The following is a 72,089-nucleotide window of genomic DNA, read 5'->3' as shown; positions in this document are numbered from 1 at the left end:
AAACATGTTTACAAAGTAAATAACATGGTATTAGAAAAATTCTACAACATAGGTCTTATCAGATAAACAACTAAAGACAGGAAGTACACAAATACACAAGGGAACACAAACACATAGTGGGATAACACAAGGAAAGGACAGGGTTTCTTTTACTGCAGTATCTTGCGAACAAAACTTTTTTTGTTCTTGGAGATCTCCCTTCGTTCCTCATTATTTCCAAAAGTCCTATCTGTACCTCTTTTCTGTATTCCAACCATAATTCTTTCAAAATAAATATGGCTCATTGTACAATACTCATTTTGGCCCTATCTGTTTCTTGCGGCTTCTCAATGCATTTCTTCCAATTCATCATAGTTAGTTTCTTATATAGTCTACCCCCTCTTAAGCTAACTTAAATCTACTGAGCTCAGATATATATACCAAGGGACGAGGCAATGCAGCATCACATAAAACAATAAACATCAATGACAAATATTTCAAACTGGCAAAGCAAGCTACAGTAAATCTAAATTACCAAGCAATTCAACATTACAACTAATATGAGGCAATGCGCAGCAAACAATAAAATAATCATTAGTAAAACTGGCTTAACAGCGTAATACAAAATCAAATTCAGTAACATTATGCCTGGCAAACAGCAGAAGCAAAAGCAATAAATTATATCTAAACATGACAACGCTCAAGCAGAAAAATATTACAGTAAAGACAACAATGCAGATAAGGGAAATGTATAATCACATCTTAATGTCTATGTAATTAAAGTGGTGCACCACAACAACTTATTGTAAAAAAAATATTACCATGTACTTGAAAAGAAAATTATGTGTGCAGTAACTGTTACTAGTCCCTTCTTATTGTTCTTTCCATTCCAAGAGCTCCTTTTTCGAAGAATGTGGGTCATAAAGTAATTATTTAATAGATCTGTTGACAGAAAGTGTTCACATTAGCAAATGAATTTTTTTTTTTTTTATGAAACCAATGCTGCAACACAGCTGGAAACTAGATATCAAATGAAATAAGCAACTATGTACAAAGTAAAGCATAAAATAATCATTCAGTAGTCATGTGACATTTCATAAGTTAGAAATTCTCTCAACTCTCGTAGAAAGACGCTTGTCGTAATCAGGTGTGCAGATGTAAAAATATTTCTCGTCATTTCATTAGGCATTTCTGTCGCCATATGGCATTTCTCTCAACTAGCACGACAATAGCCGTGAAATGTTGCGATGCTTTCTACAAAGGAACGTCAAGCGAGGATAATGGCCCCCCCTTTTTTTTTTCTCCACCTAATGGCTGTTTCTCCAGGTGGCTGGCACAGATGGCCGCTCACAACGAATTACGTCTCGGTCACTTACCTCTCATCCCGGAATATTTACGACAGCAGTTTTCGCTACAGTGACTCATATAAAAATATTTCACAGGTCAAGAATTTGGATTACAAATCTGTAGAAACAAAATCCTATAAATATAACAGCGTCCAAAAAAAATTTTCGTCGGCATTGTGATACATTCACGCATTTACACACATTTCATAATTCTAAAATACGATTCTTGGTTTCCAACATCCTTTTCCACAAAGCAGAGTCCCTAAATCACTATTCATTACTCCTTACCTTATTACACATATATATATCGTCGACACATAATCAGATTCCTCATATAGCATCAGCTTCTTGACCATAAACATACCTCAGCAGCATAATACACATCGTCATCGTAATAATAACATCATAAAACCTCAGTCAAATCTCAAAAACGTCGTAGCTTCCTCCAATAATTTCAAAACCTAAAAAAATTCTCTGCTCATTTCAATAGTGTCATCAACCTCAAACGTACTTTAAAATCATGATCCCATACCAAATATATCATTCAAAGCTCTCATAGTATCACAATGGTTCCGAAAAAATTTGAACAGTTTACAAAGTACAGACAAAATACAGTTTCATAAGTGTGAAGTTATCCAACTGTGTAATTGTGTAAACATGTGTCACTGATGTAGTAAAAAAAAATGTTTGTTTCTCTGTCAAATAATCAGATAGCTGTGTAATTCTGTGTTAGAGAAATATGGTACCGATGTGTAAAGTTGTATAAGCAAATACCATATTAGCTAGGGTTCCTTGTGGTTGCCACACACATGGTACACAAAGTAAGCGTGTACCCCCCTGAGGATAAATGTAATTATACCCTCAGGTGTTACAAATTACAGCAATGGAATGAAATGTATGACGGAAAACTTTCTTTGCAATTTAAAAATCTTAAAAAATAAATGTTTGAAGTACAAAATTAATCACTCAAATACGTGTCCTGTAGCGCTAAACTGTGCGTCATGTTGTAAGATAATCTCTGTGGAAGTGTCGTAGTTATCGTCCTCCGAAAGCTAAGTTCTGCAGAAGTCAATGTACTTACCTGATGATACACAAAAGTGAAATGCTTTGCGTATAGATATCTTAGTTATTACGCTTATTGTTGTGATGAAGAAAGTATTGTGCTGTAACGTATTGTTGTGCTACGGAAAAGGCTGTCTCATTGTTGCTATACCACAAAAGTTACTACTAAAACATGTTTTAATTTCTTGAATAATGCCGAAAAACTGTGCAGATATAAAACAGATACACCGCAAAAGCAACATTGTAAATTGTCACTCATTAGTAACGTCGTGATAAAATCCTGTAGCTGTCACATAAACTAACCACTGTGTCATCTAGTATCTCTCAGAAAGCACTTTAAATCCAGAATGTATTTTCAAATAAACCAAAATGTTGCATTAAAATCTCAAGTTAAAAAAGCACATTATCTCTCAATAAACGGTTTTACGTGTGAAATGTGGTGTAAACCTTTGCTCTTCCTAGTATGCAGAGTTTCAACTTTAACGCAATTGTCAAGTAGTATACGTCGGTAAAGAATACTGGAATTTTTTTCTCAAGGTTAGCGCTATGTTATTTTTCTCGGAGCCAGCCGGCGCAGGTGTCTGCCTGCGGTGCGGGTCATTGTCTGTCTCTCCACTGGCGCGCGTCGCTAATGGGATTCGGAGACCGAACCTCCACAAATTCGCCTTGCCGAGAGGGCCCAGCTCTGTTAGAATCCCGCCAGTTCTGATGCAATTCAGGTCTGTCGTTATGTCGGTAGTTTACATAGTTTCTTGTTTGTCGGTCATGTGGTGGAGAATCTCTCCCGGAATCGCAACTGCGCGCTGGACTGTTGCGTCTGAAAGTATTCTGTCTCCCTTGATAATAATAGTTCTGGTTACCATATTGTCTGTTTCTATGATTGTCCCTGTCATATTCATTACTACAGAAATGCGATCTTTCCCTGTAATTATTATTACTCTGCCAGTGGTTGTCATATGGGTGGTGTCTATTTTGGTCACGATTTGTGTTGTGAGAATAGCCTTGTCGTGTCCATTTATTATTTCTGTCGTCACGGAATTGTGACGTATGTGACCTGTAGTGATTGTTTTCCTGTTTTCGCATCCGGCAATTGTCAGTGTCAATTTCTAATTCTTGTAAGAGTCCCTGAAATGCTTCAATTTCGTCTTTGCAACGTCCTGCCAAAATAATGTGTCGTAAATGTTCAGGTAATTTCATTAAGCAAATGCGGATGAGTTCTGAAGGGCTGTATGGGTTTGAAAGATACTGATTCTTATGCAACATGTCTTCAAAATATTTCATAAGACTGGAGAATTCAGATTGTTCGAAATGTTTCATCATTATGATGCCATGTTTTACTCGGTCTTGTGTGGCTTGAGACCAATATGCTGAGAGGAAGGCATGGTAAAATTCTCCTTCACTATGACAATCGTGAATGACCGAACGCATTCTTACAGCTGGTTCATTCTCTAAATAGCCACACATAAATTCTAATCTGTGTTCTAACGACCAGTTAGGGGGAAAACAATAAGAGAATTGATGGAGCCACGCTTGTGGATGAATGTCGTTGGCAGAATTTTTAAACGTTTTGAATTTACGTGTAGTAATGAACAGCTTATAGTCAAAGTCATCATGTCGGCGAGTCGCATATCGGTCATTATTACGTCGTTTCGGCGGTTCCATCTCAAAATTCGGTGTGCCTTGCCAATTTCTGTCATAATTTCCGAAGTGTCCTGTGTTATTATTTTGTGGCTGTTCCATATTGCTAAGTCCCTCTTCCCGTATTGGGGCGCGAGTGTCCTCCGAAATACGTAATTCTTGTACTACCTGTGTCAGCTGATCTTGTACTTCGCGGATTTCTCTTTGGTGTTGCGTATTAATTTGATTCTGATTTTGTTTGAATTTCCTAATTTGTTCGCACTCTCCTGTGTCATTAAAGACTACCGGTTTTGTGTCATTCAGATTATCATCTACCTTCGTAGATAAATTATTTAGCTGATCCGAAAGTTCAACTACTTTCTCTGATAATGTACTAATTTCCTCCATGTGTCTTTCTACTGTGTCTTTTAAGTTTTCCTGGGTTTTTGCAAGTTGCGTAACCGAATCGGTAGATGCAACTGAGTCAAATTTAGCTTGCAAGGTCTCATGATTTTCATGAACAGTAGTTTGCAGTTCTTTTATGGCTACTTCGTGATTCTGTAGTGCATTTTCATGCCGCGGAAAAATAGGTTGGAAATGCTCACAAATTTGTGTTTTTACGTCGTTACAGACTTTTTGACATTTCGATTCAATGTGATGTAACTCATTAGTTAAATCCTCACGTGTTTGTTCAAGAGTTTGCTCCAATGAGTCTAACTTTTGAAGCTGTTGCTGTGTTTGACTCTGATTTTGTTCCATTTGTTTCTGATTTTGTTCCATTTGTTTCTGATTTTGTTCGATTGTGTCTAATTTTTGAAGATTTTGTCCCATTTGTTTCTGATTTTGTTCGAGCGTTGTGTCTAACTTTTGAAGCTTTTGTTGTGTTTGTCCCATTTGTTGTATTAATTGTAATAACAATGCACTGGTGTCTGGAACATGTTCCTCAGTGCTTTTCGGCAGTGAATTTGCACCGGAAACATTCACATTTTGACAAGCAGAAAATGTGTCTTGACTCATTTGAGAAAACGGTGAGGACCCAAATCCTGAATTCACAGCATTTGCGAGATTGTTTCCTGTCGTTTCGGATTCCTGAGGCGAGCTGTCGCCGACCGATCGATCGATAATGCTTCCCTGTTCTCTAATTGTTTCGCTGTCTACACCATTGTTTGCAGCCCGCTCCATTTCCCTATGCACAGCTACCAAATTATTACTTTGAACATCTGTTAATTCATTACACAGTGGTGCTGGCAAGCTACGCTCGTCGTCACTATTATTTCTCAGTTTGCTTTGGAGCCTAGTGTTACGTTTTTCACACGCCATTATTGTCACAGTATTTCACACGACAACACACAAAAACACAATTTGAAGAGCAAAAATAAGAAAACACATTAACATAGCACTGAAAATAATATCTAGTTAATTGCAAGCGCAGCTGCGAAATACTTGCTGCAAATCTACATGCATGCCACAACTGTTTTACTGTACAACAATGAAAAACTACAACTACAAAGGAAATTCTCTCTATAATTACGCGCTAGCAATAAACAAAATCTACACTAATTACACAAACTACAAGGAAAAAATCAGAAGATTCCAGTGAGGTATCCTCGGCTAAGGGTCGCCATATGAAACGTCCCCTTTTATCAATTTTACTCGACTGTGCTTAACCTGACACACAATATTTATAGCGCAACGCAATCTGACTTTCCACACACAATATTTTGTTAACGCAACGCAATCCGACTTTCAAAATTCCCTATAAAAGAATGGCCCTGACTAACATTAAACTATACCTTTCACAAATCACTTACCTCACAAAAATCTTCGCTGCTCAAGCTACTGCAATACAGCGAGCGCCACTACTGCCAGCTAAATAAAAGATTCAAACTATGGAAGGCACTAACTACTGATAGGGATAGTTAGCAAATGAAAGATATTAATAGAGAACAAAGAATGTATTTACCTTGATATCATCATATATATAGCAGTTCATGACAAATTACAAAACTCCGCCATCTCTCTCCCCACATTCACCACTGCTGGCGGCTCACCTCCAACTGCCCAACGCTACGCGCTGTTCACAGCCAGCTGCCTAACACTACAATGGTTGAGTATTACAACAATGCAAAGCAGCCACAGACTGCACACGGCACAGCCGGTGATTTTCATACTGAGGTGGCGTTACCAATAAAAAAACCTAAACAGCCTACTTACACACTCTGGTTGGATGAGTCTTGTTTCGAAAGCCAAAAAAGCTGGTGCACCTGCCTAATATCGTGCAGGGTCCCGGTGAGCGCGCTGAAGTACAGTAACACGACGTGGCACGAAGTCGACTAAAGTCTGAAGTAGTGCTGGAGGGAAACTGACACCATGAATCCTGCAGGCCTTTCTATAAATCCGTAAGAGTACGAGGGGGTGGAGGTCTCTTCTGAACAGCACGTTGCAAGGCATCCCAGATATGCTCGATAATGTTCATGTCTGGGGAGTTTGTGGCCAGCGAAACTGATTAAACTCAGAAAAGTCTTCCTGGAGCCACTGTGTAGCAATTCTGGACGTGTGGGGTGTCGCATTGTGCTGCTGGAACTACCCAAGTCCTTCGGAATTCACAATGGATAGGAATGGATGCAGGTGATTAGACAATTTGAAACAAGAGTCGTTCGACCAGGCAACATGTTTCAAGTCATCGACAGACCAATGTCGTTGTTGACGCGCCCAGGCGAGGCGTAAAGCTTTGTGTAGTGCAGTGACCAAGGATACACGATTGGGCCTTCGGCTCCGAAAGCGCATATCGATGACGTTTCGTTGAATGGTTCGCACGGTCACACTTGTAGATGGCTCAGCATTGAGATCTGCAGCAATTTGCGGAAAGGTTGCACTTCAGTCACGTTGAACGATTCTCTTCAATCGTCGTTTGTCCCGTACTTGCAGGATTTTTTCCCGGCCGCAGCCATGACAGGGATTTCATGTTTTACTGGATTCCTGATATTCACGGTACACTCGTAAAATGGTCGTATGGGAAAATCCCCACTTCATCGCTACCTCGGAGATACTGTGTCCCATCGCTCGAGCGCCGACTATAAGACCACGTTCAAACTCACTTAAATCTGAATAACCTGCCAGACACTTGTCATATAGGCGCTACTGACCCCAGCGCCGTATGCTGCCGGTTTATATACCTCTGTATTTGAATACTGATGCCTATACCAGTTTCTTTGGCGCTTCAGTATATTTCCAACGTTTGGCCGAGTTTACGTCCCAAGAGTGAAACGTGGAGGTGTTTCGGTGATGACTGAGGTTGCAATATCGTGATACTGCATGGGTCCCATAGTTACACTGGAAGGTCGCATTAGAACTATGTCACCGTTTTGGTTAATCAGTACCATCACATGGAACAATGTTAGTTTCCCAGTAGTGATTTTGTGTTCCAAGACGACAAGGGCTGTTCACACATCTCGCATCGTCCAGGACTGGTTTTGTGAGCACGAGGATAAATTGTCGCATCTGCCCTGACAGCCACAGTCACCAGATCTAAATCTATTAGTACTGAGCGTTTGTGGTTTACTTTTGAGAGAAGAGTGTGTGATCACTATCCACCTCCTATAATACACTCCTGGAAATGGAAAAAAGAACACATTGACACCGGTGTGTCAGACCCACCATACTTGCTCCGGACACTGCGAGAGGGCTGTACAAGCAATGATCACACGCACGGCACAGCGGACACACCAGGAACCGCGGTGTTGGCCGTCGAATGGCGCTAGCTGCGCAGCATTTGTGCACCGCCGCCGTCAGTGTCAGCCAGTTTGCCGTGGCATACGGAGCTCCATCGCAGTCTTTAACACTGGTAGCATGCCGCGACAGCGTGGACGTGAACCGTATGTGCAGTTGACGGACTTTGAGCGAGGGCGTATAGTGGGCATGCGGGAGGCCGGGTGGACGTACCGCCGAATTGCTCAACACGTGGGGCGTGAGGTCTCCACAGTACATCGATGTTGTCGCCAGTGGTCGGCGGAAGGTGCACGTGCCCGTCGACCTGGGACCGGACCGCAGCGACGCACGGATGCACGCCAAGACCGTAGGATCCTACGCAGTGCCGTAGGGGACCGCACCGCCACTTCCCAGCAAATTAGGGACACTGTTGCTCCTGGGGTATCGGCGAGGACCATTCGCAACCGTCTCCATGAAGCTGGGCTACGGTCCCGCACACCGTTAGGCCGTCTTCCGCTCACGCCCCAACATCGTGCAGCCCGCCTCCAGTGGTGTCGCGACAGGCGTGAATGGAGGGACGAATGGAGACGTGTCGTCTTCAGCGATGAGAGTCGCTTCTGCCTTGGTGCCAATGATGGTCGTATGCGTGTTTGGCGCCGTGCAGGTGAGCGCCACAATCAGGACTGCATACGACCGAGGCACACAGGGCCAACACCCGGCATCATGGTGTGGGGAGCGATCTCCTACACTGGCCGTACACCACTGGTGATCGTCGAGGGGACACTGAATAGTGCACGGTACATCCAAACCGTCATCGAACCCATCGTTCTACCATTCCTAGACCGGCAAGGGAACTTGCTGTTCCAACAGGACAATGCACGTCCGCATGTATCCCGTGCCACCCAACGTGCTCTAGAAGGTGTAAGTCAACTACCCTGGCCAGCAAGATCTCCGGATCTGTCCCGCATTGAGCATGTTTGGGACTGGATGAAGCGTCGTCTCACGCGGTCTGCACGTCCAGCACGAACGCTGGTCCAACTGAGGCGCCAGGTGGAAATGGCATGGCAAGCCGTTCCACAGGACTACATCCAGCATGTCTACGATCGTCTCCATGGGAGAATAGCAGCCTGCATTGCTGCGAAAGGTGGATATACACTGTACTAGTGCCGACATTGTGCATGCTCTGTTGCCTGTGTCTATGTGCCTGTGGTTCTGTCAGTGTGATCATGTGATGTATCTGACCCCAGGAATGTGTCAATAAAGTTTCCCCTTCCTGGGACAATGAATTCACGGTGTTCTTATTTCAAATTCCAGGAGTGTAGTTACCTAAACTTGCCACTGCTTTTTAGGAAGAATAGAATAAGATTCTCTTGAAAACCACGGAGGAGGTCCTCCATGGTTTATCTATTCCGAGACGAGTAGAAGCTGTTTTAAATGACAAATTTCCTACACCATATTAGGCATGGTAATTTGTCTTTTTGGTGTTTCCATATTTTTGTCCTGCACCTGTATCAGAAGATCTACTATAATGAGTAGTTAACTGTTATTTAAAACGGCTACATTGTTAAGTATATATGTTATACGTTGCCAGTCACATTAACGTGACCACCATCTATGTTCGATGTCGACGTACAATAACCACTCATAGAAGGCAGGTGGCATCAAATGTTCAAATGTGTGTGAATTTCTGAGGGACCAAACTGCTGAGGTGATCGGTCCCTAGACTTACATACTACTTAAACTAACTTATGCTAAGAGCAACACACACACCCATGCCCGAGGGAGGACTCGAACCACCGACAGCAGTGACGGCGCACTCAGTGACATGGCGCCTCTAATCGCGCGGCAGATGGCATCACTAGCAGTTGAAGGTATATAAAGCATGTCGGGGGGAGGGGGGGGTGAGAGGGGGGGCACAAAGTAGTTTTGTCATTAACGTAATGCAGGAACACAGCGGTGATTTATCTGACGTCCAAAGGGGCATGATCCTTAGCTTTCGCGCCAAAGGTGGAAGCATATCTGTAGCGGCTAAGTCTGCAAACTTTTCCTGTGACGCCGTGGTTAAAGTCTACAGTTCATGGCAAAATGGCGGTATCCAATACCAGAGCAAAGGTAGTTCACCGGCTTTAGATGACATGGATGAACGGCGGCTGCCGAGATGTGTACGGGTGAATAGACGTGCAACTATTGAGCAACTGACCGCCCAGCTGAACGAAGGGGCTACTAGCAGTGTCTCAACGACTATACAGTGAACGTTGCAACGTACGGACCCAGGCAGGAGGCTCCTGCTTCATGCACCCATGCTAATTGCTGATCGTCGGCGACGAAGGCTGAAATTTGCGCGCCCATACTGCGACTGGACGTCCAGTGAGTGGCGACAGGTGGCTTTTTCAGATCGATCACGTTCTATGATTCATCGGACTGATGGCCCTTGGCGTGTGGGGCGTGAAACGCCTGCAACAATCGTCGCAAGAGTCCAGACCAGAGGACGGACCATTATGGCCAGGGGAATATTTTCGTGGAATTCCCTGGGTGATGTCGTCATTCTGGAAGGCACAATGGATCAATACAAGTATGCATCTATCTTTGGGAATCATGCAGTTTGATTATCCTCGGTATGATGGCATCTACCAGCAGGACAATGCAACATATCACACAGCTCAAACTGTGCGGTATGTGCGTGGTTCGAAATGCCACCGTACACCCCTAGCCATTAGACTCCCCGCATTTAAGCACGATTGAGAATATCTGGGCCCACCTCGATCGGACTGTGCGCTCCGTGGAACCTCAACCGAGAAACCTAGCACGGCTCCCAGGGCCAGTAAGGCTCCGCCTCCCTGTCGGAACGTTTCAGAACGTCACTGACATTTTTTCTGCAAGTCTGGCAGCCGCCTGCACTGCAAAAGGTCTTTATTCAAAAGGTGGTTGTTCAGGTTTTTGACAGTTGATCACATTAATGTGAGTGGATACTTTATAATGTAAATACAGAAAAGTACTACTATTCACGTTTTTTAAATATTGTATGTTCCATAAAAAGGCTTTTGAACCTTTTCAGCCTCATCATCAGATGGCGCACAGGAGGTTACAAGACTTTCATAGCGTAATGCTCTGTGACAAGAATATGGAACATCCTTTAATGCCTCGCCATGACTAATGTTTATATGGACAGCACATGCTGGATGCTGGCAAAGTGTATGTATACACCTGCTGTGAAAAGGGAGTGATGTTTTACCAACTGCCAATCACGATACAAGCTGATAGATGGATACTAATAACAGAGCTGGCCATACCGTCGCAGTAAGTACGGAATTTATTTTTGGAGCCAGATCGCCATATAAACAGTACTCATGGAGATACATTAAAGCGTGTTTTCTGTATTTATAACGACTAAACAGTCACGGGTTGTTGAACATACATGAAACGGTAACAATCGGTTTCCTCTCGAAAGTCCATAGAAGGAACGAACTTCATAATCTCTTTTCTATCTAAATTAACACCGAAAATAATTCCATATTTATAAATCATAGTGTATCTGCGTACTCCTTACGAGATTGCTTTGTGCACTTCATTGCTCCACACATTGTTTGCTTCTTCTTTCTGAGGTCTAATGCGATGAGTTTGAAATAAATCTTCTCTATTGTAATCTTTAGTTCTTCTTTTTCTTGTTTTCTTCAAATTCTTTTCTACGTGCTATACCCTATTCTCTGGCCAGTCTCGTAATGAAATCTTGTTCCCGAAATATTGGCAAGTTATTGTAACAATAGTGATCCAATCGATTTTCACAATGTTCTGTGTTCTTCTGTTCTCTCACCAGAGATTACTGCGTTCTGTCTCGATACACTGCTCCTGAGACCTTCCAAGTTATCCACTTTACATCGCTACTGAAACTGGTCTGCCTTACACCAAAATAATTAAATTTTCCACTAATTAACTTCGACATCGTGCCCGACTATCCAGTTATGCTAGCATCCCCCTCCCCATAGCCCCCTCGCCCCCTCCCCCAACCCAATCAACTCCTTTGCTCATCAGCTGCTACTTCCACGCTGAAAACCTTTTGACGTATATAAAAACCGTGCTCAGGTTCCCACATACAAACAGATGTTACAATTAAATACACTGAAAGAATACTATTGCCCATTCATAAAATACTGTTCTGTACATATCTATTTATATGAAATGTGAAAGAAATAAAGTAAAAATTAAAATATTCACTCCTGTGACACGTTAAACTAGTGAGAGGCTGTTGGCTAAATACAGACAATGTTGGAAATATCCTAGTTACAGGGTGTTCGGCCGCATTATTGCAAAACACTGAAACAACTGTAAAATCGACGTTTCCATCATATTTGTGATAGTTCTCTTCAAGGCAACTAAACTGTTTCATTCTCGGGATGATGATACTTATATTTACCGTATATATAGGGAAGCACATCTCTAAAATCCAGCAATTTAGCTCCCATGAAGAGGTACGTCTATACTACTATATATAGACGTCGTAGTTCAACGTTGTTACAAAAAATCTCGAAACGTTTTTGACCGATTTGCTTCAGATTTTTACACGTTACTCTAATAAACATATGGGCAGGCATATGCTACACATTTTTAATAAACTGACGGAATAAACACATCATCAAAAAGGAGTTGTGCGATATTAACGTTGGTAGGAGTGTTTCTACATCTGCAAGATGATATCTATTCAAATTTCGCGCCACTCGCGTAAGAGTGGCGCTAGTAGGGCCTCTATGAGCATGCATATCAGTTTTGCTATAAATACACCTGCAACGGTCGTGGCCGTTAGTTACCTGCGAGACTGGACGAGATGAGTTGATGTTAATCAAGAATGCCTTTAAGGTGACAAAGACGCCACTATAAACACCGCCCTGAGGTTGAACATGGTCGTGTAATAGGGCTACAAGAAGCCTGATGTTCATTCCGCGATACTGTAATGCAGAAAGACTTGGCAGGAATGTAGCCACTGTACATGTCTGCTGACAGCGGTGGTCACAAGACTGTTACAAATCGGTTACTTCAAGGACAGCACCGAGCCATACGCCCTGTAGCGTGCATTCCTCTGACCCCAAACCACCGCCATTTGCGACCTCCAGGTTTCAAGTGAGAACTCATTGGAGGGCAGTGTGTAGGTTGTTGTGTTTTCCGATGAAAGGTGATGCTGCTCCGGTGCCAGTGATGGCCGTGTGTTGATTAGAATGAGACCAGTTGAGGGCCTGCAACCAACCTGTCTGCGTGTTGGATACACTGGACGTAGACCTGCAGTTATGGTCTGGCGTGTGATTTCTTATGACAGCACGAGCACTGTCCCATAAACTCTGACTACAAATTTGTACGTCAGGGTGGTGATTCGCTCCGTTGTGCTATCATTCATGAACAGCATTGCACAGAGTGTTTTTCCAACAGGACAACACTCGCCCGCATACCGCTGTTGTAATCCAACATTCTCTACAGAGTGTTGGCAGTTGCCTTGGCTTGCTCGGTCACTGTATCTGTCTCCAACTGAGCAAATATGGGATACCATCGGACGACAACTCCAGCGTGACCGACAAACATCATTAACCATCCATGGACGGACCGGCTAAATGCAACAGTCATTGAACATCTTTCCGCAAACTGACATCTGGCACATGTGCAACACAACGCATGCATATTGGCATTATTGCATTCAACATTCTGGCGGTTACACCGGTTATTAATGTACCAGCATTTCACATTTGCAATGGCTGTTCTCGTGTTTACATTTACCTGTTATCTTGCAGTGTTAATCACCTAAATATTTTGCATAGAAAAACGTATTTCCGAAATTTCGTTACTCTACATTAATTATTTTTGGGTGTTGCGATATATTCTGTCAGTCTATATACACGGGACTCCGAAACTATTCGTTGAAATTAACAGGCAGAGAACGACAAAACAAATGAATTTCAATAAGGAATCGTCTGGTCTCGGAAGTCGACTTGTAATGTTAGGGAACATTTTGTTAGTGGTGCTGATGTATACTGTTGTGTCGGTGTCGCTGATTGTGAATGATTACTGACATTCAGATGTTCTCCTTGTACTGACGGTTGGCTCTGAGGTCTTCGTAGAAAGACACTCATTCGCAAGCATCACCGCCTTGTGATAACGATGGCTTCCTTGTAAATAGGGAAGACCGTCCCCTAGATCCAGCAGTTTAGGTCCTGAAGAGGTATGTAGGATATATTTGGGGCTAACTATCGGCAGAGTCCAGCAGTTTAGTTGCGCTGCAGATGGCCACTGAAAAGACGATCGAAACGTCGGTAGTATAGTTGTTTCAGTGTTTTTAATGACATAGTTTAACACCAAAAAGTATTTGATTCAAACTGACACCAACCGTGAAAAACTAGGGTATTCTTGTCTGCAGTTAGCAAACGAACCGCGTTTTCCATTGACACTGGATATAGCATGAAAAGCGCTACGAGCAAGTAGTCGTTAATGTGGATAGCTCCAGCTTTAATTACAATGACAAAGAAAAAATCCCAGAGAAAAAGAGACGTAACGGCTATTAGGAGAGAGAGAGATGCCTTACACACATGTGCCGGCCGCGGTGGCCGTGCGGTTCTGGCGCTGCAATCCGGAACCGCGGGACTGCTACGGTCGCAGGTTCGAATCCTGCCTCGGGCATGGGTGTGTGTGATGTCCTTAGGTTAGTTAGGTTTAAGTAGTTCTAAGTTCTAGGGGACTTATGACCTAAGATGTTGAGTCCCATAGTGCTCAGAGCCATTTGAACCATTTTTACACACATGTATCATCAGCCATAGAAAAAAACCACCTCTAGACGGGATTTATATTCCTTCTGTATACTTTCTAACGCCATTTACTTACCTTCCAGTAAGTTGGCGTCTCGTGCCCTTCGTAAAGATTCCTTGTGGATGTGAATTTGCAATCCAGGTGCCCTTGCCCTAACACTTATACATCGGCGATTCCGTCTACACTGTTGCCAAGCCGGAATGACGTGGACCGCCACAGATTGTCAAAACACCGTGTCTAGTACTGAAGACCGATGTGTTTTTTGGACGGATGATAACCGCTTACGGGTGTGGAGGCAGCCTGGTGTACAGTACAGTTCCACCCACTCTGTGGCGCGCCACTCCGTCTGCATAAGCGGCTTAATTTTCTGGGAGGACTATAGCCTATGATAACCGGTCCCTTAAGCGGGACAGCGTTATTTTGACGACATTCTTCAGCCGCTTGTGGGACCTTTCCTACAATGTCTAGAGACATTTTTCCATGAACGATGACGTCGCTATTTGGTCCCGTCCCCCGAATCAACCAACCATTTTTCCATGAGGATAATGCCCTTCCGCATACAGTTCGAGTTCCCCAAGACTTCCTACGTCATGTTCCGACTCTTCCCCGGTCGGCGTGCACCTCGAACTTGTCCCTACAGAACATGTGTAAGACCAGCTGAAACACCAGATGCTGCCATGTCATTCTGTACATGATTTGGAGGTGGCTGTTCAAGACTTATGGGCCAATTTGCCTCAAGGCAACATCAGACGTCTAATCAACTCGATGCCAGACAGTGCTGCGGCATCTGTTGCTGCAAATATGGTCCAGTTCGTTTCTGATGTTGCACTGCACTTCTAAGCTTGAACTCATTGTATTTGTTTATATGTCGTGATGTTGGGATCAACTGAATCTCTCATTTTCACTAAATCTAATGAATTTCATTGCGATCCAATGCTCCCCTCTTGATGCGCTATTCTCAATGTTCCTGAGTGTATCTCGAAAACTGTGCATTTTTCGAAGATTACCATTCTGCACAAAATTAAATTATGGTGGTAATCATTCAGTCACATCATTCAATAAACTGAGGTACAATAAATACGCGGCATCAGCCTAAAAGGCATCAGCAAAGACGGCTTCTACACCTCCCATTGGAGCTGCAGCTCAGGAATACACCATCAGAGATTTCCTCAGCAGCGGCAGTGGATCGGAAACTGCTTGGATCCAGAGCAGTTGAGCAGTTGGCAGGGGTGGGGGGGGGGGGGGGGTGCAAGTTGACAAAAAGTAGCTCCTCCCATTACCACAATGGAGCCCCAGATCCCGAGAGGTTTTTCCATCTCATATATTCAAAATTCAAGGCAGATTTCCAAGTTTGGTGTGGGTGTAGACGAGCAGGATTGTTCTGCCCAAAACTGAACCAGCAATATGAAGAGGGTGCTCCAACATCGACGATAATTTCGATGCAAAAGACGAAGTTTCAGTACCTCTGTCTGAAGCAGCTGAGGCGAAGGTATTAATTCATGTAACATTTTGCAGTATTATGCATCTGTAGTAATCAAGTTTTCTCTAGCATAGCGTTAATCATTCGATGGACCTGCCACGGCCTCCCCAAAGTTTTGGCCGGAACTTCCATTATCCGGACCCTTCACTTGGGTCTTCTAGTGCCAAAGAAAAAGCACCTGTGCCACAAACAGCCAAACTGCGCATGTGACATCAATGCAGGTATCTCTCCATATGCCGGTAGTTTATTATAGATCTTATATTTCTTTGCAGCCATATTCTGTCATTAAATGCCTGTCTTTTCTTTTCCAACTGGATAATCTTCTAGAAGTTATGAGCGAGTCCTGGGCTCGACATTCACTCATTTCATGACACCTCTGCATCACTACATACCGATTTCATTTTCATCTATCTCTTTAGTGTCGCGTACCTAATACGTTGTAAATATAATCTGTTATTGTAAAGTGTAGCGCCAAAGACAGATGGACAGTTGGGAGGGGTCGTCTGATTTCAGAGCACAGAAGAAATTTTTCGTTTTGCTCTATCCCCCCTTATGTGATAATTAGATGTTACAGTCGTCTCTTGTAGGAAATTTAATGTAATTTCAGGTGGTGCGAGAGTTTTTCTTGATGAGATATATATTTTTCGAGTTGCAGGGGGTGTGATTGGGCATTTTGAGGTTTCGCAGAAGGACCGTTGCTTTTCATCGCGCTCTAGCGCCAATACCGCTCGTCAGAAAATCAATCGAAGCCTACCTCCTAAAGGCAGCAAACATGAATTTCGGATGTAAGTTCGAAGACGTCCACGGCCGGTGTCATTTTTGATAAAACAATTTTGGGTACTGGGCGGCGTCATTATAACTGATAAAAGAGCTAAACTGCCGACTACTCAACCGACTCGCTGCGGTCCTGCTCCTTGGAGAGGACCGCAGCGAGTCGGTCGAAGTGTCGGCAGTTTAGAGCTTTTAGCGGTTAAATGACGCCCCCCCAGTACCCAAACGTATTTTGTCCTAAATGTATTTCGGATTCAGCAGCCCAAAAATCGTATACGAGTAGAACCACTGAGAAAAACCTTTCGCAGTTTTGTTACGAAAACGGCTGGTTGGAACACAAATTGATTGTACCATAAGTGTTACAGAGGATTACTGTGTGTTAAGATCTGGAGGTCTGTTATTATACCATTAGGGTCCTGGTTGTTTTCTAACGTCAAATGGGAAATCTCTCAAGGGACATTTGTGCCCCCACTGGTCCACATTTAACTTATCAGTCATTGTCTTATATCAGTCAACACCCATTTTCAGTTATAGTGGAGGAAGGGGCGGCAACCCTTGTGCTCAATACTATGCACATCTTTATCTGACACTAAGTCCTTAACCCACCTCATTTTCTCCAGACCCTTCAAGAATATATAACTTTGCGTAAACCATTCAGCGCTGTCGCCAGTGACACACCAGCTTAGCCAAAAGAGCCATGGTGATCGTTTACCGCTAACCATGTTGTTGAAATTATATGCAGCTCATAGTAGGGCTTTCTGTACTGCAGAATGAACTTGCCAAAAGCAACTACACTACAGTAGGTACCATACAACACCTGAAACGCAAAACGTATTTTCCGTAGTGCGGGATCCTTGGCAATTAAAGAGAATGATGCGCTTTTTCCTAGAAAAATAAAACATTGCAATAAACAGGCTTACGCTACAAAAAAAAAAAAATTCCCCTCCGAAGCACATTGAGTAAGCTGTTTGCATCCTGCAAGTGTGCACATAACTGTAGAGCTGAACAAGAGTATAAACTCGGCTTATAAATAGCCTTCAGACGCGCCTGCGACCGTGAAATTGCCAGGAATACGTTATCATCATACATGACTATTACTAGCCCATCTTTTCGAAATGTGGGTATGCTGATTAATCTGTTTCGGTCGTGCAAATGCTGACAGTGTGTTACTCCTGTATGGATGATTATTGATATCTCTCTCTTTTATGAAGAAGTGTGTGTTGCCGAAGTTGCGTGAATACCGCCAATGCTGACAAATCGTTACAGATTTACTATAAAAGACTATTTCCGTCTCCCTCTGTTAGGAAGGAGTGTGTGCTGACAAAACTGTGCCGTTTCTGTGACTGCAGACAAAGCAGAATGAGCGATGAGCAGCAAAACCGCATCTTTGATGCTTACTTCGTGATCTCTACAGAGTTAAACAACGTAGGTTTCTTTACTGTTAGTATTAGTACAATTAACACTATTTTAAAAAGATGCTATCAGACCGTATATAATTTTGAAAAGCGTAGGGAAACGATATGCAAGGATTAAAATATTGAATGTGGCGCGAGCAAAAAATAGTTCAAATGACTCTGAGCACTATGGGACTTAACATCTGAGGTCATCAGTACCCTAGAACTTAGAACTACTTAAACCTAACTAACCTAAGGACAACACACACATCCAAGCCAGAGGCAGGATTCGAACCTGCGACCGTAGCAGTTGCGCGGTTCCGATTTGAAGCGCTCGGCCACAGCGGCCTGCTTGGAGCGAGCAAACCCATCCAAAGGCTGAGCAGTTTGCAACAAGGAGAGAAGTAGCAAACTGGTCGAGTGTGTCGACTAAAAATCATGTTTGACTCAGGACTGGTAGATACACTACTGGCCATTAAAATTGCTACACCACGAAGATGACGTGCTACAGACGCGAAATTTAACCGACAGGAAGAAGAAGCTGTGATATGCAAATGATTATCTTTTCAGAGCATTTACACAAGGTTGGCGCCGGTGGCGACACCTACAACGTGCTGACATGAGGAAAGTTTCGAACCGATTTCTCACACACAAACAGCAGTTGACCGGCGTTGCCTGGTAAAACGTTCTTGTGATGCCTCGTGTAAGGAGGAGAAATGCGTACCATCACGTTTCCGACGTTGATAAAGGTCGGATTGTAGCCTATCGCGATTGCGGTTTATTGTATCGCGACATTGCTGCTCGCGTTGGTCGAGATCCAATGACTGTTAGCAGAATATGGAATCAGTGGGTTCAGGAGGGTAATACGCAACGCCGTGCTGGATCCCAACGGCCTCGAATCGCTAGCAGTCGAGATGACAGGCATCTTATCCGCATGGCTGTAACGGATCGTGCATCCACGTCTCGATCCCTGAGTCAACAGATGGGGACGTTTGGAAGGCAACAACCATCTGCACGAACAGTTCGACGACGTTTGCAGCAGCATGGACTATCAGCTCGGAGACCGTGGCTGTGGTTACCCTTGACGCTGCATCACAGACAGGAGCGCCTGCGATGGTGTGCTCAACGACGAACCTGGGTGCACAAATGGCAAAACGCCATTTTTTCGGATGAATCCAGGTTCTGTTTACAGCATCATGATGGTCGCATCCGTGTTTGGCGACATCGCGGTGAACGCACAGCGGAAGTGTGTATTCGTCATCGCCATACAGGCGTATCACCTGACGTGATGGTATGGGGTGCCATTGGTTACACGTTTCGGTCACCTCTTGTTCGCATTGACGGCACTTTGAACAGTGGACATTACATTTCAGATGCGTTACGACCCGTGGCTCTACCCTTCATTCGATCCCTGGGAAACCCAACATTTCAGCAGGATAATGCACGAGCGCATGTTGCAGGTCCTGTACGGGCCTTTCTGGATACAGAAAATGTTCTACTGTTGCCCTGGCCAGCACATTCTCCAGATCTCTCACCAATTGAAAACGTTTGGTTAATGGTGGCCGAGCAACTGGCTCGTCACAATACGCCAGTCACTACTCTTGATGAACTGTGGTATCGTGTTGAAGCTGCGTGGGCAGCTGTACCTCTCCATGCCGTCCAAGCTTTGTTTGACTCAATCCCCAGGCGTATCAAGGCCGTTATTACGGCTAGAGGTGGTTGTTCTGGGTACTGATTTCTCAGGATCTATGCACCCAAATTGCGTGAAAGTGTAATCACATGTCAGTTCTAGTATAACATATTTGTCCAATGAATACCCGTTTATCATCTGCATTTCTTTTTGGTGTAGCAATTTTAATGGCCAGTCGTGTGACTAGGGCCTCCCGTCGGGTAGACAGTTCGCCGGGTGCAAGTCTTTCGATTTGACGCCACTTCGGCGACTTGCGCGTCGATGGGGATGAAATGATGATGATTAGGACAGCACGACACCCAGTACCTGAGCGGAGAAAATCTGTGACCCAGCCGGGAATCGAACCCGGGCCCGTAGGATTGACATTCAGTCGCGCTGACCACTCAGCTACCGGGGGCGGACAATGGCCAGTAGTGTAATTTGAAAAGAGACATATCAGTCTACAATTTGAAAAGAGACATATCAGTCTATAATGGACACACACTTCTGGTTAATTTGGATTTTAAAATGACACGTGTACTTAATATGCCACGTTGTTTTGGAAACGCATCTGTTCCATAGAATAATGAAAAATCCGTGAAAGTGCAGGTACAGCTATAACCGATTGATCGCGCAGCTACTTTTGCACGATACTGATCGGAAGAAATTTTTACAAAAAAGATAGAAATAAGAAATAGTTAGTGAAATCTGGAATGTATAAACAGAACTTCTTGTAATTTCAGATCGCAAATTATGTTAAGAACGGTCGCCAGCTCACAGTGTGTGCAAAAATTACTGTATGATTGTTGGTTCTTGCTAAGCTGTAATTAGAACTAGTCATTGAACTGTAATCAGACGAGAGCAGAACGAAAGGCACTGACTCGAGCTTAAACGTACAAACACATTTAATACCACGAATTAAAGTTACCCAGAAATTCAGCAGAATAAATTGCACTGAACACATGCACGTAAAAGGTAATTAATTGTTTGAAATTCAGTTCGCGTAATGAATAGTTTTGCGCTACTGAAATGCTAACATTATTTACTTTAGAAATGCAAATGCACATAAATACTTGTTTTATATTGAAGAAAGTTATTTCTGTAAAGTTCATAAAGTTTCATTTAGCGAATAATAAGTAATTTTACACTACACTGATACGACACTTGCAAATGTGAGCAGAGTTTGCAGTGCACACGTAAAACATTAAATGTATTATTCTGAAGTAATATTTTGTCAGTATTGACTTAAATTATGCTTTTACTCTTTTACTATAAGGCAGTATTCTTTTAGTTGTTCTACAAAGCAACCAAGTTCACTGCTGTTAAATGACAGTTCTGAATAGTTCTCAGTGTGGTAAATTGCACTTCTTTATCTTAGTTACCGAAATCAAAAAAGTTCATCACTTTCATTATTTTCCTATTCTCTCACTGATGGTATTCTCGGAATCATCAATGGTGATAGGCCTGGGCCCTGTTAGATAAATGATTGAGGTAAAGTTCATTTACACTATAACAGTTGCTACACTAAACACTTTGTTATTCAATTAAGAAAAGCTACTACGTTGGCTAGCCTTGTACAATCTAAAGATGAAATTGGTCGAATCTTACTTTGCTGAGCTGCTGTTACTGCGATGTAAGGCTTTATTCGTCGACAATGTGTGGCTACAGGCTCTTCTTTATCATAGCTCCACATAACAAGTTTTGGTCCACAGTACTGTTCTTAAATGTTAATTCTTCTTCATGAGAACGTATTGTGTCCATTTACAACCACATAATACGCCTTCCATATATTAAAAACCTTGCAGTCTATTCCGCTACATTCCCGAGCACCACGTCTGCACCTGATCACTTGTCGCTAGCAACTCCTCTCCGCCGACTACTTCTGCCCAACTCCGCGCTTTCGTTCTCAGCGACAATACTGTCATGTTCCGTCCTTTGTATCTGCACATATCCGGACGCCTTACAATACCCCTTACCTCAAACGTATTTTTTTTGTCTCTATACAAAAGCAAACTTGCCTGACTAGGCCAGCGTTTTTACTACATCTTAATTACAGTATTCTTTTTTAAATAGTTCATTTAAATTAATTCTTTGACATTTAATCATATGACAACATTAATAAACTAGTAAAAGGTACATGTGACAGAAACTACATGAAAGTTACATTATCGTTACAATATTAAGTATCCGAAAAAATTATTGGGCACTGGGTTGTTGCATTACATATGCCCCACGTTTCAATGATCTATGTTGTTAAATATAGACTCAAAGAAACGTTCAAACAAGCAGCAACCAGTGACTTTTTTAATGGAATGAAATCAGAAAGCCTAGATAATTATTGTGCACTGTCTTTGACACAATAGTCACGAAATCCTCATATGACATTTGTCAGCAGTTAATACAGTATCTAATACAAAATATCTTTTTATATGCACAGGTATACACACAAGTAATATTATTACGCAAATTATTTTTTAGTTTAACATTATGTTGCAGATCAAATGAGGTGTGTAATTGCACCTAGTTCGAAGCAATGTTTGTTTTCTATCTTACTAATCTTCATTAGTTATTTTACCATGACAGTTAATTATCGTTAATCAAATCAGGCCATGTAACTTATTCACAAAGCACTGACTTCATACAGATGAAGTCTGCATCCACATAAAAATTTATAATTACTATTTAGATCTTTGACATTAAACAGCCCATTTATATATTATATACTCTTTTTGTACGCAGTTTCTGACAAATTTCTTTCTCCTGAAAACAGAAAACAGATTAATGGTGCATTGCCTGATGCACTTCCACCTCAGTTTTCACTTCTGTGCCTGCATGTTATCCATGTCCATAAGCACACCTTTTCATATCTAGTGTCTTTCAGTTAGCTGTTCCTTTTGCTGGGTAACAAGCACCTTTTTGAGCTTTGACAAACGTCATTTATTTCACTTTCAATTGCGATTTAAATGACGATTCTGAGTTCATCTGAAGTCACTAATTGCAAATACAATACATCTTCTAAAGCTAATTAGCATAGTTTAATCTTCTTGTTTACAGGATACAAAATAAAAACAGACCCAAATATTTTGATGTCGTTAGCATTGCTTCTAGTATTTCAACATCACATCCACATTATTAATTGTTAAGGAAAATGTAAGAATCTTTTAGTCACTGATTCTTTGTGATTATTTACAGGTAGTGTAACATTAATTATTTCTGCTCTGTTCAGATTTCAAGTCCACAACATTATGCACACCTAATCTTTTACGTGAATGAGGATTTATGAGAGAGGAAGAAGTAAGGTGAGGAATGGTTTCAATTTTAAACTATCCGTTACAAATAAATTTGAATTTAGAGATTTCATTGCCTATCTCACTAAATTTTTTGTGATTTTTCATAAGGATACTCCCCCTATTTTGAATTTCACTGGTTTTACATTAGTATTGTGTCTTTTAATTCGTGCCTTAGCACACTTTCTCATCTTTCCTCTCAACACCTCTTTCTTTTGCACATATTAGTATTGTCGTGGTGAAAAACTAATCAGTTCTTCTATTACATTCTTCGATTTAACACTCAACTTAATCTCATGTGTACTTTCGTATGACGCAGAGTTCATTATTTTTTTCAATGTTAGCTACATATTTGCCCCATGCCCCATGGCTGTTGTGGCAATATGTCCCGAGAATTCTACACCTTTTTTCACGAATTCACACGTTTTTATTGGCAATGTCATTCCACCACGTCTTAGTGCTTCGAAAACCTCATATAAAAGTTCACAGAGCTCCTCCCATGAAGCAATCGTTATCAATAAAACGTCAACATAGATTGTAATTCTGGAAATAAGTTATTTCTCTAGTACACTATCCAGGGCACAGATGAAAACAGACAGAAGTATTTGATACAGAAGAAATAACTCTACACTGATAGAATTTTCCTGCAAAAAGTAATGGTATCAGTTTTTGTGATTCTTGTTCCATAGATATCCGCCAATAACCAACTGTCAGATTGCGACTGGCCATATTCCGCCCACTGTGAAACTTTTGCTACACATCGTATAAACATTCAGGACGCTATGTCTCACGATTCACAGCCTTGTTAAGATCGCGCGCGTCTAGCAAGATCCTAACACTATTATCTTTTTTGTTATCAAAATGAGTGAATTATAGTATTGGCCCTTATATCGTCCTATAGTGCCCAATGCCTCCATATGGTTTATCTCTTTCTGCACTGCTTCTTTCCTAGCTAATGTGACACTTAAAGTAGTAAAGGAGTTTTGCTATTTAGGGAGTAAAATAACTGATGATGGTCGAAGTAGAGAGGATATAAAATGTAGACTGGCAATGGCAAGGAAATCGTTTCTGAAGAAGAGAAATTTGTTAACATCTGGTACAGATTTAAGTGTCAGGAAGTCGTTTCTGAAAGTATTTGTATGGAGTGTAGCCATGTATGGAAGTGAAACATGGACGATAACCAGTTTGGACAAGAAGAGAATAGAAGCTTTCGAAATGTGGTGCTACAGAAGAATGCTGAAGATAAGGTGGGTAGATCACGTAACTCATGAGGAGGTATTGAAGAGGATTGGGGAGAAGAGAAGTTTGTGGCACAACTTGACTAGAAGAAGGGATCGGTTGGTAGACATGTTTTGAGGCATCAAGGGATCACCAATTTAGCATTGGAGGGCAGCGTGGAGGGTAAAAATCATAGAGGGAGACCAAGAGATGAATACACTAAGCAGATTCAGAAGGATGTAGGTTGCAGTAGGTACTGGGAGATGAAGAAGCTTGCACAGGATAGAGTAGCATGGAGAGCTGCATCAAACCAGTCTCAGGACTGAAGACCACAACAACAACAACAGTACCTGATCGACTGGTCCATAAAATACCTTGTAGGGTACCGTTTCAATATTGTATTCAAACTCTAGTACACGACCGGATTTGTCTCAAAACATCTATCTATTATTAATCAAGTAACATACGACTCCTGCATCTGTTCGGGAGATGAATCTCAAACATTTTCCTTTATAGTTGCAAATGCATCATTGGAGGGAAATATCAAGTTCATATTTCTTACACGATAACACTCAACTCTTCACTCAATTCTTCTTTCGTAGCTGACATAATTAGACTTAACCTTGTATCTTGAACCTCAACCGTCCTCTAAACATCATCAGAACATTTCTAATTTCCTTTCCCACAGAACATGCCTTTATCTACTTACTGCAATCAATAATCACCTTGTGTTTCATCATCCAATCCATGCCCACAATAATTTCAGTACTCAATTGAGACACCACCAAAAAATCATGCTCAAACAAAATACTTTTAATAGAAAATTGTATCAAGACTTGACTCTTGATTGGTTACCTCAGACACCAGTAGCACCTATTATTTTTACTTTCCTAATCGACATTTCAGCTATATATTTTATGTTTTTAATAAGCTAATAAAAGGACTGAGACATGACACTAATCTGAGTCTCACTATCGATTAACACCTGAGTCTTTATTCCATATACTCCAATAGGTATTACAGTTTGATCTCAGCGCTTCGATTCGCTAACTTTATCTTTCAGTAACATCACTTGCTTCATTTCCGAATCACTCCACAAAACGTCATCGCGGTCATGCAATGTATCTGGCTTTTTCCTGCTTTCTCCAGTTCCCTTCCTTCATTTGATACCAAAGACGTTTAATTTAACTGATCGGCAGGTTCATTCTACTCATAGCTGTCCGCTGAGCGAACTACATCTTCCTTGACTTTGTATACATTGCAATCGTCTACTTCGCTCACTAATTTCATTCGGCTGTTAGACACTGAATATTCTTGCCATACAATATAGTTTCTGGCTGTTCATTCGAATCCGCAGATTTCGGCTGAGTCGGGAATGGCATTAACACAACCTCTACTCATCTGCACCTCAAGTGCCCCACTCTCCCTATTAGATTCATTAACATCATCAACATTACTTATTATATGCTCATTAAATTCATCTATATTGCACAGCACCTCTCTCAGATTCCTCGTCCCCTTCGTCTCACACACTACATAATTATCAGTACTCTTTGTATCTGGTCTCTCTTTCCACCAAAACTTACTTTCCTTTTTTTCCATATTTCTAACCCATCATACATTTTACCTACCTGAATCAGCCGTTCCCTAGAATTATCTAATGTTTCGACTTCATTAACAGAGACAGTTTGCTTCTTAACACCCGGACACTGGGCTGTTATTGGCGCTGCTGTACTACCCGTACGCGCTTCACTCAAGTGTTGCTTCGACAACTCCCACAATTTCATTTGCTACCGCATCTGATTTACCAGATGTACGAAGCACATTGTTCCCGATGTGCAACTGCTCATATTCAGGTCATTCCCTCATTTGTGTCACAGTAACATTGATTTTGCTGATGGGGCCGCGCATTCCTTCCCGCACCAGCTTGTCTCTGTACTGCTGGGGACCTCCTTTTTCCGACCAGTGGTTTTCGCAGATTCAGCCATTATGATTTCCTCTACCGCGGCCACTACCTCTGTCTATGTGAGCACATCTCACTTCGTATTTATTATTACGATTATTGTTTTGGTTATTGTTGTTGCTGTGGCACCGATTTTCATTATCTCGAAACAACTCATCAGCATCAGCTACTTTTTTCAGAAAATACATTTTATAATTTTCTCTCATGTTATATCTTCGGACACTCCAGAGTTATTTTCCGCGCAACACCGTTAAGATGCTCTTTACTGACATTTGGCCCCTTACGTACTCGTCTTTTTTGCATAATTCTTCATAATACGCTTTCATATTCGTTTCTTTACCTATTCGGTACGGGGAAGCTTGCATGGATTTCTGCAATACTCCGCCCTGCTTATGAACAGACCAGCGTTTTTCCTCAAATTTGCTCAAAAACTTTTCCGACGTTCGGCAATTATCCGCAGCATCAACTACCCACCACTAAGGTCCCTGCTTAATTTCGTCCTTGCTGCCCTTATTCGATCCTCTTCAGGCTGTGCTCAAGGGATTAGTTTCCTACATACGTCCATGACAACAACTTTATGGACCCCTTCTTTTGGATATGACTTTACAATTTCGAACCTTACGGGTGTGGGGTAGTTGCCTCCCAACGTCAACGTGGTAACCACAGTTTTTGAACTTTCTTGTTTTATTAGTTTCAGGTCTCAAACTCTGTACCTCCTTGTTTTTGAATTCCACAAAGTTGCAACTCACACTAACTTCAAACGTTCGGGTTCTCTTCGGTATATCAGAGTTGATCCTAATCACTGTGTCCATTAACTTACTTTCTGTTTCGCTCTGAACCTCCGCGATTTGTCCCTGTGAAGCGTTTTCAGATCGATCGAGTTCATTATGGATTTCTTCCTGTTCATCACTGACTACGTTAATCTCCTGGTCTACTTTCGCGTCAAAATCCCCACGAATGAAATTGAGATTCTCAGTCTCGTTACTACTCTCTGCACCGTACAAACCTTCCTTCTACTTTTTTATTTCATCGCTTACCAGTTTCTTTAACGCTTCTGTTTTATTATCAAATTCATCCTCTAGGTCATTTATTCTTTCAGTTATTTTAAAATCTGTGGAGTCAAAGGTTTTGTTTGATTACCAGTTTTGATATCCAACGACCCTATTTTGTTTTCCAAGTTATTATGTATTGACTAATCCAAAGAATATATTTTATTGCTGACTGATAGTTTGAAGAAGATATTGCATCCATTATTATTTCAGTGAACGCATTCAGACCGTTTGATTCCGACCCGTATGCCTGCCTTAGTGTTGGATTTCTTTTCCACCTTATCCGTATGATTTACACCCTCTGTAAAAGTCTCTTTGGAATTCTCCTGACAAGGATTTGTGATCTCTCGTTTTATGGTCACGTTATTTACATGGAAGCATGTCTACTATTTACTGCATTATCCTTAGTCAGCTTGATCTGAAACAATTTTGAGCCCGTCTCATACCTTTGCAGCTGCCGCTCCGCCTGCATTGTCGAATTCAACATTTTTGATTTCTCTGTTGTTTGACCAAATCCTTCAGTGGCTAGTGTCAAAACCAGAATCAGATTTTTAATTTTATCAGGCTCAGGACAAAGCTAATTATTGGTCTGTTCACTACGGTCTTCATGTATAACAGACCTACACTTTCGGTTAATTACGAGCGTAAGTCAATTATTATCCGTAATTTAGTTATATTTTTGTTTATTTTGGTGATACTGTCGTTTTACGTTGATGACGCATGCTTTGTTTATTCATTGTTATATCTTGGCAATTTTCAAGCTGCTAGGTTAGTTTCATTATCGCTGCCATGCAGTTAGTCATGACTGCTCCGCTGTCTATTTACACCAAAGAAGAGCAACGTGCAGTGATCCGTTTTTTGTGATGGGAAGACGTATCAGGTGCCGAAATTCTCTGAAGACTTTCGGTACAATACGGGAACAGCGTTTCGTCACAACGGAGTGTCTACGAAAGGATTGAAAAATTCCGAAATGGTTGCACAAGTGTTATACACGACGAAGGAGCCGAACGACCATTTACCGCCACAAACGAAGAAATCATTGAGTGTTCACGTGCAATGATTCTCTCAGACAGACGATTAACTATTGACAAAGTGGCACATCAGTATTGGAATCAGCTTTTTACCACCCCAAAGTACCGTTTTCCAATATGGCGGCGATGACGTCATCCAACATGGTGGCGTGACGTCATTCAAGATGGCGGATTTTGGGGGAACTTTTAATGTTGGCGGGAAAATTCCACGCCCCCCACCCCCTCCAAGCCCAGACAAAAGGCGGGAAGTTCAAATTCCAGTAGGATAATGCATCACACCACAGAAATGGTGGGAAAATAGACCAATTGGGCTACATCCTCTAACCTAGCCCTCAACCCACTAGAAAATGACAGCAAGTTCAAATTCCAACAGGATAATGCACCACACCGCTCTTATCTCTACTAAGCAGAGAAAATCGCCAGAAAATAGCTCACTTGGCCTACCTCCACTAACCTAAGTCACCCAACTGCCACCTCTTCCTACAAACTGCCACCAACTTTAATTTTTGTGGTAAACCAAATTCAGTACCAATATGTCTACTAAGCTAACAAAATGGCGTGAAAGAAAAGGCACTTTACTAACCTCAACCGCCAGACTGCCACCACCTCCTAAGGATTCATGGGAAAAGGACTTGGACATTATTAGACTTTGATTAAACATTTCCATGGAGTTGTGTGTTCACCACAAGGTCAGAACTCCAACTGACTTAGTACACATCGCCACCGCCAGAGGGCGCTCTCAGCTGTGACGTAATCCATGATGGCGACACCCAATGCATTCACCATGAGGTCTGGACTCCAATTGACTTACTACACAGCGCCACTGATAGAGGACGCCACTGTGACGTCAGCCAAGATGGCGACCGTGACATCAGTAAGGTGGCTGCACCCAGTGTATCCACCACTTGGTGTAAGATTGTACACTTGGCCTACCTCCGCTAACCTAACCCCCTCCCCAATAAAAATCGCGCGAAGTTCAAGTTCCAACATGATAATGGCGGGAAAAATGGACTTCTCTTTATTATTATTTAAACAATATCATGCAGGTGTGTTCGCCAAGCAGAGGGACCCACGCTTACGTCAAACATGACGCATCTACCATTATTCAAAATGGCTGCACCCACTGTGTCCACCACGAGCTCCAGAGCTCAAGTGGCTTAGTTCAGATCATGATCACCAGAGGACTCTACCGTGACGTCGCCTGATGACACATGATCATCTGCTCTCTCTCGCACGTGTACGCTATAACCAGACACTCGCCGCTCCGCCGGCCTGCAGGCGTCCAACCAATTACGTCATACACCTTCGGCCGCCACCTCGATACACATGTTGGTCATAGTCTTCTATAAATAAGCTAACACCCAGATCGCGCAACTAACCTAACAATTACCCAAGTATCTAATTGCATTTCAGTTTCAATCATACTAAATAATTCAGTTTACAATTTCATATAAGTATGAAAAGGTGTTCAACCATCTAGTTTCAACTACTTTTCAAGGACCAGACCGCCACCTCTTCCTAGGAACCGTCGCCGAGTCTGAATTCTGGCAATAAAGAAAAGTCACTTGCGCTCTCGCTACCAACCTAAGAAAATTGTGGGGAAAGAAAGGACACTTGTACTAACCTTATCCACCCAACCGCCACTTCCTCGTAGGAACTGGCGTCAAGTTTGAATTCTACCAGTAAACAAAGCTCACTTGCGTTTTCGTTACCAACGTAAGAAAATTGCTGCAAACGAAACACACCACCACCACTAACCTACGTCGCCAGACCGCCACCTCTTCCTAGGGGCAAGTGGTAAAAGGACTCAGCACACACTACATCTATCTACATTTACATTCATACTCCGCAAGCCACCTGACGGTGTGTGGCGTCTGTGTGGGCTCTAATCTCTCTGATTTTATCCTGATCATCTCTTCGCGAGATATACGTAGGAGGGAGCAATATACTGCTTAACTCCTCGGTGAAGGTATGTTCTCAAAACTTCAACAAAAGCCCGTACCGAGCTACTGAGCGTCTCTCTTGCAGAGTCTTCCACTGGAGTTTATCTATCATCTCCGAAACCCTTTCGCGATTACTAAATAATCCTGTAACGAAGCGCGCTGCTGTCTGTTGGAGCTTCCCTATCTCTTTTATCAACCCTATCTGGTATGGATCCCATACCGGTGAGCAGTATTCAAGCAATGGGCGAACAATTTGTACTGTAACCTAATTCCTTTGTTTTCGGATTGTATTTCCACTTACGCTGATGGAGAGAGGAAGGAGTGTACTTATTTGCGAGCTGTTTATTTAGGGATGGAGTATATGTATCACAGAACACACACTCTGACATGCCCCACAGCATACAGACCTGCAAATCACTCCTACATATCTCATGTATAAAGCTCTACACACACTCTTGCCAGTTGTAAACCGTCAAAAATAACACATTGCACAGTCTACAGACAAGGGAACCTCTCATAAACAATGCAGAACATTTACATCCAGATAGCCAAACAACTCCTAAATTGTCAAAATAATAATCCATGTAAAAGACTCTGCATGCTAATCGTCAACTGTCGAAATCATACACCAGCCTTTATTTAAACAATTAGAGGCAACACCACCACCAAGTGTATTCACCACTGAGTCCATAGCCCTACTGACTTAGTTCATGTCGATGCCACTAGAGGACGCTGTAGTGACGCAAGTACCATAATCTAAGATGAAGCCAACTAGTGTGTTCACCACGAGCTCCAGACCCAAACTGTCTTAGTACATTTCCTCGCCATCAGAGGACGCCACAGTGACACCAGCTGATGACGGAAGTACAGTTATGCATGACGGCGACAAACAGTGTGTTCTCCATGAGGTCTATAATGCTGTCATCTGTTTCCTGACGTAAACCAAGCTCGTGAGGGAAAAAGACTCAGCCTGCTCTGGACTGCTAGGGGAGTAAAGAAGGAATTCACTCTATTTAGTTTCTAACTTTTGCTTTAGCGATCGAATATATTTATCACACTGACGCAAAACATGCTATGCTTCGGGTCACAACACACAGTCTGGAGACACTCAAACAACTCCTAATTTTCGGAAATACTTTCTGTACAGAGCTGCAAATTGCTCCGAAATAATACAGCACATTCATGTGTAGACCCGCTAAGTACTCGTAAACTATCCAAATATCGCATATTATGGCCTACAATCTGCTTCCGAAATAATGCGATCAACGCGCGCAAGCACAGTCCACAGCTCCCTGCTCGTTAGAGCACACAGGAGATGGTGATAAGTGACGCATCCCTCAGATGTCAAACCGCGCACAGGCCCTGCTCGGCTTCCGCAAGCATGAGGTGGTGGCACCCCCATTCATACGTAACACCTGAGAAATTTCTATCCAAATGCGTGTTCACCTTCACATATGTGCTGACGTGATCGGGCGGGAGCACAACCGCGAGCTGCAGCTGAACGCAGGCCAAACTTGTATGTAGGAGCTGTTATGACGGGGCGTTCATTTACTCAGTGCGCACTCCAAGCGGAGCAGCGCGCTTTCGGCATTCCTCTATACCCTCACTCTAACTGCGGTCTGGCAAAGATGCTGCAGAATTCCGTTCCACAATAGCAGAACCTGCAGTCTCCTTAGCGTTTCTAATGGACCCTACGTCACTTTTGACTCACGCTTCACCACGCTTAGCTACATACCATCGGAAACGCATCTAGCAAAGTTATCAATTTATACTCAACTGACATCGCTATCTAAAATAATAACCAAGTCTAACTCTACTAAATTCCATAGCCAAGAAATACTTAACGCTCGCTTTCTTATTGCCTCAGCTTGTATGGCCAAAATACCTGCCCTAACAGAACCTGTTAACCAAAATATCGCCCAGTCCAGTTTTCCTCCCGGACATAACGTGATAGCCTTCCTGCTCTCAACATACGCAAATGTTCTCACCACTCATATATCCCACCACAATCAATCGAGAATTTTCTTTCTGGGGCTTTCTGTTGTTATTTTGCAATGATTGCTAAATTGCACCGACAGTTCGCTCAGTCTATACACCCCCAACCTGTTCTTCCTTTCTACAGACGCTACACTCAGTCATAATAAACTATACAGGTTCGTCCCCCCCCCCCCCCCCCCCAGCACAAACGCGTTACCGTTTCCGCTTTCTTGCTCGCATTTCTACAGACATCTCCAGACTGGTCCTTTAAAAGAACAACTATATTTTCGCCATAATACTATACAATTTTCGCCGTACTTCTCGATATCTATCACACAGCAGTAGCCACCCGACCGCTATCGCAACACAGTGCACAAGACGTAGGCTCTAAACTATTTCTCCACAAATACCAAACTTTAGCGAGGTGCAGCGTGCTGTAAACCAGTGACTAACTAGAAACGAATAGAGTAAAATGATATTTGCACTCACGAATACCGAAGTCGGTCATGTAACAATTCCAAATGATCAATATTGTTTACAAACCAACTAGGGTCTTTCACACGTCTAGACAACAGTGTGTTCAACACACCACAATCGATATTCCCTCAACTAAATAAAGGCACCAAATGTGCAAAAGCAGTCGACCGAACAATTTTCATGGGAGGGAATAACGCTCCACCGCAAACGCACCATCTTCTCAAGGTTACACTTCATCACGAAAGCCGCCCAGCACATACTTAGTTCGTTATTCGGTCGTCTAGAAGATGGTAAAGTTAACTATTATACATTCCTATACTCCAACAGGCCTCTGCATTTGGAAGACTGCTACCATTAACGTGGGAACCCGAATCAGTACCACCACAGACTTCGCATTTACGGACACATCTAGAAAACCTCTCGTATATATCTTCTATCATTATACTTACAATTAAATCTTACGATCTGATCTCAACTGAACGGTATTCGCCAATAACCAAAGTATCCGAAATACACCCTCTTGTCGACAGTGGCTCTGGAAATAGCTGTACTTTCTTTTCAACTAGACATACTCTTCCCTTCGCTATTACAGTACTCCAAGTCAAATCCATACCCTCCCTACAACAGCACATGGACTTTTCCTTTACACAAACACATATACTTTATAAACCTGACGCTCAAATCCGACCATATCACGCACCCAGGACTAATACTAAGTATAATATTACCTCGTCAGTAACTGTATGCATACTATATCGAATAATACTGATCGGAAATCAACGATGGGTGTGCATGTCTCTTAAGTTCTTCTTTCGAGTCCTACCACTGTGTCCTAGACGTAATCTAGCAGATGTTAAAGAAAAAAATCCCAATCCCAACAACTACTCCAAGTTACTGTCACAATCAGTCATGGTTCTACACGTGCACACAAGTATCCATGTTTAAACATATACCCGCATTATGAATCGAGATACGACACTACCTCTGAATGAGGTAGTGTTTTCCGACCAAATACCGTCACGGTGATCTTAGAAATGTGTCTATTAACAATCAACCATGCAGCCCAGCGATAAAATCAATGAACTTTGAAGGTGATTACGCTAAGGAACGTGGTATGCAAGCGGTATTTGCGACTCCATCACACCACGAAGCGTCATCGCCGCCATCTTGGATAACGGTACTTTGGGCGTCCATATACACAGACATACTGAAAGCAGAGCACACGCTCTCTGAATGTGGAGATGACTAGATACAGTCGAGTACAGTGCTATATTACACGTCCCGATCAATGCATTTGGGCTAGGCGGTATCAGCTGTGCTACATTTACAATCAATTTTAGAACACAGAACGAGATGCAATGTCATGATCCCATATATAGATCTGACCTCAAATCGATAGAATTGCGAAAAATAACGTGGGAATAGGTATATATTGACCGAACATAGACCCAGATCCGATGAAGTTGAGAAAATACTTTGCCTATCTTCTGGTTCGTGTCGAACGATAGGTACATGGGACCAACTATGCGCAATAGGAGGAATCCGAGAAAACGTGGACATCGAAACGAAGGGAATAAGGGAGGCAGTCAGTTTTTCCCATTGAGGCAGCATTATACTGTTCGTCTGTTGAGGTACCAGTGATACACGCAACTTGACTTCTGTCTTTGATGCTTTTTGGGATGACAGAGAACGATTCATTTTTAAACTTACTTCCATCTGCGTTAAAGGATAACAGAGAGTGGATAGGGTGATGGATTGAGATGGAGTTGTAACGAGGTACGATTTAATAACTGAAAGATTCATTCTAGAGAATGATAAGTTGATCGAGGTCAATTTTTTTTCAAGTGTTCTGTCTGGATGCATCAGTCATGTGACATAGCCTGCGTTCTACTCGTATACAGCTTGTGAAGGCATTGCTAATGACGCATATAAATTTTTTTTTCGTGATTTTCTTTGGATTTCTATTCTTTTTCTTTTGTTCATATGGGCATTTCTAATTGTGATTATGTAACATTCTAGTGTGGTTTTTAAATGTAAAGATGTAATTGTGATTATTTTGTTTGCCAATGGATAAATATGTTTCTTGCCTTTGTACCTGTGGTAAAGTTTCTAAAGTTCTCTTTTGGAATATTATTAATTATGAAAAATGCAGTCAATAACATTTATAAAGGCTTATGTAATTTACGATAACGATATGACATCTATAGACACGGGACAGCGATAGTGATATCGAGAGTTGAAAGGTTTTTGCGTAGTAGAGGGGATGGTGGATCGCGTGTTTATGAAGCGTGCGCGGGAAAAATAGTACTGTGTTCCATGAAAAGCATACGTAATTGTATGGACAGTGATACCGAACTATCAGATTGTTAATTCTCTTTACCACTGCGGTATGTAATGCCATCGCCAGCGAACTTTAAGAGCAAATAAACCGGACTGTGAAAGTGCCGCTAACATTACTTTGTTGTGGCCGACACGAACTGTGCCTTTATTCGAATGAACTTTGCTGGTATTGGTTTTGGGTCGTGGAACCGTTGTATATCACATTCTATCAAGCCGTGAAAGTGAAGACTAATTAACTGTGCAATATAAATGTCTTTCAGTGACGTTGTCGAAGTTTGAAATGCGAGAACAGAGTGGACATTGTTTACAGTGTGCTTCACATACATGAACAATTCTATGAACTGTGTATTTGTGGCTAAGACTATATGAATGTGACGAACCGTGTAATTATGGACGGTAGCCTCACGGACAGTGCATAAAGTGTAAAAACGAGCGATGTCTACGTCATGTACTTTGAAAGAGAGGACATGTCAACAACGTTCGTATACTGGCGTCTTGTGGTTTGTTAATCACCACGGGGTTAATGATATAGCTGTGCCGGAACTTTATTTGCGTTTCGCCGGAGAAGATTAACCAGCGGAACTGCCTGTATCCTGCTCTCATCATCGTAACCCGCCGACGTCGTGCTGCCTAACGCAACGCTTGGTATGCAACAAAAAGTTAAGGGATTTCGCTGAACGCTATCCCCTGACCTAGAAACTTTCTTTCTCTATTAAAAGTATAACAATTACAGACTCTGTTTAATTAAATTCTTTGTTTAGTTTGTTTGCCTTCTGCTAACGAAAATAAAATTACAATCAGTGAATTAGAAGTTGCCTGGTAGTCATTGTTGAAACACCAGTAAATATAAACTTCTTCCTCTCATTAGGACTAATTCTCCTTGCATGTCAAAATTATTGTAGTTATTTTATGTAGTTTTATGTATTGTTATGAGACTAGATATATGACAGTAACTAATAAGAGTATTTTGTCGCGAAATATGGCTTCGCGCGAAAATTACGGCGACTGCCATAATTGCTTGCGTTCTGACCAATAATGTAAAAGCTGCTATTCCCGTATTGGTGCTTTTCCTGACGTGAGCGGGAATTATAAATGTCAGCTGTCAAATCACGTAGTGACTCTTTACCCAGTAATAAAAGTTTTTTGATATTGTATTGCTACGAGTCGTAGTATTAAGAGACACTGGTTATACTCAAAAGTGAAACCCGCAGTGTTCATGCGATTGTTAAAAGTATTGTGTGTGATTCACGAAATTTTGTCACTTTTTCTAATTCCTTTGAAGTTTCAGAGAATATATACACAATTTTGTCGGTTCAGGTTAATTTCAGAGCAGTTTCTCGTGAATAGTAGAGTTTTCAGTTCATAAACAAAGTGGGATCGTGACCAATTGATAAGTATAACAAAGAGTGTGGTTTTCCAACTAGAATTTTGGATGTCTTCACAGTTCAGATTTTGATAATTATTTTTCCTGTGGGTTGAGGTCATCACAAGCTACGTGTTCCGTATGTGTTTTAAAGCACTGTCTACTTGCGGTCTTTAACGGTAAAAGTGTCTGTCATCAGAGGACTTCCATCTCACATGTGAAGAAACTTGACACACTCCTCTATATAAGCTTTGATTTATGCGATCGCCCCTGTCACATCTTGTGTGTGTAAAATCGAGTCTTCAGCGTTGTAACCAAGTTATCGGTATGAGCTTGTGACGCGCTACAATCCCCGTGTACACATTTGCCTGACATATGTCGTGTTTACAGAGTTAGTAGCCGAATGACTTGTAATTTTCACATGTCAGGCGCTGCTGCTATGCGTTTATCTATTTCCTTGTAGGATGTATCCATGGCTAGTAACTATCATTTTATATAGGCCTGATGCAGGCACGTTATAATTTCTGAACTGTGATCGGATGTGAACAGTGGACACTATACGTCTTCGCAAAGCTATATTGTGCTCGTATGATGCAAAGTAAATGTTTTACGGAAGTAGTTTTGCCGTTTTACGATTCGATAAGATAGTTCAACGTGAAGAAGGATGTATGTCTGATAGGCCAGAAATGTAATTGATCTAACATTATAGCGCATTTTTAAGTGCAGAACATTGTAGTCTTAGGGGTGCCTGTGTTCATGTTCTCTCTCTCTTACCAACACCTTCCAGGTACAGATCCTAGACTCTGGAACAATAATTTAGAGTTGAGAATGCTCTGTGACTCTCATACGCAGAGAGATTGGTCGTAAAGTAAGTACTATGCTCGCGGTCTTAGAAATATGTAGAGCGCTGTCTTGTATACTTTGATGATTTAAGTGTTCGAGAATTAACTGTAAATGGGCGTGCTGGGTAGTCATCTATCCATGTTCGCACTGATACTCGCCAAGTAGAGAATGGATGTTTTAGTTGTGATACTGAAATTGGAGTTTCCATGCTTTCACATCATTGGTCGGTGTTGAACTTGGTGTCAAAGTGTTAAAATTGATCAGACTATCAACTATGATGCTTATTATTAGAGTATATCGGTGGTGTCTTTTCCATCCCATCCGGCCGCTGACATGCTGTTGGTTACGAAATAATGATTGAGTAACAATGCTTGTTTGAGTTGGATTGACAGTTTCAAAGGCTGGCTATACCTTCTGGGGTGGATATCACCGAAACAGGGGTCGCGTACATGAATGCCATGTGATGAATGAGTCGAAATGGGACGTAGAGTTATCAGTTATTCCGTCAGTGTGAGAGATGAGTCTAAATGTAGAGCTCGTGAATCATCTTCGGACTGTAATTTGGAGACTCCACACGACGCGAGCAAACTTTTTCCGGTTTCCTTATGTTGTAGCTGTCTTTTATTTAAAATCCAGAACCACTCAACATTCAAGAGGGAACTCAAGACTTACATATTAGGGACGGTATAGCCACCATTGTTGTGCCCCTCTCATCTCTTTCTTTCTCCTCTCCATCATAGCTTCGAATTTTACCATTCTATTTCTCTTCCTCTAACCTACTACCTCTTCTATATCTCTTTCACCCGATTCTATCGTCTTATGTCTCTGCTTGATGAGAATAACTCACAAGCTGCAAGAATATATAACGAGGAAATTCCCAACTAGCAATAGGACTGACATTCATAAAAGAAAAATATGTTTACTTTCATATACATAGTCATTACTATTATTTTTATTATTAATCTTGATTGTTATAATTATTTTTTCATTGTTATAATTATCATTGTACTACTTTTCTAATCTCTATTTTTTTTCTTTAACATTAATACTGTATAACATGTTATATGTCCTTAATGTTGTGTAGAAACTGAAATTTGTTGAATCTGAGTATGCCTGGTTAGGTGTAAGAGAGGGCCTGAAGGCCCTAATCTTGCCAGGTAAAATAAATGCATAAATAAATAAATAAATAAAATCATCCTATGTGTGGCATGTTATGGTATCAGCCCTAAGAACATGATTTACACCGTGCAATGTCTAGTTTGCTGTGAAATCCCGTGGATCAGAACTTCTTAACGTCATTTTAAAACACGGCGCAGGCCTCGAAGTCGTGGCAGGAAAAGGAAATGTTTGGCAGTGTACAAAGCGTGTTAGAAAACAGTCTTTCAAACAGCTAAACAGGACCACAGGGGGCGTTTCTTGTGATTTACAGTATAGTACGTGGGATACGATCATTCTCCTATAGTAGAGGTGATGAAACTTCAAACTACGCTCTGTAGAATATCAATACGTCTGTATTTAATAGGTTTGTTCCACACAGGGAGCAGTAGCAGCAGCAGTTTGGCAGGTAAATTCAGTGAGGGATAAAGTATGCCATCAGGAATGCTTTGAGGACTGCACGCTGTGCTATTCTGGAAGCATTGCGAAATCTCTCTCTCTCTCTCTCTCTCTCTCTCTCTCTCTCTCTCTGTCTCTCTCTCTCCGCGCTGGACCCCCAACGCAGCTTTGCATCATTGCGCGAGTAATTGCATCTATGTGACTTCTATATCGGATGAAGTTATTTGAGCTTGTATAGTTGTTAATTTTTCTCTGCTGTGAGGTAGAGAATAACTGTGAAAGCATGTTGGGCTGATAGATTTGAGTGGACGTGGATCTGTAGTACTTGTATGTAGTTTGGGAACGCACGACAATGCGCGCATTTCCGCCGAATGGTAAAAACACGGTCCTGTAGCACTAACTCAGTTCGCTCTGTTCTAGAGAGGTTGCAGAAGAATTGGAAGGAGCACCTGTGGAAAGCTGTAGAAATGGGTGCGACTGCAAGATGTGTAGGGTGTGATTAAAACGAGGTTGTAATTTTACTATAGCAGACATGTTCGAGGAAGGTGACACATTTAGAGATATGAGAGTGCGTGAAATATGATACACTTGTGGGTCTGAGCATATGCAAGAATGAACGTAATTTCTAATATATAGCGTAAGGCTCGAGATCTGAGAAGTTAGTGTACATTTTTCTTCTTCGACATAAGTCAGCACATCATCATCTACTACCACTGTCTGTCGCCGCCTATAACTCTGATATGATGTCGAGAGAGAATGCATTACAAATACTGAAGAATTATCTAGCTGGTTACGGTGTAATGGAGTCGCAAATACCGCTTGCATACCATGTTCCTTCGCAGAAACACTTTCAAAGTTCACTGATTTTATCGCTAGGCTGCATGGTTGGTTGTTAATAGACACATTTCTACGATCACTGTGACGGTATTTGGTCGGAAAACACTACCTCATTCAGAGGTAGTGTCTTATCTCGATTCATAATGCGGGTATATGTTTAAACATGGATACTTGTGTGCACGTGTAGAACCATGACTGATTGTGACAGTAACTTGGAGTAGTTGTTCGGATCGGGATTTTTTCTTTAACATCTGCTAGATTACGTCTAGGACACAGTGGTAGGCCTCGAAAGAAGAACTTAAGAGACATGCACACCCATCGTTGATTTCCGATCAGTATTATTCGGTATAGTATGCATACAGTTACTGACGAGGTAATATTATACTTAGTATTAGTCCTGGGTGCGTGATATGGTCGGATTTGAGCGACAGGTTTATAAAGTATATGTGTTTGTGTAAAGAAAAAGTCCATGTGCTGTTGTAGGGAGGGTATGGATTTGACTTGGAGTACTGTAATAGCGAAGGGAAGAGTATGTCTAGTTGTAAGGAAAGTACAGCAATTTCCAGAGCCACTGCCGACAAGAGGGTGTATTTCGGATACTTTGGTTATTGGCGAATACCGTTCAGTTGAGATCAGATCGTAAGATTTAATTGTAAGTATAATGATAGAAGATATATACGAGAGGTTTTCTAGATGTGTCCGTGCATGCAAAGTCTGTGGTGGTACTGATTCGGGTTCCCACGTTAATGGTAGCAGTCTTCCGAATGCAGAGGCCTGTTGGAGTATAGGAATGTATAATCGTTAACTTTACCATCTTCTAGACGACCGAATAACGAACTAAGTATGTGCTGGGCGGCTTTCGTGATGAAGTGTAACCTTGAGAAGATGGTGCGTTTGCGGTGGAGCGTTATTCCCTCCCATGAAAATTGTTCGGTCGACTGCTTTTGCACATTTGGTGCCTTTATTTAGTTGAGGGAATATCGATTGTGGTGTGTTGGACACACTGTTCTCTAGACGTGTGAAAGACCCTAGTTGGTTTGTAAACAATATTGATCACCTGGAATCTGTTACAAGACAGACTTCGGTATTTGTGAGTGCAAATATTATTTTACTCTAGAATGAGATTTTCACTCTGCAGCGGAGTGTGCGCTGATATGAAACTTCCTGGCAGATTAAAACTGTGTGCCCGACCGAGACTGGAACTCGGGACCTTTGCCTTTCGCGAGGAAGTGCTCTACCATCTGAGCTACCGAAGCACGACTTCTAGAAACATCGCCCAGGCTGTGGCTAAGCCATGTCTCCGCAGTATCCTTTCTTTCAGGAGTGCTAGTTCTGCAACGTTCGCAAGAGAGCTTCTGTAAAGTTTGGAAAGTAGGAGACGAGATACTGGCCGAAGTAAGGCTGTGCGGAGCGGGCGTGAGTTGTGCTTCGGTAGCTCTGATGGTAGAGCACTTGCCCGCGAAAGGCAAAGATCCCGAGTTCGAGTCTCGGTCGGCACACAGTTTTAATCTGCCAGGAAGTATCATTTTACTCTATTTGTTTCTAGTTAGTCAATGGTTTTGCGTCAGTGTGATAAATATACTTGATCTCTAAAATATTTGATACAAAATTTAGTTAACTCCTTCTTTACTTCCCCCAGCAGCCTAGAGCAGGCTGAGTCGTTTTCCCTCACGATCTTGGTTTACATCACGAAACGGACGACAGTGTCGTAGACCTCATGCAGAACACACTGTTTGCCACCATCATGTATAACTGTACTTCCTTCATCAGATGGTATCACTGTGGCATCCTCTGACGGCGAGGAAATGTACTAAGACAGTTTGGGTCTGGAGCTCGTGGTGAGCTTACTAGGTGGTGTCATCTTAGATAACGGTACTTGTGTCCTCGACATGGTGACATCTCGAGAAATCTCGTGCACTTGGATGAGTTGGGACTTGGAAAGCTATATTCATTCACGAGATGTGGAGTGTAGGACTCTTCTTCTGATCGCTTGAAGATTAATTCTCTGACGGTGCTGCAGGTTGTGTTGGTCAATGACTGTGTGAGGTTGGTCTTTCACCCTTCAACGGTGAGAATGCTCTGTGACTCCCATACGCTGAGAGATAGATCGTAAATTAAAGACTATGCACTTGGTGATAGAAATATGTAGAGAGCTGTCTCGTATACGTTGATCATGTATGTGTTCGAGACTTAAGAGTTAACGGGCATACTGCACAGTAACCTATCCACATTCGCAATCATACTCGCAAAGTGATGTAAAAGGGGCGGTTTAGCTGTGATACTGCAATTGGGGGCCATGCTTTCACATCAATGGCCGCTGCTGAACTTAGTGTAAAATTCTTCGCACTATCAAGGCTGTTGCTTAATATTAGAGTATATCGGTGTTGTCTTTTCCATCCCATCTGTCCGCTGACATGCTGTTGTTTACGAAATGATGATTGAGTGACGTAGCTTGTTTGAGTTGGAGGGAGAGTTTTGGTGGCTGGGCTACACCTTCTGGGGTGGTTAGCACGGAACAGTGATCGCATAGATCTGCGGTATGATGAATGAGTCGAAATGGAACGCCGAGCCATCATCTATACCGTCACAGTTACATATGAATTTAAATGTAGAGGTCATGAATCACTTTCGGACGGTAGTTTGGAAACTTTCGACAAGGCTGCCAAACTCTTCTAGTTTCCTTATGTTGTAAATGCGTTTTATTTACAAATGATTCAGTGTTATGCTATCCGCCGTAAGACTATGATATACATCGTATGATGTCTAGTTTTCTGTGAGAGGTCGTGGATCAGAGCGTCTTAATGTCAGTTTAAAGTGTGACACAGACCTCGAAGTCGTGGCACAAAACGAAATGTTTGGTGTTGTTCAAAAACGTGTTAGAAAACAGTGTTTGAAACAGGAGGAGAGTGAGCGTCTCATACGATAATTCGCTTAGAGTATAGGTGATGAAAGTTTAAAGTGATCTATGCAGTGTTTGTATATTTAATATGATCGTCTCCACATAGGCAACTGCGGTTTGATGTGTCGGACTTAGTGAACCGTTAGGGATGCCGTGGTGGCTGCACGCTACGCTATTCTGGGGAAGTATTGTGAAATTTCTTTCTTCGCGCTGGAGGCCCACCGCAACTATACCTGCATCGGTGCCTGGGTGACTTGTAAATAGGATGAGCTTTTATAGTTGGTAATTTTTCGATGTTGGAGGGGTAGAGAATAATGATGATATCATGTCTGGCTGATTTATTTGAATGGACGCGGATGTGTAGTACTTGCATCTAGTTGGGGTCGTAGGACATTCCGCGCATTTCCGTCGAATGCACAAAACACGCTCCTGTTGCAGTAACACTGGTCGTTCTGTTTCTGCATGTAGTGCGGAATGTCTTGGGTATGTGTTTCTCCGACTTCTGCTCAGTTCCGACTTAAATTGGAACTAGCACTTGTGGAAAGCTGTAGAAATGGGAGCGACTGCATGATATGTAGGGTGTGACAAAAAGGAGGTCGTAATTTTACTGTGGCAGACAGGTTCGAGGAAGTTGACTCGTTTGAGATATGAGAGTGCGTGAAATATGATTGATATGTGGGTGTGAGGCTATGCAAGTATGTGCTTGAATGGAGAGACCTCATTCCAAGTTCTAGAGATCTGAGAAGCTAGTGCACATTTTTCCCTTAGGACCTCAATCGACACATCATCTACTACTACTGTTTGTGCTCCTTGTCAGTCAGTCATCGTCTATAACTCAGTGGATATATCGTGGAACGTCTGATATGGTCTCGAGACAGAATGCGGTCGAAATAGTATAGAATTATACGTTTGGGGGAGTCGCACATACCTCTTACATACCACTTTCCTTAGCCGAATCACTTACAATGTACACTGATTTTATCACGAGGTTGAATCGTTGGCTATAATACGTATTCGTACGATCACTGTCACGGTATTTACCCCCAAAACACCACCTCATTCAGAGGTAATGACGTACCTCGATTTGTAAAGCGGGTATAGCATTTAACATGGATACTTGTGTGCACCTGTAGAGCAAAGACCGCTTGTGACAGTAACATGCAGTAGCTGTTGGGATAGAGTTTTTTGCTTTAACATCCGGTCGATTACGTCTATGACATGATGGTAGGACTCGCAAGAAGTACGTAGGACACATGCACACGAATCGTTGATTTTGGGTCAGTATTATTTCGTATCGTAGGCAAACACTTATTCACGAAATATGTAATTTTTTCGCGTGCTATACAGGTATAAAAGATAACTGCACTATATCTCTAATATGTGTATATATTGTATTGTAAAGTTAGTGTGGTTTACATTGTTTAAAATGTGTATATATTTCATTGTAATGTTAATATGGCTTATGGTTCAAATGGCTCTGAGCACTATGGGAATTAACTTCTAAGGTCATCAGTCCCCTAGAACTTAGAACTACTTAAACCTAACTAACCTAAAGACATCACACACATCCATGCCCGAGGCAGGATTCGAACCTGCGACCGTAGCGGTCGCGCGGTTCCCAACCGTAGCGCCTAGAACAGCTCGGCCACTCCGGCCGGCTAATATGGTTTATGTTTTGGCCTGACTAGAGAGGATGACCGTGTGTCCTGTAGTGAGGGACGTATAGATTGAGCACATCGATACACACTAGGATATGAGAGAGAGTTTTTAGGTGGAAAATTATAAGCGCTATAGATACCGAAGCACAGTCGTCAAGAGGAGACATTACATGTACAATGATTGGTGTCAGACTGTAGCAGCAATGGTGCTGTTTAATTCTAGTTACATTGGTAAATATATTCCGGGCTTGGACTACTCTTGTCAGTCGGGTATGTATTTGATATGGCGGAGACAATTTTGCGGGTTTCACTGCCAACGCAATTTAGCGATCTGTGTAAAATAACCGCTGGAAGTCCGAGAAAGAATAGGTGGATGGTGCTTCGATACCTGCGACATAAGTAATTCGGCGTGTAAATTCGGTTAGAGCTACTCAGAATGACCGATTCATTGATATCGTTTGTGATGTGATATAGGAGTCTCTACATAGCGGAGGAACCGTTTGCGTATGTTGAAAGCTGGAAGGGTAAAAAGTTAGGATCGCTGGGGAGATTGCCTTCGGCACTATTTTCGTAAACAGGTTCTGTTAGGGTAAGAATTTCCGTGCATACAAGCTGAGGCATCAAGAAAGCCAGCGTTAACTATTTATGGGGCACTATGCAATTCCCGAGAGGTCGACTTGGCTCTTATTTTTTTACAAAGCGATGTGACATAAGAATAAGATTGGGAACGTTGTTAGATGAGTTTCTAATTATGTCCGTGCACTTGGCGGTGTTGCGTCGGTCACGCTATGGGGCGGGTACGTGCGGTTGAGCACGTTGCATGGGGGCTTAATTAAATGCAATGTAAATAATTTTAATTTTCAGTCGCTGTACTGTCCGATTACGCAAGTCTCGTAAACGGTTGGCCCTGACTTATTATTACGCTATCTGACTGCATAGAACAACAACAAAGAATGAAATGGAAATTTTCATTAACACAATTAATTAATTAAGTCCCCAGCAACTATAAAACCTACGAAACCAAAGCACAAGTGTAACTGTTCTGTGTGTGGAAGTATGACTCAACGTACGCATCTGGCACGGTTCTTCTTCAACAACACAAGAAATTTTAAATATCACTTATACTGAATTAATTAAAGGAAATAAAATTACCATAATTACTCAAGAAAACCAGAATTACACTCTAATCCAAGAACACAAGCCAGATGCTTTGTTGACTGAACCTGTAATGACGCATTATTTAAAACATGGAAATAATGAAAAATAAATCAAGTTTCGTTACCTTCATATATTGACCAAATTCACTCTCATAATTACAATATATCTCCACACCGACTCGCTATTACCACATCTCAACAAGAACCTTTCAGTATCACATCTCAGCAAGCACTCTCTACTAGCACATCTGAACACGAACTGACTACTACGAGTCCTCGACAAGCACTACCTTCTAGCACATCTCAATAATGACTGAGCCAGTGGAGGCGGCGGAACAATGCTCTCTAGCGATCTCTGGCGCTGTGGCTCAGTGTAGCCACCTTTCATATGCCCTTCCTCCACGGCTAGAATTTGATGGTATTTTTGCCAGCATTGGTGGTGAAAATACCACCAAATTCGTCAAAAAAATATAGACAAAAATAAAAGATAATATTGATACGTAAATATCATATAACTAGATAAAATTTTGGCTTTGCACTGACCTTTCAATAACCTATTATATAGAATACAGTAAGCAATACAAATTCTTTCATACATGTGACTTTACATAACAGTTTATACAAGTATTATGTGGTTAAACAGTTCAATCAATAGCGTCAGCAATGACGAATATGTGCAGGTAAGAGTCTCATAACTTTCCACAAACAGTAATACACAATAAATCAGTTTATACAAATATTCACATAAACGCTTTCCATAGCCCAAGAATAAGCAGTTGACAGTTCCAGCAGTAGCACCCAGCAATGGTCAACAGGTGCAAATACCAATAAGTAACATTTTTTCAATAGAAGCAGTCCATCAGTGGCACCCGCAATGTTGAGCAGGTGCACACAGCAACAGGTGACTTCATTTCAGTAGAAGCAATCCATCAGTGGCACCAGCAATGTTGATCAGGTGCACACAGCAACAGGTGACATCTTTTCAGTAGAAACAGTCCATCAGTGGTACCCAGCAATGTTGAGTAGGTACACACAGCAACAGGTGACATCTTTTCAGTAGAAACAGTCCATCAGTGGTACCCAGCAATGTTGAGTAGGTACACACAGCAACAAGTCACATTTCTCAGCAGAAGCAGTTCCATAAAATACACTGTCACTGATCACACTGTTCATCAGAGTTTATAAGCAGAAATTAAACATGTCCTAGTGGCACCAATATTGTAGAAAAGGTACAAGTAACAGTCCATAATTTTTTACAATCACTGATCAGACAGTTCATCAGCAGAAATTAAACAAGTCCTTGTGGCACCAATATTGTAGAAAAGGTACAAGTAACAGTCCATAATTTTTTACAATCACTGATCAGACAGTTCATCAGCAGAAATTAAACAAGTCCTTGTGGCACCAATCATGTAGAAAAAGTCCAAGTAACAGTCCATACTATTCACCATAACTACTGAGACAGTTCAGTCATGAACAATAGTTTGAATGCACATACAATTTCTTTAACAAATTATTATCAATGCTCTTACACTAAACATACAAATCATAATAAACACACAAATGATATCAGGTAATTGTCACATTAACTATTACAGTACACAATAACAGTTAACCTATAATATTTATGGGTGTCAGTGCAAGCCACAACAAACAAGTGAAATAATATTTAGGAGATAGGTTGGGATCGCTTCTCTGGGATTATAAAAGGAAAACACACAAAACACACTCACTCATCTTTCATCCACATTAGTGCTACTGTGTAATTGAATAGTGTTAACTGTGTAAATGCAATTCTGTCAAAATTTTATGTTCATCCTGTGTATCAAGTAGTAGTGGCAGCAATGTATAACAGTCAATAATAGTTAAGTCAACGTCATAGTCATCATGTCAAGACCAATGTTTGCCAAGCCAGATCAAAATGTACGGTTGCTGAACAACTGTCAGTGTACCAAGATATGCAAATGCTTCCTCTCTCAAAAAAAAAGTATATACTGCTTGGCGATTTGACAAAGTGTGTGTGTAGGCAATCTTCTTTCTACTTGAGTGTTCTAGTCTGCCATCTTCATCCTCCTTGTTCCATATGGACCAACAAAAAAAAAAAAAAATATGCTCCTCACTTACTTTACCTCTTATCCACCAAAACTCCAATAATCATCACTTAACTTCAATAATACCTCATTTACCTTACCTCTTGTCCACAAAACTCGAATAATCATCAACTTCACATAATCTCAATACCTCAATAATACGTCTATACATATAAACCTCAGCACCAATATCATTTCACTTCCATAACAACTCTTTCCTCTAGTCAGTCTCCTCGAACAAGTACAGACAAAATCCTAGTGCAACTTCAATTCAGCATCCCATGCAATCCGAAGACACAGTGTCCCCACACAACCTCTGTGTAATCCATCTGACCCAAATTTTCTACTCATTATAAATTATAAGATACATTTTGGTTCCTTGTCCATCATTAAATAAAAGAAATGCATACATGACCTCTAACAGACTTAGTTCGAATAACTCTCAGTAATTAAGTACGATTACGGAGTGTGAATGATCATAATATTTCACAGTGTGTACACCACTTCAAGAATCATAGCAGAAGCAAACATGTGGAGTATTTTTTGTGTCAATTGTCACTTCCTATTTCAATTGCTCACGAAAATGCAGTGTAATACTGTCAATGGTCTAAACCTAGTTTTGGTCTGTCATGTCGTTAGCTTCCTTCCTATTAGCATAAATTTATACAGCTTCCATAAAACCTCAGCTCATGTGACTTCTATGACTTTCTTTTACTAATGTCGTTCGTCGAATTATAGCAGTTCATTTTCTTATCTTAAAAATATAAGGCACTGAGCGTAAGCAAAACATGCAATAGCGAGTAAATATACCAGTAGAGAACAGAATGTCAACAAGTGGATGCAGCACAATCCCTATAACAAGGCTCTGCCAAGCGAACAATCTACAATTAATACCATAGTGTAACCTAGTCTCTATGTTTGTACACAGTATATCAGCATTTCTATATACTAAATTGAAGAGTAGTTATGACAACAAAACAGAAATGTGTAAATATGCAATCCATAAGCAAGGCAGCAAATATGTTATCTATCATAATAAACAGGTCATTAGCATCATATCAGCATAAGCAAATAAACGTTTATATGTAATCTTAATAAGTAAACATGAAGGCGCAAGCAGATAAATCACAAAGTATAACTTACACATCTAACCACATCAGCACAATTAATCAGGTGACAATTATAATTTAAATAAATAAGCACAGCAGGCACATAATAAAAAAAATATGACATCAGTGAAAAAGCATAGCAGCCAAGCGATGCATAATATATACAAATAACAACCCTGTTCATTAATTAATCATTGTCAAAATCAGTTAATATGCGTAAGCACGTCGCTTCACTAGTAAATTCATAGAACATGAAATTAGCACAAAGTATGAATCACGTAATCGCAAGCAGCAAATTACGTCTGAAGTACGTACCTAAGTGGAATTATGTTACCTGAAAAATAAACTCAATTAACCGTTACCTTTTTTTGTTTATTACTTTCTTCTTCGAAATGACCTTCTTCCTGAAAATTTTCTCCAAAGCAAGTCGTCTTAACGTCGGACACGCACAGAATTTACCTGAAGGTCTTAAATACTTTATACAACCGTATCCTGAAAAATACTGAACGTTAATAACATAATTTATGAAGTCCTTATAGCTTTATACAGAATTTATTCGGAGAAATTAAACTGTGTATTTATTTACGTCTGTCAGTGCATTCGCACTGAGCGCTCGATCAGCTGTAGGCGCGTGACGTAGGAAGTGATTGTTTGCGGTCAACGACTGCCTTGTGCGGCGCGCAGACTGACTGTTGCTTTGAGTATGTGCCGCCGCCAAAACACAGCGCGGTACTCTTGCATTCTCCGCATGTTTACGTAGCTGTTAGTTTCTCTAAAGTATGTCATTCTACAAAAATTTTTACGTTCGATATATGATGTATTCCCTTAGAGCGCCGAGATTTAAGAGTTTCTACTTCAACAGTGTTATCATGAATAATTTTGCGAACACTATACGGACCGTTATAAAGCAGAAAAAATTTGCGACATAAGCCTTTTCCTTTATGAGATAAACGGTGGGACTTAATTAACACCTTCTGGCCAACTGACAAGATTTTTAAACGACCAGGACGTTTAGCTGATTTCTCTCTTCTAGCAGCCGCAGACGCAATATTTCGTAGAGCCAGGTTGACAACTTCAGAATGCCGCAGTTTCCGTGAAGGCGGAAAAGGAACGATTTCAGAAATGCGATTTGTTGGTACTTTATTTTTTAATATCAATAGAGGCGGTAAAGAAGTTGAGTCATTAGGAAGTTCATTCATAATGTTTTGAAAAATATGAAGATACTGATCCCAAGTTCTGTGATTCTGATGACAATAAAGACGGCACAATTTATTGATTTCCTTCATCCATCTCTCTGAAGCATTAGATTGAGGGTGAAAAAGTGAAATAAAAATTGGTTTAATCTTACGACGCCGTAGAGTACGAAGCCAAATTTTAGAGCGAAACTGTGATCCATTATCTGATATGACCTTATCAACATGACCAACTTCTTTAAGAAAATGTTTGATGAAAGCATTAGATACTGAACGAGCTGTTGCTTTGCATAAAGGTGTAAAACACACATATTTTGATGTCAATTCCACTGCTACGAAAATGTACGCAAAACCATTAGTAGAACGAACCACTGGACCGAACAAATCAACTGCAGCCATGTCCTTTAATTTCGCTGGAATGATAGGAAACAACGGTGCTCTGTGAGAAACTGTTGGCGGCTTAGCCTGCTGACATAATTTGCATTTGGCAAGAACAGATCGAATACGTTTTTCCATATTACTGAAGTAACAATTTTCTCGTAATTTATGAAAGCATTTTCTGGGACCAAAGTGTGCATAACTGAAATGTGTAAACGAGGTGTGGCCAAATCATCCAATCTAACAAGGCGTCTAAGAAAATTACAGACACCAAGTAAACTACGAACATCACGTTTTGTGGAAGGAACAGCATAATTACGAATAGCATCTAGTTTCTCTGTATCAGGAAGAATACCTTCTGTAGGAATAATGTGACCGAGAAATTTCACCTGAGAACGACCAAATTCAGATTTTTCCAAATTCACTGTAATGCCAACTCTTGCAAAAATATGTAATAATGAATCCAAAATTTTGTTGTGCTCACTCCAAGAACGTTTAACAATAAGAATGTCGTCAACATAAGAAGTAATATTGTCACGAAGATAAACAGGTAAAATTTCATTTAAACTACGAATGAATGCTGCTGAAGATACAGTAAGTCCAAACGGTAATTTCCGAAACTGGTAACAGTTACCAAAGGCTAAAAAAGCAGTATATTTTCTACAATCAGGGTGGAGTTCTATTTGCCAAAAACTTGCGCGCATATCAATCGTGGATAAAACTTTAATTCCATGGAAATGTTGAAGAAGTTCATCTAAATTTTGTGGACGGTCAGTTTCAGGAATAATAATATTATTTATCTGTCTGGAATCCAGAACCAAACGAATTGACCCATCCTTTTTAAGAACAACGTGTAATGGGCTGGTATAAGGGCTGACTGCTGGCTCAATAATGCCCTGATCTAACATGTATTGAAGTTCATTCTTAACCTTGTCTCTGTAAGCCAAAGGAATAGCGTACGTTTTCCCGCGAAATGGTGTGTGTTCTTTTACTTTAAATAAATATTGTAAGCCTTGTATAGTTCCTGTGTGATGACTAAACACTGTAGCATGTGAAGTCAAAATGTGGTGCAGCTCTTCTCTTGCAACGTCATCTGGCACTTCAGCTTTCTTAACCTTTTCATTAATTAATTCTTCGCTATTAATTATATCCTCCATCGCGTCTCTGTATCTATTGTCATTGTCATGAATAAACACACTGTCGTCATAACGCTCAACAAAAGCATCAGAAGCAAGAAACCTTAAACATTTTGTATCTGATTCAGATCTTGCTAAACACTCGAAAAATTTCAAACATTTCGGCATTCCGGCAACAGTCAAATTCACACTTCCTTCTTTAAAGTTCAAAATTGCCTTATGTGCGTTAAGAAACTCCATACCTAAAATAATCTGTGTACTGAGTAATGGAACAATAATAAAATTAGCAGAAAATTCGTATCCTTGACAAATGAAATTTAGGTTGGTCTGTTGTTTAACTTCCACACCTTTTCCAGAAATAGCGCCTCGAATTGTAGTTTTAGAAATATGTAACACAGGACAGGCAATAGTTCTTTTACATATATGAAAAACTGATTCACTAATGACGTTCAATGGGCTCCCAGAATCTAAAATTGCAGTGAACTTATTCTTACCCACACATACTTCAATAACAGGATGTAAAAATGCGTCTACATTATTTTCCTTTTCATCTAGCAAAATGTCTCTCATGTCTTCCAGGCGTACGTAGTGTAAAGTCGTAGTGTCATTACTTTCTGAACCGTCTATATTGCTGCCAGAAGCCGAAGCTGCTAGTCATTGTCGATTGTTTGCGTCACGTCTTTGATTATTCCCGACATTTCGCGGATCAATTTCTACTATTTCCACTTGTCTCTCTGAATTTCTGTCACGCGGAGGATGCCAATTAGGTCCTTCCTGTCTGTTAGATGCAAATTCTTGGTTGTGTCTGTTATTAAAATTTCTGTTTTCCTGTCTGTCTGCATAACTACTTCTTGTATAATTTCGACTGTCACTTCTGAAATTATTGTTAGACCTACTACCCTGGTTATTTCTGTAGTAAGAGTTTCTATTATTGTATGAATAATTTCTGTCTTGATGATACCGATTACTGTTTCCGTATGATTGATCATTCCGGTAAGAATTACCGCTATTATAATTGTCTGTGTAATCTCTGTTAGAACGTCTGTTATTGTCATAAGGCTGGTATCTATTGTCCTGTCTGTTACGTCTGTCATTCTCAAAGTTACCCAAATAACGTCCGTTCCGATCACTATCCCTTTTCTCTGAAAATGTATTGTAATTACTGCTACTGAAAAAATTACAAGAAGTCCCGTCGTCGTTGTCATACTCAAGTTCTTGTAACAAAGTCTTAAAAGTCTCAATGTCGTCTTTACATCTTCCAGCTAAAGCAATTTGTCTTATGGATTGTGGCAGCTTAGTTAAACAAATGCGAATTAATTCAGTCGGGCTATAAGGGTTGGAAAGGAACTGATTCTTTCGAATCATGTCTTCAAAATATTCCGCTGGCGTGCGGAACTCAGACTGTTTGAAATTACGCTGCATAATAAGACTGTGTTTGACTCTGTCTTGCGTGTTTTCGGACCAATATGCCGATAGAAATGCATGATAAAAATCATTCAGATTATTACAATCTCTAATGAGTGCGCGCATCCGCGTCGCCGGTTCGTTTTCTAAATATCCACACATAAATTCCAGTTTGTGACTTAGTGGCCAATTTGGTGGGAGTGCATACATAAATTGATCTAACCATGCACATGGATGTATGTCATTCTTACAATTGCGGAAAATCTTAAATTTCCGAACAGTCAAAAAGTGTTTATAGTCAAAGTTTTCGCCTCGTGGCGACAAAGACCTACCGCGTCTGTCCCAGTTTGAATGTCGATTATTGTCAAGTTCGCGCGCCTGGCGCTCTCTTGTTGCATCCCGTAAACGAAACAAATTATTTTCTTCAAACCCCTCTGGTATCTGTGATTCTAAATCTCTTTTGCCGTCTTTTCCTACGATTTCGCCTTCAATTTGTTTGACTTGCTTTTTTAATGCCTCAAATTCCCTTTTCACGCGTTCATTAAATTTGCCCTGATTTTCAACATGCTTATTTATGTCCTGATACTCTTCGGTTTCTGCAAATGGCAATGGTGCTGTATCATCTGAATCTCTGTCCCCATGTAAACTAAGATTTGTCAATTTATCTGAAATCTCCTCAACTCTTTCCGATAAGTCACCTATTTTTTCTTTCTGTTTACCTACGTCTTCCGTAAGTGTCGCGACTCGGGTTTCAGTGTTGACACATTTGGTAGTTAACTGTTCATATTGTTGTGTTAGGTTATTTAATCTGTCATTTGGTACGGATTCCTCGATTCTCTCAAATATTTCTTCCTTATCGTGTGCACGTTGTAAATTTAACTCTGAAAATTTCTGCACTATCACGCGATCTCTTTCCTCCTGTTCTCTATCCTGTTCCCTTTGTCTAATCTCTACTGCAATTAATCTATTATTGTGAGCATTCAAAATCGGTTGTACTTCTTCTCTAATTTCTTTCTTTAATTCATCTTTCATGTTTTTGAAACATGTCCCTAGTCGTGAATCTAACCGTGTTTCCATTGTTCCCATCTCAGTTGTAATTGTTCCTATCTCTGTTTTAATTGTTCCTATCTCTGTTTTAAATTCAGATCGAAACTGCTCCATTGTTCCCATACCAGTTGTAATTGTTCCTATTTGTGATCCCTGTGAGTCTAACCGTGTTGCCAAAGTTCCTATCTCTGTTTTAATTGTTCCCATATCAGTTGTAATTGTTCCTATTTGTGATCCCAAATTTAATATTGCACCCATCAACTGCTCCATATTAAATGGTTCAAAATTCTTTTCGCCCCTAACATTTCCCGCAAAACTAGTTTCCTTCGTCATGGCTGTAAAGCTATTTGTGTTCGATACTATTTCAGAATCTTCTGTCGTTAATCTCGAATTCTGAAAACTTTCTGATTGAGAAAAATTTTGAAATGGTTCTGGACTATTTTCCCTGCTTATTAAATTGTTTTCCACTTCATTATTCATCATACTGTTCCCCTGTGTTGGCGAGTTCGCCATGTCAACAATTTCGTCATTCTGACTATCCATCATTTTTGCCTTTTTCATCGATCGCGTAATCATTTACAAAACATACAAAACTCGTCACTGTACGAAAATTACAGAGAATATAACACGTTATCACCAACAATACCATTCACACAGAATGCTTCCCTCAAACGCGATTAACGAACAATTGAAATAATTGCACTAAATCGTCAAACGCGTATACAAGGCAACAAAAAAAATAAATTTTGAAAAATACCATTAGAAGAATGCCAATTACCAAATCTACACATGCAATATAGACTACAATTACTAACTACAAATTACTACAACAATACTACTGTCTACTATTTTTACAATCAGAAGAATTCCAAGGGACGATCCGAAGCAGCGGTCGCCACGTGCATGGGGGCTTAATAAAAGTTGAATGGAAATAATTTTAATTTTCAGTCGCTGTACTGTCCGATTACGCAAGTCTCGTAAACGGTTGGCCCTGACTGTTATTATTACGCTATCTGACTGCATAGAACAACAACAAAGAATGAAATGGAAATTTTCATTAACACAATTAATTAATTAAGTCCCCAGCAACTATAAAACCTACGAAACCAAAGCACAAGTGTAACTGTTCTGTGTGTGGAAGTATGACTCAACGTACGCATCTGGCACGGTTCTTCTTCAACAACACAAGAAATTTTAAATATCACTTATACTGAATTAATTAAAGGAAATAAAAATACCATAATTACTCAAGAAAACCAGAATTACACTCTAATCCAAGAACACAAGCCAGATGCTTTGTTGACTGAACCTGTAATGACGCATTATTTAAAACATGGAAATAATGAAAAATAAATCAAGTTTCGTTACCTTCATATATTGACCAAATTCACTCTCATAATTACAATATATCTCCACACCGACTCGCTATTACCACATCTCAACAAGAACCTTTCAGTATCACATCTCAGCAAGCACTCTCTACTAGCACATCTGAACACGAACTGACTACTACGAGTCCTCGACAAGCACTGCCTTCTAGCACATCTCAATAATGACTGAGCCAGTGGAGGCGGCGGAACAATGCTCTCTAGCGATCTCTGGCGCTGTGGCTCAGTGTAGCCACCTTTCAACGTGTGTCAACACACTCTGTGCTATTCTGCCTACAATGCTACAGACACGTGGCGCCTGTAGATGCCTCGAATATGAGGCAGGGTTAAACGCGTTTTGTAATGCTATGACAGTATAACGGTGGCTGTCTAGAGGCATGCAACTTTCACTGGTGTTCAGTGGCGGCGGCTGGCGGGTGCGACAGAACGGGCTGGACCTGAGCTGTGCGGCTGGTCCCGGTGGAGGTTCGAGTCCAACCTCGGGCATGGGTCTGTGTGTTTGTCCTTAGGATAATTTAGGTTAAGTAAGTAGTGTGTAAGCTTAGGGACTGATGACCTTAGCAGTTAAGTCCCATAAGATTTCATACACACTAGACATGGACTGCGGCCGCCTCACTTCGCGAGGGTTGTGGCGCGCACGGACCAGCTTCGCTCGCGTCATCGTCGGCGTCTAGGTGAACACGTATTTGGATAGGAATTTCACGGGCGTGGAGTATGAATGCGGCTATCGCCACCTCATGTTTGCGGAAGCCGAGCATGGAGCTGTGCGCGGTTTGACAGCTGACGGGCGTGACTTCACGATCCTGTGGACAGGGCGTGAGGGAGGGTACTAGCGCACGTTGATTGTATTATTTTGTGAGCCGCCCTGTAGTCTGAGCTATGTGTTATTTGGACAGTTTACGAGTACTGAGCGTGTTTGCAGATATGTGTACTGCATTATTTAGGAGCTGTTTGCTATTGTGTACTGAAATTATGAGTTGGTTGCGTGTCTGTGGGCTGTGCGACAAGGCAGCAGGCATATCTGGGTGCGTATTTTGTGATAGTGTGATAAATATACTCTATCATTAAATAAGTTGTTTCAAAATAAATACAGTGTTGTCAATCCTTACTCTCCCCAGCATCCCAGGCTGAGTCGTTTTGCAACCATTTTCTCTGTGATCTTGGTTTACGTCACGAAAAGTATAACGGTACCCTCTGCTGGTGGTACTATTAGACCTCGTGGAGAACACACTGTTCGCCGCAGTCATGGATAACTGTACTTGTGTCATCTGTTGGTGTCACTGTGGCATCCTCTGACAGCGAGGAAATGTACTAAGCCATTTGGGGTCTGGAGGTCGTGGTGAACGCATTAGGTGTCGCCATCTTAGATTACGATACTTGCGGCACTACACCGGCCTCTAGTGGCATCAATATGAACTAAGTCAGTTGGGCTATGGACTCAACGGTGAATGCACTTGGTGGTGGTTCTGCCTCTAATTGTTTAAATAAAGGCTGGTGTATGATTTCGAGAGTTGACGATTAGCAAGCAGAGGCTTTTACATGGATTATTATTTTGACAATTTAACAGTTGTTTGGCTATCTGGACATAAATGCTCTGCATTGGTTCAAATGGCTCTGAGCACTATGGGACTCAACTGCTGTGGTCATCAGTCCCCTAGAACTTAGAACTACTTAAACCTAACTAACCTAAGGACATTATGCGTGGTTCGCATGTCTGTAGGTTTTACGATGTGTTATTTTTGACGGTTTACAATTATCAAGAGTATGTGTAGAGCTTTGTACGTGAGTTGTGTAGGACTAGTTTGCACGTCTGTATGCTGTGGGGAATGTTAGAGTGTGTGTTCTGTGATACTCCATCCCTAAATAAACCGCTCGCAAATAAATAAAGTACACTCCTTCCTCTCTTCATCAGCCTAGTGCAGGCTGAGTCCTTTTACCACCTGCCCCTAGGAAGAGGTGACGGTCTGGCGACTTAGGTTAGTGGTGGTTGTGAGCTTCGTTTGCAGCAATTTTCTTACGTTGGTGGCGAAAACGCAAGTGAGCTTTGCTTACTGGCAGATTTGACACTTGGCGCCTAATCGTAGGAGGAAGTGGCGGTCGGGTGGATATGGTTAGTACAAGTGTCCTTTCTTCCGCCCCAATTTTCTTAGGCTGGTAGCGAAACCGCAAGTGATCTTTCTTTACTGTCAGAATTCAAACTCAGTGATAGTTCCTAGGAAGAGGTAGCGGTCTGGTCCTTGAAAAGTACTTGAAACTAGGTAGTTGAAAGTATGGTGAACACCTTTTCATACCTATATGAAATTGTAAATTGAATTATTTAATATGATTAAAACTGAAATGCATTTAGGCACTTACGTAATTGATAGGTTAGATGTGGGATGTGGGTGTTAGCATATTTACGGAAGACTATGTCTGGCACGTGTATGGAGGTGTGGACCGAGGGTGTGTGACGTAAGCGATTGGACACCCGCGGGGCAGTGGCACAGTGCGTGTCTGGTTATAACGCGTGCACGCAAGAGAGAGCAGACGATCTTGTGTCATAACGCGACATCACGGTAGCGTCCTCTGATGGTCACGATATGAATTAAGGCACTTGGGCTCTTTAGCTCATGGCGGATACATCCGGTGCAGCCATCTTGAATAATGGTATTTGAGTCATGATCTGACGTAATGGTAGCGTCCTCTGGCAGTGGCGCTGTGTACTAAGTCAGTTGGAGTTCAGACCTAGTGGTGAATACACTGGGTGTCACCATCTTCAATTACGTCTCAGATGAGAGCGCCCTCTGGCGGTGGCGATGTGCACTAAGTCAGTTGGAGTCCTTACCTTGTGGTGAACACACGTGTATGGAATTGTTTAAATAAAGTCTTATGTCCAAGTCCTTTTCCCACAAATCCTTAGGAGGTGGTGGCAGTCTGGCGACTGAGGTTAGTAAAGTGTCTTTTCTTTCGCGCCATTTTGTTACTTTAGTAGACATACGGGGTTTGAATTTTGTTGACAGCAAAAATTAAAAGTTGGTGCTACTTCATAGGAAGAGGTGGCGGTCGGGTGACTTAGGTTAGTGGAGATAGGCCAAGTGAGCTTGACCTTCTTCCCGCCAACATTCAAACTTCCCACCAAAATCCGCCATCTTGGATGACGTCATGGTGGCGCTATCTGGTGGCGACAATATTAACTAAGCCAGTTGAGCTCTAGAGCTCGTGGAGAACACACATGCTTGAAACTGGTTAAATAATAAAGACAAGTCCATTTTTCCCGCTATTTTTCTTGGTGTGATGCATTATCCCATCGGAATTTGAACTTCCCGCTGTTTTGTTGGCGATGGGGCGTGGCACTTTCCCACCAAAATTCAAACTTCCCGCCAAAATCCGCCATCTTGAATGACGTCACGGTCGCTATCTTGGATGACGTCATCACCACCATCTTGGGTGACGGTACTTTGGGGTGGTAAACAGGTTGTTCAAATACTTCCTCCAACACAAGACACGCTGCGTCCGGCCATAAAAAGAGCCCATCTTCAAGTCCTCATACAGCGTAGCACACGCAATGCGGAACTTGAACTACCTACAATGACTGACCTGGGTTGGACTCTTAATGAGAAAGGGCAATGTGAGCCAGTAGGGTATGACATGCCTTGTGGACATGAAGAACTTCTCTGTCTTCAAATGTGTTGCATCGTGGAAATGTGATCTAAATACATTTTCTTGCACAGACATGTGTTCCTGTTCTGATGATCCAAAAAAATACAGTAACGTAAATGAGAAAGATCTTGATTATGAAGTTGCAAATGGAATTTATTTTTGTGATGATGCTGATGTTAGTGATGATGGCGAAGAACTTCAGTCATGGTTATGCAATGGAATCAGTGATTACAGTAATGCGAAGACTAATAAACTCCCGTGAAACACGGAGGAATTGAGCACTGTCAAACTCGATTAAGAGAAAGCCTTTGTTATGTGACTTCTTATTCTATTGTTTCGCGACCCAGTCTATTCGTCTTTCCAGTTGCTGCCTATCGGTTGAACATAATAAAATCCGTGTGATCTGAAGGAAACGAAATCAGGAAGTGTTAGGTGCGTTCTGGACGTGATGTCTTAATGTAGTGTAGTGTTGTGTGGTGGTGTATATTAAAATTTTAAGAAGAGTTAGTGAATGAAGACTGAGTAGAAAGAAGGACTTGGGATTCTGGAGATGCTCCGATGACTAACGTGTGGATTCACACCAGAAGAATAGTACCTGTTACTTTCCAGCAAATGAGTATAATAAGAAACCACATGACTGGAGTACTTTTTTTTAGTCGTCAGTTTCCTGTTCCAACCTCTTCTTCTCTGAGTAGCACTGGCAACCGACGTCCTCTAGTATTTGTTGGATGTATTTCAATCTCCATGTTCCTCTACAGTGTTTAGCCTCTAGTACTCCATCTAGTACCACAGAAGTTATTCTATGATGTCTTAACAGATATCCTACCATCCTATCCATCTTCTTCTCGGTGTTTTCCACATGTTCCATTCCTCGCCGATTCTGCAGAGGACCTTCTCACTCCTTACCTTATCAGTCCAATTATTTTTTAACATTCTTCTGTGGCACCACATCTCAAATGCTTCGATTCTCTACCGTAGAGAACTGCACACCAAAAGCGCATTCTAAGAAAGTTCTCCTTCAAATTAAGGCCAATGTTTGATATTACACAACTGGCCATTAAAATCGCTACACCAAGAATAAATGCAGATGATAAACGGGTATTCATTGAACTAGAACTGACATAAGATTACATTTTCACGCAATCTGGGTGCACAGATCCTGAGAAATAAGTACCCAGAACAACCACCTCTGGCCGTAATAACGGCCTTGATACGCCTGGGCATTGAGTCAAACAGAACTTGGATGGCGTGTACAGGTACAGCTGCCCATGCAGCTTCAACACGACACCACAGTTCATCAAGAGTAGTGACTAGCGTATTGTGACTAGCCAGTTGCTCGGCTACCATTGACCACACGTTTTCTATTGGTGAGAGTTCTGGAGAATGTGCTGGCCAGGGCAGCAGTCGAACATTTTATGTGTCCAGAAAGGCCCATACAGGACCTGCAACATGCGGTCGTGCATTATCCTGCTGAACTGTAGGGTTTCGCAGGGATCGAATGAAGGGTAGAGCCACGGGTCGTAACACTTCTGAAATATAACGTCCACTCTTCAAAGTGCCGTCAATGGGAACAAGAAGTGACCGAGACGTGTAACCAATGGCACCCCAGACCATCACGCTCGGTGATACACCAGTATGGCGATGACGAACACACGCTTCCAATGTGCGTTCACCGCGATGTCGCCAAACACGGATGCGACCATCATGATGCTGTGAACAGAACCTGTATTCATCCGAAAAAAAGACGTTTTGCCATTCGTGCTCCCAGGTTCGTCGTTGAGTACACCATCGCAGGCGCTCCTGTCTGTGATGCAGCAGCGTCAAGGGTAACCGCAGCCATGGTCTCCGAGCTGATAGTCCATGCTGCTGCAAACGACGTCGAACTGTTCGTGCAGATGGTGTTGTCTTGCAAACGTCCCCATCTGTCGACTCAGAGATAGAGACGTGGCTGCACGATCCGTTTCAGCCATGCGGATTAGATGCCTCTCATCTCGACTGCTAGTGATACGGTACCGTTGGGATGCAGCACGGCGTTCCGTATTACCCTCCTGAACCCACCGATTCCATATTCTGCTAACAGTCATTGGATCTCGACCAACGCGAGCAGCAATATCGCGATACGATAAACCACAATCGCGATAGGCTACAATCTGACCTTTATCAAAGTCGGAAACGTGATGGTACCCATTTCTCCTCCTTACACGAGGCATCACAAAAACGTTTCACCAGGCAACGCCGGTCAACTGCTGTTTGTGTATGAGAAATCGGTTGGAAACTTTCCTCATGTCAGCACGCTGTAGGTGTCGCCACAGGCGCCAAGCTTGTGTGAATGCTCTGAAAAGCTAATCATTTGCATATCACAGCATCTTCTTCCTGTCGGTTAAATTTCGCGTCTGTAGCACGTCATCTTCGTGGTGTAGCAATTTTAATGGCCAGTAGTGTAGTACACTTCTCTTGGCTAGGAATGCCCTTTTCACCAGTTCTAGTCTGCGTCTGATGTCATGCGTTCTCTTCCATAACGGCTGCAGAGTATAAGCATGCCGTGAATGTCTGGCAGGAATCTCTACTTTAGGGGAATACACATGGATTTGCATGGACACAGACGTGCGCTTGTTTGAGGACGTTTTCGAGAAATATGGTCTATGCATGACCACATATTCTCTGGATCTTACCTTTTATTACGCGGCACCTGGGTTGTCTTGGGACGCGATACTCAAGAAAACGAAGTGCATCATTGAATTATTGACCGATGCTGACGTGGTATTTTTCTTTGAGCGAGGGATCCCTTGGGGATTTTGCCAATGTGTCCAGAGGCATGCAAAGGCAAGTAACCCACGGATGGCTGACAGGTTCGAGTTACATAATGTACTTGGATGTACATAACTTATACTGGCTCACCATACAGCAATCACAGCTGATTGGTGAGTTTCGATGAGTGCCCTAAGACGAATGCAAGGGATTAGTTGGAAAAATCATGGGGATATGGCAGCTAATGCTGTTGTAGGGTATGTGGTAGAGGCAGAACTCACATACCTTATTAGTTTGCATGATTCACGCACCGATTTGTCAGTGTGTCCAGAGCAACTAGTTCTGTGACTAGGTTCCACCCAAAACTGACGACAACGCTGGGGAATAGGTAGAGATACATTGTTCATCCAACATTTCTCCAACAACTGTCTTACTGTTTAACTGTGTGTCCGTAAGGTTCACTAACTGGGTAGAATTTGTGTGTGTGTTTTTCTTGGCTGTGTGTAACGGTATTATGTTGTGACTGGAGTTTGAGTTGGTTGATCTTTCTCCTATGAACTGTTTCCATTCTTTGTACAGCAGTTTTTGTGTGCTACCCCCTCCCTCTCTCTCTCTCAGTCATACACACACACGGTATAAACATCATAAATAGAAGTTAGTCTCGGTCATATACTTCGTTAGATTGGCAACAAATAGGTACACGTACCAAAGAAGATGAAACACGTAATGGAGTCGCAATATTTACGTTGTGAAAAACAGTGTACGATGAATTAGTTGTATTGAGTGGCAAAAGAACAGTAGCCCACCACAAACAAGAGTGAGAAACATGGTGAACAATGTGTGGAAGGCGAGAACACAAAGATGTGATTATATGGCAGTGATAAAAGTGGTAGTGCGACCTCCAGACTAGATGTGAGGAAACGCAGATCAGCAAATCTTAAGTAATTACTTTTTTACAAAAAATCGCGAAGTGAACTGCTTAATAATCTAAAACTAACAAAACTGTATCGTTATAGATCTCACTGATGATGGCTTAGAACAGGAGAAGGCGAAACGTGTATGGGATAAATAAAGTAACTAGCAGCAGGAAAAGGCAGTATTATTTACAAAACAAGTAATTGTGTAACTATATTAAACTGTGAGAAAAAGTATCAGTGTTACAAGGTTGACCACAGATTAGTCTTAATAATGGTATCAAATTACCTCATTATAGTGGAACTACAAATCTCTACTAATTATCCATGTTAGTGGATTTCTTATGTTACAAAGTGTGTTCAGTGTACAAAAGCAATACAAATAAAGGCATGTTCAATCACATTGTGTGTGACATTAACAGACCATCCCTGTGTTCCCATGTCTCGTTATGCATAGCATGTGTCATCTGTAATATTGAAAGGGTACAGTACCGCCCGACATTGAAAATAGGTACAACATTCTTCGTTATTCTTGTCAGAACAACATTTTTTTGTAATAATAACTCAATTTCACTTAATACACCGAAGCCGGATACTAGTGTAGGAAAGAAGGACAATTTATTTACTTAATTGATCACATGTGCACTCGCACAAAATAAATCCCTATATCCAATTTGGTGAGATCTGCGAAATGAATGAATGTATGGTCATCTGCTAACCGCAGATAGTGAAAGTGCAATATATGATCATCTTTTAGACGGTCCTTTGGTCACCTCTGGTGGAACCAAAGAGATGAAATTTACCTGAGCTTTGAGCGCCTGAAATGTGGCTGACCAATACGGTAGCAAGGTGCTCCCCCACTTCGGCAAAGGTGCGAGAGGACCTGAAGAACGGCCATGTTTCAGCACTCTGACGCTGGATCTTGTGTTGGTAAGACCTGTCTTAGGTGTGCTCCGTAAAGACAAAAGAGTGGAGACATGGTATGCATGTGAAATACTTAAGAGTAGTTTGGAATAACAATTTCTCTATTTCAGGAACTTTTGTGGGGAGAATTAAATGTCAGGCAGGTAATAATATTAAGGGGATCGTAGTAATCTTCGAAGTGACCAACGGTCACAATGAAACCACGTGTAGCAATAAGTTGAAATACTTCCGAGTGCTAAAGTTAAGCTGAATTACTGGCGTGTGTACTACAAGTTGGAAATATTTAAGAAATGGCGTGTGCAGGACTTGAAATTAGAGACGAGTACTTCCACGTGGTGAGTACTGTGTGAGTCTCAATCTGTGTATGAGACAAAGGATAAAGAGAAGTACTCGTCCATGGTATCAGTTGAGGACTCGCGTATGTGACGAATATGTTCTTAATATTACTTTGCGTGTTATGTTTCCGTGGGACGCTTGATTCAAACTATAATACTCAGAGAGTGAAGCAAGGTGAGTCAGCCGTCTATCCAGCAACGCCACTTGGCTTGCATTGCACAGAAAGGCGTGCATATATCCTCCAGAGTTCATAGTAGGAAAGAAAAGTTACGAAGTGGGGCAGTGTCGTGTGAAACTGGGATGAATACTAATTGAAGTGGGAAAGCTGAAAGTGATGTGATTATAACGTTGTGACTATTCTTTGTATTGTATGTTGCCAGTGTGATGTATTTCATGAAATTTAGGTATGTGTGGTTGGCATGGGAGAGTAACAAGATAGTTTCAGAGGCAGTGGGTTATGCATGTTCCTTTTTGTACCACTCGGTCTGGAGGAAATTTTCGTGATGATGGGTGTGAGAGTCGAAGTGTGAGATATAGCAAAAGATCCACCATCCTATCCAGAAAGTGCACTGTAGCGTTACATAATTACGAGACCATAAGATAGAGAATCACCAATGTAAAGCCATGCCCACTGGGCGGAATTTCTCATGTGTTATTGTTGTAGGTTATAGAATTTGTGTGTTTAGGTTATAGAATTTATCGGAATAAATAAGATAGTGAAAAGAAAAAGATTGGTGGCCTTTTCCTTCGAATAGTATGTTGTCATGATATCCAGAATTTATAACGTGTGCAGCATTCATATTCAGTGCGATGGCCACATGTTGATCAAAGCCGTTGGGTAAGAAAGAAAATGTATTGCCAGTGCGTAGTGAACAGTCGGAGTTGTGTAAATTACTAATAGTCAGATGTGCGTTATCCGTTTCCATTGCGTAATATTCAAACAGGAGAATAATTTGTAACTTAATTGTGAGTACTAGAGCTCATGTTACTTGATAAATAAGAATGAGTCCACTCGCTTGGCAGACCACTCATCTTGCAGGCCTGATTGATGCCACAGTATGAGCAAGGCATGTGGTTGCCTCTTAATATCAAATGATATTTTACAAAAGCAATACAACAAATGTTAGAATAATCATAACACAATTAATAATACAAACATAATGAACTTAAATCCTCTGACTGCTCCGATGTGTGAATGGCCTTAAAGCTGATTGCAAAGAGTCCTATGTGCTTTAAGGTAGTAAAATGGAATGAGTATTGGTTAAAAACAGTCTTGGTTGCTATTTTGGTTTTTTATTTTTCAACGACGCGCTTCGCCTTATTTAGGCATCTTCAGGTTATCTACATAAAAAACAGAGAACAAATACATCTATTTAAGAATCTCGATCGCGTTGTGCAGACTTGGATAACCTAAAGCATGTATAAACAGATCAACTATTAAAAGAACAAATACCTTAATTTGGTATTCCTTAGAAGAATCCATTAGTCAGTGTAGCCAATGGTCATCGTCGAATATATCAGGCCAACATCGCCTTGGTTAAACTCAGTAAAAACTAGAAATATAAAATAGTAAAATCATTACCTTTTCTAGATGGACGCGAGAGGCACCAAGATCTGCATAGCGCGTTTCCGTTCACAGGAGCGAATAATAGAGTAAGATAGGGGCTAAGGTCGTAAGCATAATGCACCACAGCGTCGTGTGCAAGTACTGAAGCCTAATACAAAATCAGCTCAATAGGTGGCGCTGCGACGCAGCAGTGATAAGAACTAGATATACATACCCACTAAAACTTTATAAATATAATGCACAAGAAATATTGATAAGATGGAATTACTAGGGGCAACACCTGTGCAATAACTTACCCGAAAATTTTGACGAAGTAAAATGTAAATGAAGGCGGTAAATTTAAATGAGAAAACAAGGTGTATAATACAACACAGAGATGCAGTACATAAACAGATTTTTCGTAACATATATTCGACGATGCCATTTGGCTACACTGACTAAATGATTCTTCTAAGAAATACCAAATTAATGTATTTGTTATTTCAATAGTTGATCTGTTTATACATGCTTATAGGTTATCCAAGTCTGCACAACGGGATCGCGATTCTTAAGTAGCTGTATTTGTTTTCTGTTTTTTATGTAGATAATCTGAAGATGCCTAAATAAGGCTTAACGCGTAGTTAAAAACAAATGCAACCAAGACGGTTTTTAACCAACACTGTTAAGCACTGGTTCCTGTTTGCCACATATGGATTGGAAGAATTTCTAAAATGGAATGAAATGAAATGATCATGTGCCACAGTTGGCCAGGAGGCCCTATCTGGGGAAGTTCGGCCGCCAGGTTGCAAGTCTTATTACAGTCGACCCCACATTGGGCGACTTGCGTGTCGATGACGATGAAAGGTTGATGAAGACAACATAATACCCAGTGCCCTAACGGACAAAATCCCCAACCAGGCCGGGAATCGAACATGAACCCCCTGCATGGCAGGCAAACACGTTACCACTCAGCTATGCAGGTAGACTTTAATTCAGTTTACACTAAACATTGCTCTCTCACACAGCGCTTAGGGTTGTCTTCACTCAAGCAGGAAGTGGCACATTCTAGGGTTCTGTGTGGTGGCGTACATCATATACAGCAAGAGGGACTCTCTTTACAGCAGATCGTGTGTGCAAGGCAATGTGTAGCCTCGCTCATAGACTCCTGGGATGTAGTTACTCCTTGCTTCCAGTGTCCTTGTCCAATGCAGCTACTGGCCATCGATTGCTAACTCCTCTCTTGCGTCGTTGTAGCTTTTATTAGATATGGCTGTCAACTCGACTGTGGCGGCACAGGCAGTTGCTAAAGCTTTTGCAAGCTTATTGTAACTATAAATTTCGATTAGTTTCGACTGACTGTCTCCATTATCGTCGGAATCTTAAGAAAATGACATACTGATCAATCAAAGATCGGTAGTAGGTGGACTTCGCTCTAGGAGAACGAATTCAGATAAGACAGTGAGAGGCTCCTTAGCATTTTCTGCTTGGTCACAGACTGGATACGAAAAAATCTCCAAATGGGGCAAACAAAAGGTTGTTTAATGGACAGAGCATAATGCTTTCCTCTGTCCGGCCCTCTCTGTCAGCAGATAGTTATAGATAACTGTTGCCAGCGTACCAGTCTCAATGCTGTCGTCGATAGAGATGTCACCTGTTTTTTGTTCCCAGAATGAGATTTTCACTCTACAGCGGAGTGTGCGCTGATATGAAACTTCCTGGCTGATTAAAACTGTTTGCCGGACCGAGACTCGAACTCGGAACCTTTGCCCTTCGCGGGCAAGTGCTCTACCAACTGAGCTATCCAAGCACGACTCACGCCCCGACCTCACAGCTTTAATTCCGCCAGTACCTCGTCTCCTACCTTCCAAACTTCACAGAAGCCCTCCTGCGAACCTTGCAGAACTAGCACTCCTGACCGAGCGAGATGGCGCAGTGGTTAGGCACTGGACTCGCATTCGGGAGGACGACGGTTCAATCCCGCGTCCAGCCATCCTGATTTAGGTTTTCCGTGATTTCCCTAAATCAAACCAGGCAAATGCCGGGATGGTTCCTCTGAAAGGGCACGGCCGACTTCCCTCCCCATCCTTCCCTAATCCGATGAGACCGATGACCACGCTGTCTGGTCTCCTTTCCCAAACAACCAACCAACCAACCAACTAGCACTCCTGGAAGAAAGGAAATTGCCGAGACATGGCTTAGCCACACAGCCTGGGGGTTGTTTCTAGAATGAAATTTTCACTCTACAGCGGAGTGTGCGCTGATATGAAACTTCCTGGCGGAACTAAAGCTGTGAGGAGGGGGCGTGAGTCGTGCTTGGGTAGCACAAGACAACATATATTCGACGATGCCATTTGGCTACACTGACTAAATGATTCTTCTAAGAAATACCAAATTAATGTATTTGTTATTTCAATAGTTGATCTGTTTATACATGCTTATAGGTTATCCAAGTCTGCACTATATGGGCTCAACTTAATAATATGGTAACATCCGTAAAATAAGCAACATGGATAAATATAGCAATGTTCATACAAACGCCCACTAAAAGCTTTTCTTAAAACGATCCAAAATGCACAACGGCAGTCCTGAAGCCACACGCCGATCAGAGACAAGTAATACTAGCCTGTTTAACAGTAAAAGTTGCTTTAGTCCAATTAATCACTACAGGATAAGGACACTCCTCGGTGTAGAAACTTGCAGACGAAACATAAAGTGTGGCACTGAGAAAAGTGGACCACGCTTACGTTCGTTCTTCCTTACTTACTATATGGGCCGCGAAGGGCAAAGGTCCCGAATTCGAGTCTCGGTCCGGCGCACAGTTTCAATCTGCCAGGAAGTATGTTTTTTGGTTGTTTGACCATAATGTTATGACCACCCTAATCTCAGCCTGCATGTGCCGGCATGATGTCGCCGACCTCGCTACCCCTCGGAACACGCTGTTGAGCCCAGTGGCGCGTCTCGGCGTCAACCTGCACCGTTAGCCCTGACCCAGGCCAGATGTGGCTCTGAATGCCCGCAGTGGTACCGACCAATCACCGCAGGTGACTGCTTTTGGTGGCATGGTACGTGCCCAGCATTGCCGCCAGGCTGCCCTCGCTCGCCGTCTCCACCCCAGTGCCGTTGCCAACCTCGCTTCTCACTGTGCCTCGCATGCCTTAGGGCGAGGATGTTGCATTCACTTTCACAGCAAAAACCGACTGCGCTCACACAAGAAGTATTTCATAAAGTCTTGAACTCTAAAAAAAAGAAAAAAAAAACTGTATATTTCTCGACAGTCAGGTGCTAGCTTCACATGAAAAAAAGGCACGGAAACCAGAAAGTCTTGTCCTGCAACAGAGATTTGAAAGTAACTACGTTTCACTTCAGGCAACACCATCACTGTCCGACGATATTTCAAACTAGACTAAAGCCAAACCGTTGAGTTTTGCCGTAAAATCATCAGAAAAGCATTAATAAGGTTCTGAATTCAGTAAATATCAAACATGGAAGCACACTGGGTAAAAATGAGCATTCACCGTTACGTAATAGTTAGCAACTCTCCATGAAACCAGTTAACACAGAAAGTACCAGACAGTAGACTAAGTAGTGGCCTCTCTAACTATTTCCAAACTACGTAGCGGCCTCTCTAACTATTTCCAAGCTACTTGAAGTTCAGCGCTCACAATAAGTTAACCTTGATGAGCTATGCGTTTCTTGTAACTATGCACGAAGGTCGTTACGATGAACTATGACTACGCTAATGGGCACTAGCCGTAACTTAGGCTAGCTGTTGAGTTTAAGGCGGCGACCTAATCCCTTTATAACTAAACAGGCACTAGCCTGTTTAACAGTAAAAGTTGCTTTAGTCTAATTAATCACTACAGGATAAGGACACTCCTCGGTGTAGAAGCTTGCAGACAAAACATAAAGTGTGGCACTGAGAAAAGTGGACCACGGTTACGTTCGTTCTTCCTTACTTACTATATGGGCTCAACTTAATAATATGGTAACATCCGTAAAATAAGCAACATGGATAAATATAGCAATGTTCATACAAACGCCCACTAAGAGCTTTTCTTAAAACGATCCAAAATGCACAACGACAGTCCTGAAGCCACACGCCGATCAGAGACAAGTAATACAAAAACACAACGGCATCACACAGTGGGATACGGCTCTCTCTAGGCACGTGTCATCGAAAAATAGAACTGAGTAGACATCTAACACACAGTTGTGCCTCCGGTCTTAATTCAGTCACTCCAGATTCGAGACAGAAAAACGCGCGAGGCTTTCGGAACGCCGTCCCGTATGACATGCTAAACTTACCTGCTCGTGTATAAACATTACTCGTATCATACCACCAAGATACGGAAGCAATAAGATTTCAAACAGAAGCTACGAGATCTCAACACAATCTCAGCTAGTACTATACATCTGACAGACAAACCACAAGCCACTGATCTGGCAAAACACACGCGACACATGTGTGCCTAATCACGGATCACACGTCACAGTGAAATCATTCACAACGGAGCTACAACCGATTGCTAGACGAACCACTCACAATTGTAATGCATCTAAACATAACGAAAGAAAAAGAGAGTCGTACTTATCCCTTTTGCTTTTGCGATAAAATTCATTATCTTGTACGAGCATACGACGAATTGTACCGAGTAATGAATGATAAGAAAGAAACATAAAATCTGTGAAATAGCAAATAAAAGTAGCCTTTATTTAATTTTATTTAATTAGCTTCTCTCTATGATGATATGTTGAGAGCGATGGTTGTACCGGGCAGACAGAACTGTGGTCTGTAATAAAAATGCTGACGTGGAATATACGAGGGTTGGAACTTTAATAGTGGCAATTATTTATTTACAGTTCGTACAAAATACATACGTGTTTCAAAGTTTTACTGACCTTCAGATTAGTCACCAGCATTGTGTATAACCCGTTGCCGGCGATGTGGAAGTCGTAGGATACTCTCAGCAGTGCCAGTTGTGTTGACAGTTCGAACGGCGCCGTCTAATGCCCGACGAATTTGTAGCAGTTCTGAAGCGAATGCCATGTAGGTGTTACCTTCAGTTTAGAAATCGAGTTGAACTTACGAGGGCTTAAGTCAGGTGAGTTGCAGTAGGTAGTATAGCACTTAGCAGACCCATCAGTCAAACAAATCAGTAACAGCTTGCACTGTACGGGCTTCAGCACTCTCCTGCAAAATGATGGTCAGGTCCTGCAGAAAGTGCCATCACTTCTGTCTCTATGCTGTTCACTTTCGGAACACAACCTACGACCAACTTAGAGACACAAGTGAGGACACTTTCTGCAGGACCTGTCCATCATTTTGCAGGGCAATGCTCAAGCACGTATAGTGCAAGCTGTTACTGATTTGTTTGGCTGATGGGGCTGCTAAGTGCTATACCACCTACTGCACTCACCTGACTTCAGCCCTCCTAAGTTCAACTCGATTTCTAAACTGAAGGAAACACTTCACGGCATTCGCTTCAGAACTGCTACAAATTCGTCGGGCAACAAACCGTGCCGCTCGAACTGTCAACACAACTGGCACTGCTAAGAGTATCCTACGACTTCCACATCGTTGCCAACGGGTATTCACAATTCTGGTGACTACTCTGAAAGTCAGTAAAAGTTTGAAACACGTATCTATTTTGTACGAGCTGTAAATAAATAGTTGCCACTATTAAAATTCCAACCCTCGTATAATTGCCAATGTTGTTAAAAATTATTCGCTGCACGACGGAACGCAAAATGTCGTCCGATCTCTGAATTTAGGCTCTTTTTTTTTAACGGTTTAATCCGGCGCGCCACAAATTCCTCTCCTGTGCCAAACTTTTCATTGCAACCTATGTCCTCACAATTATGTACTGGATGTAATCAAATCTCTGTTTTCCTCTACAGATTTTACCCTTGCAGCTCCCTCTAGTGCCATGGAAGTTGTCCCCTGATCCCTTAACACATGTTCTGTCATCTCGTCTCTTCTTGTCGTCGGTGTTTTCCTTATGCTCCTTTCCTCGCCGATTTTACGGAGAACCTCCTCGTTCCTTACCTTATCACTCCACCTAATTCTCAAAAGCTTCGATTCTCTTCTGTTCTGGTTTTCCCACATTCTGTGTCTCACTGCCATACAATATTGGGCTCCAAACGTATATTCCCAGAAATTTCAGTAATTCTTCCTCAAGTTAAAAGCCATGTTTGATACTAGCAGCCTAATCTTGTCTAGGAACGCCTTTGTCGCCATTGCTGGTCTGCTTTTTATGTGCTCCTTGCTCCGTCCTCAATGAGATATTTTGCTGCCTAGGTAGCAGAGTTCCTTAACTTCGTCTGATCCTTGATCCCCAATTGTAGCCGGCCGGGGTGGCCGAGCGGTTCCAGGCTCTACAGTCTGGAACCGCCCGATCGCTACGGTCGCAGGTTCGAATCCTGTCCCGGGCATGGATGTGTGTGCTGTCCTTCAGTTAGTTAGGTTTAAGTAGTTCTAAGTTCTAGGGGACTGATGACCTCAGAAGTTAAGTCCCATAGTTCTCAGAGCCATTTGAACCATTTGAACCCAATTGTAGTGTTAAGTTTCTCGGTATTCGCAATTCTACTACTTCTCTTTACTTTGGTTTTTCTTCGATTTATTCTCAATCCATATTCTGTACTCATTAGAATGTTCATTCCATTCAACACATCCTACAGTTCTTCTTCACTTTCACTCAGGATAGAAATATCATCAACAAATCTTATCAGTGATATTCTTTCACCCATAATTTTAATCCCACTCTTGAACCTTTCTTTTATTTCCCTCACTGCTTCTTCAATGTACAGATTGAAAAGTGGGCGAAAGACTACATCC

Source organism: Schistocerca nitens, chromosome 7 (genome assembly GCF_023898315.1).
Source record: "Schistocerca nitens isolate TAMUIC-IGC-003100 chromosome 7, iqSchNite1.1, whole genome shotgun sequence".
Classification (NCBI taxonomy): domain Eukaryota; kingdom Metazoa; phylum Arthropoda; class Insecta; order Orthoptera; family Acrididae; genus Schistocerca; species Schistocerca nitens.
Note: the sequence above shows the minus strand (reverse complement) of the source record.